This window comes from Cydia splendana, chromosome 25 (assembly GCF_910591565.1).
Source record: "Cydia splendana chromosome 25, ilCydSple1.2, whole genome shotgun sequence".
NCBI classification, from domain to species: Eukaryota; Metazoa; Arthropoda; class Insecta; order Lepidoptera; family Tortricidae; genus Cydia; species Cydia splendana.
The window spans coordinates 8,764,724-8,836,812 of NC_085984.1; the positions used below are offsets into that span (position 1 = coordinate 8,764,724).

Consider the following 72,089-nt stretch of genomic DNA (forward strand, 5'->3'; position numbering starts at 1 on the left):
TTTTCAACAGACTATCGAGTAACAAAATCATGCGCCATAAATGTGCTCAAAATTAATAAATCGGCCCGTACTCCCCGTCGCGTCGTAGTCATGAGTGCAGTAAGTAATTGTCGGAGTCCGTCCGTCAAAAAAGTTCGTCTGAATACCAGCGGGCCCAGCGGTAGGCAGGCCCCGCGACCCGCGAACACCGAATATTGCATGGGCATCTTTCTCTTTTACTCATCGTAATTAGAGTGGCATCAGTCCTACCAAGCTATTTTATTAGTGTTATTTAAACGTCAAACTTCTATTAAATTATGAATTAAAAAAAACTCTTGCACAGTCTGTGCTATCAAAATCCCTGTCAATTTAGCTTGGTCTAACTCTCGAAGTCTTACAAACTTCGATTTTCGCGGCTAAAGCCGATCGTTGTTTACAACTTAAGGAAATTAATAAACTAGTGGCGCTGTGAGCAACGTGGTTTCCGGTAGGCCCTCTGTAGACCTCGCGAGCATAGCTTTAAACTGAATAAAAAAATAACGCTACGCCGTTTAGAATAATTTGGAAAAACTAAATTAACAAAAAGTTAAATAAAATATTGTATGCTTTGCACTCGCTTGATCAATCAACAATACAAAATTTACGGTTGAGAATGTCTTTAGGCAATAAGTCCGCCATTTGTACTTTATTTCTGCAATAAAGTTCAAAAAAATTAAATAAAAATAAAATAATATAAAATTTAAGTGTAAAAAATTACAAAAAGTTCACACACTTTACTGGGGATTGAACTAGGTACCTCTATGCATCAAAGCAATTGTTTGCCAACTGCGCCAATATAGCACTTAGCTAAAGATACGAAATTTGGCTACTTATTCTCGAGTTCTACATACCTACTTATCTAAATACCACCTACACCAGCGTTACTAATTTTTACATTTTTGCCAAACACTGTAAATATCTCTCAAAAAGAAAAAAAAAACTCTTATTATATTGATACGACTATTTGTTTCCGCCATTTTGAAAAAAAAAATCAATAATCGAATCGAATAAGAACTATTTTATTCTAGATTTTGGTCACAAAATTTGATAAGAATCAGTTGAGAATTGAACCGAGGAGAACGTCCGAACATACGAAATTTGGCCCGAGTTAAAACGGAGACCTTAGCAAACGCTTCGGTCAATAAAGGAGTAAAATGCGCGTTTGACTTGGACTTGGACACCAAGCGAAATAAAAACTTGCATTATGTTTAAAAACAAAGCATTCGTGTGTTTTGAAAGACATCGCCCTGTGATGTGAGTTTATTAATTTGTATTTTAACGTCAGGCAGGCCTACTTTAAAATAAGTAGGTACTCATTTAAATTAGGTATATATGTTTATTCACCGATCCATTTTATTACATTTTATACTAAGTACTTAAATTCCGAAAGTTATAACTCAAATGTAATTATTCTAATCTAAATCAAACTTCACATCATGTCTTAAAACGAAAATCAAAACGTAGGAAAAGAAACCCACACTCGTTTCGTTTTGGAATGATTAGGTACTAGAATCGTAGGTCTTACTAGAATCGTGGTGGCTCCATCTAGTGACATTATTCAATATTACTTCGACAGCTCGACATAATTGTCCTGCGCTGTTGCTCATAACGTAGCCAGTCGCAATATAATTGTGGTTTCAAATTTTGTAAATTATTGCATTGAATTCGTGTTGTTATTAATGTTTGTATTTCATTTATAATGATTTTAATTTATGACACTTTAAATATCTCTTAATCCATCTTAATATGTAGTATAAAAATTTCATAATGGCTGATTGTGACATTTAGCGCCATCTATGATATCGATTTGAGAATAATTATAACGCCTTCGGGATGGGAGGGCATGTCATGGGGGATGGTGATGTCAACGAGCACGGCCGGACGTTGCGATCGATCTATTATCACGATGTCAGGCTTATTGGCTACAATAGTCCTGTCAGTGATGATAGATCGATCCCAATAGAGCGTGGCACGACCATTCTCGAGAACAGGCGCAGGTAAGTACTTGTAGTACGGTACTTCGCGGTCCACAAGGCCGTATAGAAGAGCAAGTTGCTGGTGAATAATCCTGGCTACGAAATTATGTCTGTGCAAGTACTCGCCGTTAGCAAGATGAGAACAACCGGAAATGATATGCCTGAATGACTCTCCGGGACGGCGGCATGCCCGACAAATGTCGACCGTACCGTCCTTCACTCAAAAGCAATGAAAAAACGAGAAAGAAGAAGATACATCTCAGTGAGCCTGGTTCTTGTACGATAGGAAAACCATTAAACGGAAGACACAATAGCAGTCCGCATGTCTAGGATATCTGATGTTTTATTTTGTTAACGTACTTACCTCATTTTAATACGATAACTCATGGAAAGCATAAAAAAACGGAGAGTTACAGATCGGATCATAGGTCATTGGGACCAGGTGACCGCTTACAGCAAGCCAGTTACTAGGGAAATCAAGTTATTATATCTATCCTATATCAATTTACAAACTCTATTTTACTCACGGCCTATTCATAACTATACGTAGATTACGTAATTCACTTACCAGTAACCTGAATTGATCAAATTTTCAAGAAAAACAACAAATTCATGATTTTTCTTAAGGAACCGAAAAGTCAAGGTCACGCCGATTTCACGCCGAAAACACGCCGCCGCCGCCGATTTTTTGGCAAACGCCGCCGCCGATCATTTTATAATCGGCGCACACGTCTACTGCCGCCACCGTATTCCCCCGTATATTATGCTAATGTGTGCGTGGCAGCGCGTGCGTACACGGCGCCCGGCGCGCACGCACACATTCAAGCCGGTAGCGGCACATTTCTATGAAGATTCACTACTGTTCTTATACTGTGACAAAACAAACTACATTAAAAAAAAATCAAAATGCCCGACTTTTTTATTTTTTCAAGTTGGCCTGAGCGCGCTGAGATTTGGCATGCGGCGAGCCTGGGGGCCTAAGATTACCATGTCAAAAAAAAATTTGGAAAAATCCAAAATGGCGGCGGACACGGGCACCGACAATTTAGTATGTAATCTGGGTCAAGCAGATCTTGTCAGTAGAAAAAAGCGGCAAATTTGAAAAATGTAGGCGCGAAAGGATATCGTACCATAGAAAATTTGAATTTCGCGCCTTTTTCTACTGACAAGATTTGCTTGACCATCTAAGTATATTATGGTGGGCAACCATGAATCTAGTATTAAAACTGGATCTGGCATGAGGGTGGGGAGAAGTGACCGAACAGGATAGTCTTATGTATCTTTCAGTAGGAGTAGCAGCGAAAGAGCTATTATTGTTTGTCCTTGTCACAGTCTCACATTTTATTTGTTCCCCACCATTATTTTGGTATGGATTATGGTGGGCAACAAATGAATTCGACCTATCAAAGTGTCGCATTTGCGTATGTTTTGTCCCTCACGGTGGCACGCGTATATAGGGTTGCCATATGGAAGAATTAAATGTCCTGATAAAAATCCTGACATCACCCAAAAAATCCGGACATTTCTTGATTTTCTTGTATCAGAGATTGGGCGTAGCTTGAACGACGCCCCGGCGGCGCGCTGCTCTCTGCGGTGTACTGTATCGTGGATCTACCTTACTCTTTCCCTCCGCCCGACCCCGTAGCCCCCTCCCCGGGCGCGTACGACCCGCGCCCGCGCCGGATCGCATTCGTTACGCATATATCACGTAAACATTTTTTTATAGGGCCATTTCTAAAAATCCGGACACTTGCCAAGTCCGGCCGCAATCAAACTTTGGTTTTGTAGGAAGTTTCCTTTCTGTACGGCAGTACTATTATTTATTCTGTGCCCACGGATGTAGAATGAATAAGCCTTCATGGTGCTACCCTTATTTTTTTTTATACCCGTGTCATGCAGGCTTGTCATGACGCAACTAGGAAAAAACAAAGCTTTTGTATGGAATTTGGTGTCCTAGCCATAGCCAAGAAAACAAAATAAAGCGTCAGTGCTATTTATCTGTCAACTGTCAGCTACTTAACCAACTTAATTTTCGGTGGCATTTAAACAAAATTTATCGACTCACTGTACGTTCTTATCACGTTTGACTGTTTTGGAAAATAACGAAATAATTTAAAAAAGAAATTGCAAGAAATACGTAAGTAAAACATGCGAAACGCCATGACAAGCAAAGCAAAGTGGCTGACAGTTGACTTGACAGGTAAATAGCACTGACGTTTTATTTTGTTTTTTTGGCTATGGCTAGGTCACCAAATTCCATATAAAAGATTTTTTTGTTCCTAGTTGCGTCAGCCTGTATTATAATGCCGCGACCTAGGAGATCTAATCAAAGAGTATAATAATATATGTATAGTAAAAGAGAGCCAACTCGCGAGTAAATGTCAAAAAACGTCGACACTAACGCTCCTAGCGGATTTTTGTTACAAACCTTTACGTATGTGTGCGTGGCACACATGCATAGTAATAAAGACTATGGCGCCTTTTTCCTTGACCGTTTTTTACAGTGAACTACAATGAGGGTTCCATTCTTTCACCTTCTTGCAAAGCAATCACGTGAAAAATGAAAACACCTCATTGTAGTGCACTGTACACAGGGGCGTATTTTAAAAATTTGGCGTCGGACCAATACGTTTCGCCACCCCAGAAGTCAAGGAAGAAAAGCAAAATGCGATCCGATGCCGCCCCTATATGCCGCCCCTGGGGGTTGGCGCCCCGGGCCATGGCCCGGATGGCCCTAGGGTAAATACGCCCCTGACTGTACACGGTCAAGGAAAAAGGCGCCAATATATTATGTACTATAATACCTATTCATTCAGTGACGATTTACTACCTAGACCAGTATTTTATAAATGTTCATACCAAAGAATATTTTAGTCGCAAAAGTAAAAACACGATGTTTAAAAATATCATTTATTTTTCATTACTTACATGCGTAACAAACCAAAAAAATATTTTCTAAGGGTTCCACTTATTATAGTAAATTAGTTCGAAATAATACATCCACTATTAAAACTTGGACTTAAATTTGACTAGCTAGCACGAGCCACGAAGCATTGATGCGTTTTGGAGTCATGTTGTTTTAATTCGCACAGCCGAAAAGGCAATAACGTTTCTTTCTCCCAGGCGCACTCATTTTCATCAGTTTATAGTGATTTAAATTATTAATTAAAATTACAAAAAATTAGAATCTCCTGTTTGACTTTTATAGTTTGACGGTTACTATGTTTTTTGTTTTAACGTTTCCTTTCACGTAAGGCACTTGGCGAAACTATTTAGTTAGTTGTTCTTAATAAAAACGATTATATTATTTTAATATAAATACAATTATATTAAAACGATTAAAAAATGTACCTGTGAGGTACCTAAATTACTGAAAATTTTAAACGTTACAAGTTTACTTGAAACGGAATTTGTGATAAAAATGCAAAGACAAAGTTTTTTTTTGTTTTTAACAATTATGGCCTGTAGGGCTACCGCCAATACCGAAAATCGTCAATTGCGGGCATTTTTCTCTGTCACTCTAATTACGCCATCATTGGAGTAAAAGAGTAAGATCCCCGCAATTTGCGAATTTCGGTATTCGCGGTAGCCCCACTGGATTTTTTAAAACACCACAGACAAAGGAGCAAACATGTTTTTCTGCGGTGACACCATCTAGTTGATTTATATGGAAGCATCAGGTGAGGAAATGTTTGCTGTAAACATAACGCTGACTGCGCTAGTTTCCATGTATAAGGTACCCCTCTTTTAAGTTTCGCCCCCCTGGATCTAATCTTTTTCTTTCCCGACGAACCCAGGTGTACCGACGTTGATACAAAATGCTAAGATAAATTGATTGCCTGAATTCAAGTTACTTAAAGATTCTAAGACCTTATTAAATTAAATATGAGTTTACCATCAACTTGACATGTATACTTTTATCTTAACGAACTCATTTCTGCTTCGCTTATATTATTGGGAGAGAGGTCAGTTATTCTGTGGATAATGTGGTTCATACCTTATTATAGTGATGAGTATGGAGTAATTCTCCCCGTTCATGAGCTCCAAGCGTAGCTGCCAGCTCTATCAGATCATATGCCACCACCTGTGTAGAAAATAGATTTATGACCATGGGTCACTAAATTATCCCTAGCCTGTTTCATATTATAACACCTCTATAATATCTCAAGGCAAATGTATGAACATTGTAACATATAGTTATGTGTAGGGATAGATAGCCAGAAATTCATATTCATAGTAAGATACCACATTGTCCCGCAGGACTCAAATATACATATATATATAGGTATGCATTATGCAAGTCTGCATAAGATAGTCACAATTCTCTATGTCTCATAAGTTAAACCTTCGCACCAGATAAGGGGTGCAGTGACCTGGTCGCAACCAGTCACATCTATATACTCATCTGATGGCACACAGTTCTATCTGTGTTCGCAAACCTAGCCGCGCTAGCCGCAACCAGTCGGATCCACAGCCCTAAGGTATATATATGTATCCCAGTCGCAACCGGACACATCTATATCGATCCCTTGGCACACTTAAGGAGTGTTCGCAGGCCTAGCCGCGCTAGCCGCTAACCAATCAGATCCACAAGGTATATGTATCCTGGCCTCAACCAGATACATCTATATATTGGCATTAAGTTAGGGGTGTACTTGACCCTCGTGAAGGGAATGTGGTGCCTTAGTCGCAACTAAGCACCTCAAGCCTATTGGTAAACTTTTAGACCATTCTCTATATAAGGCAAGGCACAAGCCGGCAGACGCATCTCCGACCTGTCCTGACAACCAAGTACACCCTCAGCCCGTAACACAGCTAGACAAATAAATATATGAAAATATGTGCATGGGACTAACCAGTCCTCTTTTAAATACATATACTTAGCTTTGAAAGACGATGGTCTCGCTGTACGAAGCTGGCGTCCAGCACACGTACCACTTTATACAAACCACTTTATATTAAGGACTTTTATTTAATGAATCAATCATAAGTTTACAAACTAACTCGCAACTTTCATACGAGCAGGGGTGCGAAACTCCTGACTTCGGCCAAACTCGGCTCCGCTCGGCTCAGCATTGCTCCGAGCAATTATTAGGGTTGGCACCACTTGACTTCCTTTTGCGTGCACGACCACAGATAAGATAATCACTTGAATTTTGACAACCCTAAATAGCCGAAAGGGATAGTGCCATATATTAGAAAGGGATAGCATGATTCGACCCTGAACCGCTGTCAAACTTCGGTTTTGTAGGAAGTTTCCTTTCTGTACGGCAGTACTATTATTTATTCTGTGATACGAGCGAAAAAAGGAAGTGTGGTTTTCTTACCATAGACAATATAGAAGCTGTTGCCAGGTGTAATATATAATACATCGCGGAAGTCCGCGACACAGCCACCGAGGCGAGCTATTGCGACGTAGTAAGTGTCGACATTAAATGGCGAGTCCATTCCTGAATTCTCTTCATTGCCTGGATCGCCGCCGTCCTTTTTTGCCTTTCATTATTCTCGTTAACAAGATCATCTGCCGTTCGTAATATATGCATCGCGGAAGTCCGCGACAGTAATGAAGAAATTATACTGGAACATTTTGCTGAAAATCAACCACTGGCTCGGTAGATTTGGGCCTCGACGTTGGCCGGCCCGTTCACCGGACCTCACGATCTTAGATTTTTTTTTATGGGGGGCATAAAAAACGAAGTGTATTCGAAACCACAAATATCTGTTGAAGATCTTCGGAACAGAATAACTGACGCGTTTCAAAAACTTCAGCAGAACACTAATTTTGAAAGCGTACATCAGTCTCTCATACGCCGATGCAACACTTGCATCGAAATGCAAGGACGTCACATCGAACATCGTTATCTTCGACGAGTGAATCGCAGAGATTGATTTTATTTTATTAATAAAAAAAAAACTTTTCTATCCTTTTCATTTTTAATCGAACTTTTACCAAGAAACACTTGCGAAGTTTCTCCTCAAGCAACTTTTGTGAGTGAGAAAGAGAGGAGAAACTTCGCAAAGTGTTTCGCGATAGCAGGAACAAGGTCACTTGTCATGATTTTTGACGGTCTTGTCAATCAAAAATGTCACCGACATGTACGATGTAGGTAATTGTAATAGGTGTCAGGATGTCACTAAGAGCGAAATTTCAATGAAATCACATGTCAATTGTTAAGTTTAATTTATTACTGCTACATTGCGTGCCCAATTAATTTGTATGAACATTTTTATTTTTTAACTTAATATGCAAATTTCAGTTCATTAGGACTTATACTTTCAGCCCTTAAAATTAGTGTCGTTATGAAAGACATATAGAGACGGTGTCTCAGCGAGCTGTCACTGTTGCCACTTTTGTTTAGTATACGATTAAAGTAGCTAACACACTATCGCACCGCACCAAGGTCATTGTGGGACGCACCCACAATGAGAAAGAGATATCGCTGTCTCCCTCTTACTTATGGGTGCGTCCCACAATGACCTTGGTGCGGTGCGATAGTGTGTTAGCTACTTAACAATGAGGCCCACCTTGCTGTAGCCATGTCGATAAAGTCATATCGATAAACTATCGACATTTTTTTCAATTTTAATTTTACTTCATAGGTTTAACGGTACCTAAAATGAACAAAAACGCTTTTATTCTTTATTGTGGTTATCAGAGGCCTATTGTATAACAAACTACAACTAATATTACAAGCGGAACTCCTTATTTAATAAGTGAAATTAGAAAAGGAGTTCCGCTTGTAATATTACTTGTAGTTTGTTATGCAATAGGCCCCAGATCACAATTTTATAGTCACGCCCCAGCAGGGAACCAAGGGAAAGTTCAGAGATTTAATTAAAATACATAAATACCTCCTAAAATAGGTGTTCCGCAATAATTGAATTATATTATTATAGTATAATATATTCATTATCCATTAGCATTTCAAGTATGTTTATGTTTAACGAAGATATTGAAGCTTCAATTAATCGCTATTTCGTTCCGCTGTGTACCGTTTATCGATATATAACATGATTAAAATCGACTTTTCACATCCCTAAAAGAGCACACATATACGCTTTTACGCACACATACACAGCCTGGGCGCATCACAAAAGGCAACACTTGATTTGAAGTCCATCTTGTCAACAGTATGGTTGTCCTTTTTTGACAAACGGCATTTTTAAAAGAGCGAGGAGAGAGAAATGATACTAGTTGCTGCGCCGTGAAAGAGAACAGAAAACGTTGGGCCCTTGTTTTTGTCGAAGGCGGTGTGAATCCGTCCTTTATTATTTTAGTCGTTTCGGAACGTATCCGTACTTATGTCACTTCAATGTCAGTTCCAAACAAATGTCACCGTCAAATTCAGCTGATGAATACCGCTGTTTTTATTTTATATTTAATGAACAAATCCTGTTATTTTAAAAGTGTTTCAGTGTGTGAGTGTGGTTTTTAAAAGTGCCGTTATAATCCTAAGTTGTGTTTTGGTCCAAATACACAAATACAGCTCACCATAACGCCTAGGACTTTTCACTATGATGCTTGCATCTTCTCGTAAGTTTTGCACACTAACTAGAGCTATTTTTAGGAGTTTAAACATTATTTTACAATTAAACATAATACACTGGTAATAAACATGACTGTCAAGTCTCACGCACACACACGCACCCTCACGCACCCTCACGCACACACACGCACCCACGCACGCATTTGGATTGGTCAAATGGACGTTGTTTGCAAATATTGTGGCGCATCGAAGTTTCCTGGAGTAACGCCTGGATTGTGCTGCCTTGAGTACCTTGGTAAAGTGAAATTGCCAATATTGGTTCCGCCAGAGCCTTTCAGATTCCTTGCTTCGTGGCGAAACAAAATCACGACTTTTAGGGTTCCGTACCTCAAAAGGAAAAAACGGAACCCTTATAGGATCACTCGTGCGTCTGTCTGTCTGTCTGTCTGTCCGTCTGTCACAGCCCATTTTCTCCAAAAGTACTGGACCAATTAAGTTGAAATTTGGTACACACATCTAAATTCGTGACTCAAAGACGGACATCTTACGTAAACAAATGAATTTTAAACACGGAGGCCACTTTTGGGGGGTAAATGAGAAAATTAAAAAATAATGTTTTTTAAACTACATCGTGTTATATATCAAATGAAAGAGCTCATTTTGAGAAGCTCAAATATATATTTTTTGTAATTTTAAAATAAATAGTTTAGAAATTATTTAAGAAAATAGCCAAAAAATGACCATTCCCCCCCCTTTATCTCCGAATCTACTGGGTCTAAAATTTTGAAAAAAATATACAAAATACTTCTTTACCTATAGATGACAGGAAAACCTATTAGAAATATGCAGTCAAGCGTGAGTCAGACTAATTACTTAGTTTTTGATCCGACCCCTACGGGTTTATTAAAGGCAATTCAATCGCGTTTCACATACAAGGTGGTCCAAACCTTGACGTACAAAATTTTTTTTAGATTCGTCACGTCATGGGCTATCAGAATATACCCCATGTATGTTAGCCGATATTTAGCAGTTTTCGAGTTATGAATTTTTTAACTATTGTTAAGAAATTCCGGGGTGAAGCTTTGCTTTGCTTTTATGCCTACTAGGTAATTATTGTTGGTGGTATTTGCACTGATAACACGAAATAGCGATGGGGAAGTGACCCCATAAAATAACAGTAGGTATTGGAGCAGGTAAAAATTAACCCTTTGTAGATAACAACCCGTCGCGACGCGGTCCAGTTAAGATAATGAATAAGTTAAGCAAAATGATGCTTGGTCAATCACATGGCACAATATTAATTTCTCGTGGTAATTTCTGTTTAATTAACGTTAGGAATAACAAGAGGATTTTATTTAATGAATTACTAATTTGGAAACTTTCCACCTCAGTTCCTTTGACCGGCGACTCTGTCAAATTAGACTATTAAGTATCACTATTTTACCTTTTTAAAAACTTAGGGTCTAGCAGTTTCTACAATAACCATAAGTCCTTGAAATTGCTTGTATTTTTTATTTATTTAGGTAAGTGCAAAGTCTAAGCTTGACATGCTTGAACGTAAAATTTTGTTGTTTCCTTTTTTTTCCAACTCACAACAGCCAAGTGAAGTTGCTGATTTTTTTAGCAACTGCGCCGTTTGTCAAGGATTATGTTACAAAAAGAAACATTCAAAAAACTTCAAGTTTTTTTTAAAATAAATTAATTGCTTTATCCCGGAATTTCTTAACAAAAGTTAAAACTTTAAAAAATCATAACTCGAAAACTATGAAAAATCGGCTGACGTACATGGGGTATATTCTGATAGCCCACGACGTGAGGAATCTAAAAAAATTTGGACGTCAATAAAAAACAATGTTAAAAGTTGGGTAATGTACGGAACCCTTGGAACGCGAGTCCGACTCGCACTTGGCCGGTTTTTTTCTTTATTTTACACTTTTTCGGGACACTTTCCTGTGAATGCCCAGGGGACCTACCGCGAACTCGTTCGACGTGTTGCCTCTTTGTCGCACTTATAAATTCGTACGTAAATGTGACAAGGAGGCAGCCTTCAGGTCGTACAACAGGTAGTACAACAATAAAAACCCCTTTGTGTACGTTTCAGCCACATGTGCGTTTATTTTTTAGTCACCGTGTATATCTCAAAAGAATATGTACCTGGGCTTTCATATAGGTCCCCATTCCACAAAGAGGGTTCACAGACTTCGAGCCCTGTATTCAGAACCATCTTCACCATAACGGCACAGGGGGCCCGTGCCCAGGGCCCCCATCGTCAGGGGGCCCCAAAGGACAGACAGTAACAGTATATTTGATTACCCATAGAACTAAAAGATCATAGTAGAAAAATGTTAGTTTAATTCGCTTTCTTTACTTTCCAGAAAGGCCTCAAATTATGTGCCCCAGGGCCCCAGCATAGTTTAAGACTGTGTTCTCTGTCCAGTGGACATGCAAATTTGGATTGGAACGCATCCTGGTTTCATGTTCACTTGTGATACCTGACCCCTTCACATGATACTGCGTGTCATTTTCCATATATTAATTTCTTGTTTCACCGGGGTTGTTGTTGATATTTCTTAACACGCTTATACTACTGGCTCTGTGAGCTGTAATGTTTAATACTCATCTAACTTAAATGCTTTTTAACTTGGCAGTGCACATTAAGGAGCAGACCGAAGATATGCAGCATTCTAACTGTCAGATGAAGATCAAGTGTGAGGATCAAATTAAAGAGGAGTCCTCATGCTCGGATGAGGAGTGCAGCATGAGTAAGGCAGTGATGCTGGCCGGCCTGTACACCAACCACATGCCCTTATGTTCGGACAGTGCAGACTATGGTGTGAGCGAGGCAGAAAAGCTTGCTGATAAGCTAAAGGATGAGGCCCTGTCAGATGGCATGGAGTGTGGCATGACTGGCATGAGCGAGTCAGCCATGCTGGCCAGTGTGGATACTGACCGTGATGTAACGGATGAGCTTGTGCTCGGATCAGAGCATGTGAAAGAAGAGCCTTTGTCGGATAGCGAAGAGTATAGAATGAGTGAGGCTGCCATGCTGTCAGACCTGTATGCTAACCATGTCGTAAAGGATGAGTTAGTGCTGGGGCCGGAGTATCCACATCGGCCAGATGTATCTCTGGTAGTCCTCGGTAAGTTATCCTGATTTATATTTGTGAGATTGTCAATGCTAAAATTTTTCAATAGCACTAGCAGGTACCTAAGTAATTTTTTACTAACAAATGTCAATACCAATTATGTAATCGAATTTAATCTGTTGTGAGTCATACTAACTTAAGCTAAAAATGTCGTTTACCTTACGTAATTTTTGGCTTAATTCAATTATGTGTTTAAAAAAAAAACATGAATATGTGTTCCTGGAAATCCTCTGTTATGTAACTATTTATATATCTGTTTATCTATTTTTGTCTAGTACAGGCCTGTGTACTAGACAAAAATAGATAGATAGAAACAGAGACTAGGTTGATTTGTGTAAGATAATCTTATCATCATGATTTTATTCTGAGCAGACTGGGCGCTAGCTGACGAGGACGGTTGCCTGCAGGAGTCTCAGGAGCATACCTCACAGCCGGCACTGAAGGACTGCTGCGTGAGGCTCGAGCGCCTCCACTACGGAGCCCCTGCCAAGCACACTGACAGTGAACCTTATTCTGAAGATGAAATGTACACTCAAGTTGACTGTGAGAGAGTGACTGAACCGGTGTGTGATCTTTGTGGCAAGAAGTTTTCTCGAAAGTCTGATTTATTAAAGCATGTCATGACCCACATTCACACGTCTAGTGTGGAGCAAGAAGGCAGCCGGCCTGTTGTCGCTGACTATGGTGAGTTCTTAATAAAATTAAAAAAACCGGCTAAGTGCGAGTCGGACCCGCGTTCCAAGGGTTCCGTACATTAAGTCCGACTCCCGCTTGACTGCACATTTCTAATAGGTTTTCCTGTCATCTAATAGGTAATAAACTATTTTGTGTATTTTTTTTCAAAATTTTTGACCCAGTTGTTTCGGAGTTAAAAGGGTGGGGGGGGTAATTATTTTTTTGGCTGTTTTCTTAAATAATTTCTAACTTATTTATTTTAAAATTATAAAAAAAATTATTTGAAATTCTCACAATGAGCTCTTTCATTTGACATTACTGATATTACAACAAGATATAGTTTGAAAAACTTTATTTTTTTATTTTCTCATTTACCCCCCAAAAGAGGCAGGCCTCCATGTTTAAAATTCATTTGTTTACGTAACATGTCCGTCTTTGGGTCACTAATTTACATATGTGTACCAAATTTCAACTTAAGGGATCATCCATTAATTACGTCACACGAATTTCTAGGTTTTTTGACCCCTCCCCCCCTCCTTGTCACACTTGGTCACATTTTGCAAATCCCTCCCCACCTGGTGTGACGTCACATTTTAGGCAATTTTGTTTTCAACGAAATTGGTAATAGTAACTTTTTTTAATGAAAAAATATTTATGGTAAAAGAAATATTAGTAATTTTATAACACAAAACCAATTAGGAACGAAAATTACTTCCAAAAACTCATTATTTAACTGTACAGCGAATAAAAAAATATAAATTAATTTTCGGTTACTGATGAAGTTAATTTATTTATTTATTTTATTTATTTATTATTAATATCACAAGAACGGTTACAGTACTTATACCAATTACACTTGCTACTACTTATACAATTATATCAATAGAATTTAAAAAAATTAACTACATCATAACATCTTTAAAAATTATACAATTATAACAATAAAATCTCACATTACAAGTTTTCCATTCATCCCCTATTATATCACATATCACACGTTCATTCACTCTCACTATAAGCGAGGCACCTGGACATTAGTTTAGGCCACTTATCCATGAAAATATCCACTTGTGGATTCGTGCGCAGGAGCCCGTTGAGTGAGTTGATCATGTCGCACAGCGGCGAGTTGCGACGCGCAGCGGTCGCGCGCGGTCCTGTACCGTCCCACAGCTGTAGGTATGGTCGCCGGCGAGAGTTATTCGGAGGCACAACTATGCAGTTGAGAACATTGTGTAGGTCCATGCTGTTAGTTTTGTTAAAGTGACGTCACAATGTTTGTGACTCCCCCTCCCCCATGTCACATTTTCTTGACCCCTCCCTCCCCCTAAACGTGTGACGTAATTAATGGATGACCCCTAATTGGTCCAGTAGTTTCCGAGAAAATAGGCTGTGACAGACGGACAGACAGACAGACGCACGAGTGAGCCTATAAGGGTTCCGTTTTTTCCTTTTGAGGTACGGAACCCTAAAAATAGCTGCAAGTATTCCTCAAGGGCTCTTTTACAAGTCAATACAACATAGAATGAGACATGAAAAATACATAGCAACGTTGTTCTTCAATATTTTATCTCCATTCTTGTCGGATTTTGAAAGAAATTAATATTTTTTTTTTTATGTTTTTTTTTAAACATTATGTAAAAAAACAGTTTTTCGTAACTCGATTGCTGTGAAGGATCTTACATATACTATACGAAATCTACATATTTGGGTTCGTCTTTGACGCGTCTAAAAATTTGTCAGAGACTTTAATTTTAAACTTATTAACACAAAAGTTATGGCCAGAAAACCAGTTTTTTGGCCTAAAATTATTCAAATTTGATGCTAAATATCTCGAAGACAATGAACTCTGAAGTCCGTTGCTGTTAAAATTATAAGCTACAAAAAATATTAGAAAACCAAGGGATTCAGATCGAAGGTCATTGGCGTCAGGGAGCCCCTTAACATAACGGTTTACTATACTCTGTATCTTTAGGTATTTAAATAAAAGTAAACAAAATCTACCCTCAAATGGCGTCTTAAGCGAAATGAGGGTAAATGAAAACATTACATGATCAAATAATGTAGGTTAAAGTCAGGTCGTTCAGTGACTGGTCCAGGCGGTTTTGTATTTGGTTGGTTAATAAATAAATATAACTACCCGAACATGTAGAAATAATTTGTTTACTTTTATTTGAGTACCTAAAGATACAGAAAAGTGTAACAATATGTTTTCAGCATTTGAAGAAAAACCATCAAAGGACTCACGGGCGCCTGTCATCAATCGAGAGCTCGCGCTCCGAGACTGCTGCGTGCGGCTGGAACGCCTTCAACACCACGAGGCTCTCGCCGGCAACGACACTGCCCAAGACACAACACATAGTAAGTGACACGGGACCTGATACTGAAAATATATACGCTAGAGACTGTAGAAGAGAATTAGCAAAGATATATGTAACTCCGTATAAGATAAGTATAAGGAAAAAAACGTACCTCGGAAAATCAAGAAAAAAATATGCTCGAATAGATGGCGCCATACCTTTGGTTTATATTCGTGTAGATGGCGTTGGCATCGTTTGATATTTAACAATTTTAACACATATCAGTGAAAGAACATGGGTCAAAGTCATATGATGTTCTAAAAAAAAAACATTTATCCATAAATATATACATTGAGAATTGGTAACTGCATAATAATGTGACTTCATAACATCAGTAACTGTCAGTATGTATCATACTGTCAAGTCAATCCCATCAAAAACATTACATGTAAAAAGGTGCAAGTCTCGCAACGCTTTTACTACAAAAAAGTTTTGAGATGTAATGTGAAACCAAGTCGGTTATTTTAATCAGTGCCAGGGGGTGTTAAAACCGTATCAATAAGATATCTTTAATTTGTAATACATATAATGACTTGGCCATCGCACGGCTGCATAATGACAAAAGGATCATCGTCATTCTAATTGAACATAACGCTAGCGCTAATTGCAGTTTGAGCATTACACATATTTACGAGTACGGTACGAGTAAAGCATTATGTGCGATTGCCAAGTCATTATATGTATTACAAATTAAAGATATCTTATTGATACGGTTTTAACACCCCCTGGCACTGATTAAAATAACCGACTTGGTTTCACATTACATCTCAAAACTTTTTTGTAGTAAAAGCGTTGCGAGACTTGCACCTTTTTACATGTAATGTAAAAAGGTGCAAGAAAAAGAAGAAGAAGAGGAAAGAAAAGAAAAAGAAGAAGAAGATGAAGAGGAAGAGGAGGAAGAGGTGTAAGAAGGTGCAAAGGTGTAAAAAGGTGCCCCCAGATTTATTGATTTTAGGAAATACCTCATACAAATATAAACTTGACTATTTTTGAAAGTATACTTCTGAGAGATTTGTGCCCTTCTAAAAAATAATCAGAAACCTTAAATTTACATCATACTAAAATTTCGTGAGATTTGACTGAAACCACTTTTTCCCTATGTTTGTTGCGGTGTCCTTTACTGTGACTACAAAATTGATTATGACAATAACCCTCTATACACTCTATTCTCTTTGGAATTAGTGTGTGATCTTTGTAGAGAAAGGTCCGCTATGAAGGCGGAGTTGAACATATTATGATCCATAATTAACGGTTTACAAGAGTGTAACAATTTGCTTTCAGTATTTGAAGAAAAACCGTCCCAAGAGCGCGGCCTTAGTCGAGACTCTCCGCTCGCGCTCCGAGACTGCTGCGTGCGGCTCAAACGCATCCAACACCACGAGGCTCTCGCCAGCAACGACACTGCTCAAGACACAACACTTAATCAAACGGAATCTGATACTAGAGAAACACAATACAATAACGCTAGAGACTGTAAAAGAGAATTAATGTGTGATCTTTGTGGTGAAGAGTTTGCTCTGAAGACGGATTTAATGAGGCATGTAATGATCCATATACATGTACCTACTAACGCTGGATCGATTGAGCCAAATAATTCACAATACAAAATAAGTACAAATGTCTTGAAGGGTAACTCAGATATAGATGCGCATGTGTGTGAAATTTGCAGAAAAACATTTCACCGCAAATATGACTTGATTCGTCATATACAAAACACACACACGCAAACAAATTCTAAAATAATAAAAACAAAGTCGACGGTCTACGAGTGTGATAAAGAAGATAAAAAAACATATCCCTGCGACACATGTGGAATACATTTTACACAAAAAGTGTATTTGATTACACATAAACGAAATCACACGGAAAAAAGGCCTTATTCGTGTAACATATGTGAAAAACGTTTTAAAACTTCTGGTTGCTTGAAAATTCATGGACGCGTTCATACTGGTGTAAAGCCATATTCGTGCGAAATATGTCAAAGAAAATTTGCGAATAAAGGCAATTTAGTGACCCATATACGGACGCACACTGGGGAGAAGCCGTATAAATGCGAGATGTGCAACAAGCGGTTTACGCAATCTAGCGCTTTAGTTTTACATAGAAGAGGGACCCATACTGGAGTAAAACCATATTCCTGCGAAAAATGTGAGAAACAGTTTATGGAAGTGCGCCTTTTAAACAAACATAAAAAAGTTCATACAGGTGAAAAACCATATATGTGCAAAATATGTGAAAAGCAGTTTACGAACTTCCGCAGCTTAAATATTCACAAGGTTAGCCACACGGGTATTACGTGTGAAATTTGTAAGGAACATTTTACGCAATGGGAAAGATTTGAATGTCATAAGCGAACTCACACAGGCGGAACGGTATATACTTGTGCGCTGTGTAGTATGAAGTTTGTATGTTTCTCGAAATTTAATAGTCACAAACGAACACATACAAACGAGAGGCCATACGCATGTGGAATATGTGGTAAGCGGTATAAACGAGCTGGACATTTAATGGTACATAACTTGTATCACACTGGTGTAAAACCGTTCTCCTGCAAGATGTGTGATAAGAAATTTGTGGAGCAACGTTATTTGATTAGCCACGAACGAATACACACGGGGGAAAAACCATTTTTGTGCGAAATCTGCAAAAAACGGTTTACGCAAAAGACCCATTTGAACATACACATGCGAAGCCATACTGGAGAAAAGCCTTATTCTTGCGAAATGTGTAATATGAAGTTCAGATATTTGCAGGATTTTAAAAAGCATAAAGTGCAATGTACATGAAATGAACTATTAGCACTCTACACTTCGAGCAACACCGGCTGGCTTCCGACATGTCGGAAGGGAGGAGCCCAAGCGATATCTTACCGTACGATTCATTCTGCCATTTTTTGCGGGGGGGAAACGTGCACATATCGTACGTTTCACTCACTACATACAAAATCCAATCTGTAATGACGACAGAAATGGGTGTGTAATGTTTAATATAATTATAAAAAAACTATCATACATTTGTTATAACGCCATTTGATATATTATTGTATGTTATAATGTAATTTTTATTATACGTTTCCTTTATTATATTGTGATTTCATCTAAACTGTCATTGATATAATGCCTAATGTAATATAATTTTCAAATAGTATATAGACATGTTTTATAATGACATTTGTTATATTATATTTTTGTATAACGTAATACTTCATACAATTTTATCAAGTATAAATACATATATCGTATAACATTTATTGTCATATTTCATTTACTGATAACGTTAAGTTTTACATACTTTTAGTAACTAGTACGCAGGCCTACTGCTTTTGCTAGCTATTTTATTCTAGGGAGGTCGCAGTTCTAACCTAACCTAACCTATTTTTTCACGGTTTTCGTTCTGCGGGGGCCGCAGTTCAAACCTAACCTAAACCACTTTTTTGATAGTATATTTAATTCTACAGAGGGTCAAAGTTCTAACCTAACCTAACCTTTTGTTAGGTAGTTATTCGTTTGTGCGGAGTTGCAGTTTCAACCTAATCTAGCCCATTTATGTCATGCAACTATTATGCTACATAAATAATTATGTGATGTCACTTGTTATATCAAATAATATGCTTTAGAGTATGTAATAATTATGGCAATGTATTTTAGACGAAGTGTAAATATACCTTATGACCATTGTACCAATAATAACATTATGTACTTATACCGTTAATTAGGTATTACGGAAGTATGCCATTTATTACGTTATTCAAAATAACGATATATCAAACCATAATATATGAAAAGTAATTATAACAAATGTAATGCACCCCGACATAAATACATAGAAAATGACACAAGTCAAAGACTAATCTTGCACACCTCGATCTCTTTTTGCGTACGGACGAGTCACGACACGCACCGCCATAGGTACAGTTGTGCCTATGCTTCGGCAGAGGGGAAATAGTACGAATGCCGTCTCCCTACCCGGTGTTGCTCGAAGACTACACGTTTAAGATGACATTTACGTGGTCATAAATATAAAATGACATAAATTGTATAACTTCTTTTATTTATTATAAGAATATTTTAATAACTTAACATCCCAATTTATTACCCTTAAAAGCATGATTTTTTTATGTTGCCCTAGAGAAAATATATTATGTGAATCTTTTTAGGTCTTTATTACAGACAGCGAACATAAAAAACACATTGTAATACTTAAAATGGATTATTAAGAGTCGAAATTAACAGTTTTTAATTTTAATAACCTCGTAAGACCCACCATAGAAAGTATTCCAATTTTTAATTTGAACCTTGTTTGATAAGTAAATTGGAACGAATTTCGTTTGTTATAAAACGTAATGAAACAAAAGAAATATTACTTTATTCGTATCGTGAAAGGTTCAAATTAGATTGCAACGAATATGTACATTTTAATGTACATTTAGACTCACGAGGAGCTGTTATGTTTCAGTAGAATCAATACTAATATTATAATCCATACTAATATTATAAATGCGAAAGTGTGTCTTTCTGTCTGTCTGTTACCTCTTCACGCTTAAACCGCTGAACGGATTTGGTTTAAATTTGGCATAAAATAGTTTTTATGTCAGAAGTCATCCCTAAAGAGGGTGATAAGGGGGGTGGAAATGAGAAAATTAAGGAAGTGCCTGTTAATTGGTGTACCCAATTAAGCATATCATGCTCGAATTGCTATGCTTTGCTGCTGCTGGCACTAATTCCACACAGACGAAGTCGCGGGCAAAAGCTAGTATCAAAATAGTTATTAGTTCTCTAATACTAATACTGACGGTACGTTCCATGGGAAAAGGTATATGGCGGCTGGCGCTTAAGTCGCATAACACCGCAACAGCGGAGCGGCGTTAATAATGGCGTAAGCGCCAACCGCCATAAAGGTATCTTTACCCGTGGGACGTCACATATTGTCATACTCCGAGACTACATTTAGTATCACTACACTTATAAAACAAAGTCCCCCGCCGCGTCTCTCTGTTTTTGTGTTTTTATGTTTGTTCGCGATAAACTCAAGTGATTCTTGAGGAAGGTTTAGGTGTATAATTTGTTAATCCGAGGCGGGTTGCTATAGTCTGTTTCTTAGGGATTTTGAAAAAGAGTAAACAAAATCTACCCTCAAATGGCTGCTTAAGCCAGTTGAGGCGAGATGAAAACATTACATAATCAAATAATTTAGGTTAACTTAGTCAGGTCGTTCTGTGACTGATCCAGGTGGTTTTGTATTTGGTTGGTTAATCAATAAATGTTATAACTACCGGAAAATTTACAAATTATTTGTATACTTTTATTTAAGTACCGATGCGCGGTCTCCGCTCGAGAGGAGACCGCGCATCGGCAAACAGCGTAGGACGCCCTCAGACTAGATGGAGCGATGGCCTTCGCAAGGCGGCTGGCAAGAGCTGGATCAGAGTTGCCGCAAATCGTGCTCAATGGCGTGCAATAGGAGAGGCCTATGTCCAGCAGAGGACGAGAGTAGGCTGATGATGATGATGATGATTTAAGTAAGTTCCTAAAGATACAGAGAATAGTAGAATATAAAATGATTCGTAAACAGTTAAACATAGGAAGGATAAAGTGCCACGAAATCATAACTATTATTACATAGTGCGTATAGAACCGGCACAGAGAACGTATAGGCTCGATGACAGATTTTCATTAATGGTATCAATCGATCAACTTTATTTTTAGGATCAAATGTCTATATAGAATAGAATAGATTTATTCGTAAGCACAAACAATCGGAACAGTACATAGTGTAAAAGAAAACACAAAATAAGATTAAAGTGCCACGAAATGGCCCCATCTCAGCATGTTGCTGGTGGCTTCCAGCGCTGATCTTCCGATGAGACCATCAAGTGAGAAGAATCACGGAAGGTAACAGACAAGAAGAAAAAAGACAGAAATAACATACAGTAAACAGTTAGTTAAATAAGAAAAAAGTTACACAGCAAGAAGATACAACATAACGACTATTTACAATTAAGATTAATTAATACAAAAACAAGCATCGTGCTCTAAATCGCTGTATCGATCCGGTCCGACCATATCTTGGCTGAGCATTACAGCTGTATATACTACTAGCGCCAACGGTGGCTACACTAACTAAAAAGCAATGTCAGTCTATACGTTGTCACGTGTCAGTTCACAATAAACATATATGGGACCCATTGCATTAACACTTTCGCAACCGGGCAAAAAACGGCGCACTACCCCAGAAACCGGTCGTCTATATCTGCGTACAAAACAACCCGATGGGCGGGTTGTCCGGCATCTGAGCAAACATTACGAGTGCCTACCAGGCGGGTTCTCGGTAGTCAAAGTGTTAAGGAATACAAAAGTCAGCAATTATAGTCAAAGTCCGACAGTCGTACTTCACTCGCGAAACGCTCCTAACAAAACGATAAGTGAACGTGACGTCAAAGTCACTGAAAGCCATATATTTAGGAACCACTTACAATGAAACAGGATTTCCAAATAACCATATATTTTATTATTATTCATAATAAATTACAACGTGTTTATAACTATACTAGAAAACTGTAATTCCGTGATAAACCAACCAATAAGTGAATGCCTAAATAAAAATAAAATAAATTATATTATAATATTTATATCATTTATATGCATACTTGACACTATCAGTAAAAATGTCGAGTAATATTGTCATTACATCGTTCTAATCAAATTTTCATTTTAAAATCATTCCAATAACTACACTGTCAATAGTAATGTCAATATTACTGACAGTGTCTGGTCCGTAGTGCAATTGATGAAAGGACGCTTATCAAGAGGAATTTCGTACATTGAACTGCCTGTTCCTATCTCTGTCTCTATCGCACGCGCGTAATTATATTGCTGTCTCGTTCACGATGTTGGCGGTCAATGCCACTGTGCGAGCGACTGCAATATGATTATGCGCGTGGGATAGAGACAGGAAATAGCGGGTCATTGTACGAAATTCTTCTTTACAATGAAATTCTTTGCTTTCGACTTTTCAATGAAATCACACCTTATAAAACAAAGTCCCCCGCCGCGGCTGTCTGTTTGTATGTATGTTCACGATAAACTCGAAAACTACTGAACGGATTTTCATGCGGTTTTCACCTATCAGTAGAGTGATTCTTGAATAAGGTTTAGGTGTATAATTTGTTAAGGTTTTGTGTAACCCGTGCGAAGCCGGGGCGGGTCGTTAGTTATTTATTAAACACATTAGGTATGTATGCCGATGACGAATTTTATTGTATCAAAATTGGGATATTCAGACATTTTTTCAGAGTCCTCTTTTACAAAGTTTGATATTATCAGGCGTGGCTCACTCCGCGATCTCGTCGCGTCGCTACAAGTACACGCGGCCCACACCAATGTTGGTGTCTAGCAGTAGTAGTTGCCGCGCACCGCTACGGAACGGACGCTCGCGCTTGCGCCACCTGGCGGTCATATCTGTCGTAATAGACGCGTTAGAGAGTGAACCTTCTGTACCTATACTCTGTATCTTAAGGTATTTAACTAAAAGTAAACAAATAATTTGTACATTTTCGGGTAGTTATAACATTTATTGGTTAACCAACCAAATACAAAACCGCCTGGATCTGTCACTGAACGACCTGACTTTAACCTACATTATTTGATCATGTAATGTTTTCATCTACCCTCAACTGGGTTAAGGAGCCATTTGAGGGTAGATTTTGTTTACTTTTATTTAAATACCAAAAGATACAGACTATAGTACTATTATTTATTCTGTGGTATTATTTCGATACTCTGTGATATTGGTAGCCAAATATTGTATTTTCTTCATATTGTTGACGATAACCTCGTGCCGCCCATCATACAAAATTATAGCCAAGTAATCTTGTTGTATTTTCAATTAGGTTGAATTTCATTTGTTCGAAAAATTTACGAGACAAATTAAATGCTACCTACTTCGTTTATAATAAGGTTGACATTCCATCGAAACTGAGTGTACATCTAAATGTACATTGGGCGGCACGAGGATAAATAGATGTGTCTACATCTGTTGTGTCGAATTCCCGTTCCAAGTATTGTTGTCATCATCCGGTCTGAAAAAAAGATGTTATATGATTCATAAGTGGCGGTTTGATGATATTTAATGCTTATTTACCTATTAAAATTAATAATATTAGTTATTACGTTAGTTAGGCTAAGCATTTTTTTTAAAGGGGGCCAAGTGGGAGTCCGTGTCGCCCACCGAGGGTTCCGTACTTTTTAGTATTGTTGTTATAGCACCAATAGAAATACATCATCTGTGAAAATTTCAACTGTCTAACTATCACGGTTCATCAGTTCATGAGATACAGCCTGGTGACAGACAGACGGGCAGTGGAGTCTTAGTAATAGGGTCCCGTTTTTACCTTTTGGGTACGGGACCCAAAAAAAATAATGAAAGTACACATATTAAACAAAGTAGTAAAATGATATTTCTGAAAATGTCGGGTTATTCCCATTAAGTTGTTACCAGTGGTAACTACTGGGAATTTTTTCCCACCTTTTACCACTGGGATTCAAAAACAATAATTTGTGTAAAAAAATCCCTGTTGTTACCACTGGTGACAACTTGGTGGTAACTAGTGGGAATAACAAAAATGTGAACCTACCTCTCCCCCCTCAGCCGGTGCACGCCGCGGCGCGGGGCGGGGGAGGGGGAGGGGGCGGGGCCGCCCGGGCCCGGCGCGGCGTCCCCGCCCCGCGCGGGCGCCACCAGCGACATGAGCCACACGTACAGCCGCGTAGACGGCTCGAAGATCATGGCCGATAGGAGTTGCGTCACGAGCCCTGTAACAATAGTACATTACGATGCAAGTGCGAAAAGTAGGAAATTCGCAACGAGTGGCGATAAATAGGACATATTACGCAAAACTTTGCGTAGAGGGCGTCACTAGGCCAATCACATGTCCTAGCTTGAAACACGACAATCGAAAGTTCGATTTCTGCCTCTCTATCACTCTTGCCTATTCAATCGATAAAGAGGCAGATAAAGAAATTTCGATTTTCGCGTTTCGCGGTAGGCCACCTGTAAATGCTTCAATTGTGGAAGGTAGAGTGTAAGGAAAACAATCTTCATGTATTAAAAAGTGTCCCTCAAAAACATTAAATAGGCGGCGCCACTGTGCATCGCGAACCAATTTTTGACGGTCTCTTAGCCTTGTCGGTAGTGACCCCGCTTATGAAGCAGGAGGTCCCGGGTTCGAATCCCGATAAGAGTATTTATTAGCTTTTTATTTTTTGTATTTATAAGTATTTATATACCAATATATAAATTAATATTGATATACATATGTAAGTTGCAAAAGATAGAGAAAGGGGCGGCTAGTTTTACTGCACCTGAGCTAGCACTTGGGGCCTAGGGCGGGCAAGACTTCAACCCCCGTGAATAAAGGAAATCCTAAATTTAATAAATCAATTTCTGAAAATTTTAAATAAAATTGCAAATAACTGACAGCGCACTTCACTCAGTCAATAAGGTCTAAATTCATGTTAGTTCCCGGTGCTACCCTAGCGCCACCGGAGAGATTTTGAACTATTATTTCAAGTGACAGCTGGACACTTTTACTTTTACTTTTTTTTTTCTTATCATAAAAGATAGCTCTCCTTTTACTTCTACACTCCATAGCTTCAATGTCATAGTGAAAACTTGTCAAAAACCGGGCAAGTGCGAGTCGGACTCGCGCACGAAGGGTTCCGTACCATAATGCAAAAAAAAAACGGAAAAAATGCAAAAATAAAACGGTCACCCATCCAAGTACTGACCACGCCCGACGTTGCTTAACTTTGGTCAAAAATCACGTTTGCTGTATGGGAGCCCCACTTAAATCTTTATTTTATTCTGTTTTTAGTATTTGTTGTTATAGCGGCAACAGAAATACATCATCTGTGAAAATTTCAACTGTCTAGCTATCACGGTTCGTGAGATACAGCCTGGTGACAGACAGACGGACGGACGGACAGCGAAGTCTTAGTAATAGGGTCCCGTTTTACCCTTTGGGTACGGAACCGTAAAAACTGTTTGAGGCCTAATATGTATAAGTTTATGGTTTACTAAACAAATTAGTGCTGCACTCTGGCGGCAGAACATTGCAGTAATACTCTTCCTATTAAGGATGACCGGGCCGTGTCCGGGCCGGAGCTTCCGGCGCTTACTTTTCTATGACATGACAGGTGATCACGTGATGCTTTCCATAGAAAACGATGCGCCGGAAGCTCCGGCCCGGACACGGCCCGGTCGTGAGTAATCCTTTAGCCCAGTCGACCCGGGCCTAGGGCGGCCAGATATTAGGGGCGGCGGTATATATGGTGGGTCCTGACAGGGGCGGCTAGTACTTACTACAGGGTGGCAAAGACTGCCACTGCAATCATGACATTTTGTTGTGTGCGTGACCTCAACTCTGGGATATAAAAACAGCCCTTAAGTGTACTGAAGTCTCACCTATGATGCTGCCGTTCGCTCCGGTCGCTAGCAAACGGGTTAATGTTGCAGGTGTGTGCACGTGTGTTGTTAGGTGTTGTGTGTGTGGATGGAAGTTGTCAGCTAAAACCTTACCTGTTGCTGACGGCAGAGGGACGCGCTGGCAGAGCGGCGCGCGGCAGCACGAGCAGAGCCGCGGACGGCGCCAGTTCGAGTCGCCGAAGTGTCGCCTCTGTGTCGGTCAGCTCTCGGCGAGGGAACGACACTTCGATTCACATATCTACTACCGGGTAGTAGTAACTACCCGATCATGCTTTAGTGCTAAGGGGCTCAAAAGCCAATCTGAGTCACTCTATGAAGTCTATGAAATATTTTCGGGTCCCTACCTAAACCTACCCTGGATTCGAGCCCATCTCAAACCAAAATCCGCCATTGTGTTTCAGTGTCTCACCTATGATACTGCCGTTCACTCCAGTCGCTAGCAAACAGGTTATGTTGCTGGTGTTAGGTGTGTGCATGTGTGTTGTTGTGTGTGTGTGAACTTGTCAGCTAAAACCTGTCTCACCTATCATGTTGCTGACGGCAGAGGGACGCGCTGGCAGGGCGGCGCGCGGCAGCACGAGCAGAGCCGCGGACGGCGCTAGTTCGAGTCGCCGAAGAGTCGCTTCTGTGTCGGTCAGCTCTCGTCGAGGGAACGCCAGCCATAAGGAGAATTGAGCTGTGGGTAGCTGAAAAAAAAAACCAAATTTAATGCTAGATAATTAAGTGGCCAAAACATAGAAATATATTGCAACATTTGTTGCCATAGGTTGCAATTGGCCCTTTGACCAGTGGCGGATTTGCCCTTAGGCCCGGTACATTTTTTTATTTTAGTTATAATATTTTACTACCGCGTTGTATTTTCGTGTTTTGAGGTACATGGTTTTTTTTTAATGTAGAATAGCCAGAAAGACCACCTAGCGACTATATTTATGACTTACATATTACAGCTTGAACTGTACGCGAGCTTGTAGGGCCCCGTCCCGAGCTGTTATACAATACAACTTACATCCAAGTTATCGGCGACATATCGGTGCACTTCGGCCAGCCTCGACTCGGCCGGGAAGTGGTTTGTATGGGTGGTCCCGTCCGGCAGTTTTAACTGTACGCGAGCTTGTAGGGCCCCGTCCCGAGCTGTTATACAATACAACTTACATCCAAGTTATCGGCGACATATCGGTGCACTTCGGCCAGCCTCGCCTCGGCGGGGAAGTGGTTTGTATGGGTGGTCCCGTCCGGCAGTTTGAACTGCACGCGAGCTTGTAGGGCCCCGTCCCGAGCTGTTATACAACTTACATCCAAGTTATCGGCGACATATCGGTGCACTTCGGCCAGCCTCGCCTCGGCGAAGTGGTTTGTATGGGTGGTCCCGTCTGGCAGCTTGAACTGTACGCGAGCTTGTAGAGCCCCGTCCCGAGTTGTTATACAATACAATTTACATCCAAGTTATCGGCGACATATCGGTGCACTTCGGCCAGCCTCGCCTCGGCGAAGTGGTTTGTATGGGTGGTCCCGTCTGGCAGCTTGAACTGTACGCGAGCTTGTAGAGCCCCGTCCCGAGCTGTTATACAATACAACTTACATCCAAGTTATCGGCGACATATCGGTGCACTTCGGCCAGCCTCGCCTCGGCAGGGAAGTGGTTTGTATGGGTGGTCCCGTCCGGCAGCTTGAACTGCACGCGAGCTTGTAGGGCCCCGTCCCGAGCTGTTATACAACTTACATCCAAGTTATCGGCGACATATCGGTGCACTTCGGCCAGCCTCGCCTCGGCGAAGTGGTTTGTATGAGTGGTCCCGTCTGGCAGCTTGAACTGTACGCGAGCTTGTAGAGCCCCGTCCCGAGCTGTTATACAATACAACTTACATCCAAGTTATCGGCGACATATCGGTGCACTTCGGCCAGCCTCGCCTCGGCAGGGAAGTGGTTTGTATGGGTGGTCCCGTCCGGCAGCTTGAACTGCACGCGAGCTTGTAGGGCCCCGTCCCCGGATGCTGTTAAACAAAAATGTCATGACATTCAAATACATGTTTAATTCTAAAGGCGTCTCAATTGCTGGAAATATGTAAATTGGGCATAACTTTTTTGCATGTAGTTGTAGATACATATGTAGTGTATAATTGTTTATCATAGTATTTTCTCGGAAACGTTCGTATTTGTCATGCTACTTCAGTCAACGTCAGTACTGTTCGTACCGAGACTGACTGAAATAGCAAGCCACGTTCGTACGTTTCCGTGAAAATACGATGGAAAATAATTATGCACTACATCTGTACTTACTAGCTGTAATGGTGGTTTCTCTCAGATGGCACTTTTGCGGCTGTGAGAGAGTTACTGTCATGGTAAATTATGTAGCTACAGTCAAAAAGAATTGATAGTATAGAGGGGTCCTGTCATTGTAAATTTTGTAGTCACTGTAAATTTACTGCCATCTATCGACACACGACTAAAACTCAAAATGAAAACGTATAAAGTTATCAAAAAATGTATATATATGGATAAATGATTTTATTATTTTTATATCATTTTGATCCATGTTCATTCACTGATATCTATGTGTTAAAATTGTTAAATATGAAACGGTGTCGTCACGCCATCTAGCCGAGGATAGGCTAAAGACTTTTACTTGAATTCCGAGGCACGTTTTTTCCTTAGACTTTATTCGTCTTATACGAAGTTACATATGTCTTTGCTACAGTACATTTACTGCCATCTTTCGACAGACGATTAAAACTGTTAGAACGCCATTTGACTTTGATTATCATCACTGATATGTGTTATTTTGTTAAATATTAATATTAACGCCATCTACTCGAGAGTAGGCCAAAGGTATGGTGCAATCTTTTCGACCGATGGCGCCATAACCTTTGGCCTATAGTCGAATAGATGGCGTTAATATTAATATTTAAAAAAATAACACATATCAGTGAAATATGGATCAAAGTCAAATGGTGTCCTGACAGTTTTAATCTTCTGTCGAAAGATGGCAGTAAATTTACAGTGGCTACATAATTTACTTTGACAATCCGCCTCTATACACTCTATTCTCTTTGCCTATAGTATGCCAGAGTCACTTATTAGCTGGAGTGGTAGTTTCTCTCAGATGGCACTCTTGCGGCTGTGGCGCGTCCCTGGACTCCCTTGCGCGTCGCTCGGCGCGGTCTTGCGCGATCTGCTCCAAAATGCGTTGCCTAAGAATGCCAGTGTCACTTACTAGCTGGAGTGGTAGTTTCTCTCAGATGGCACTCTTGCGGCTGTGGCGCGTCCCTGGACTCCCTTGCGCGTCGCTCGGCGCGGTCTTGCGCGATCTGCTCCAAAATGCGTTGCCTATAGTTTGCCAGTGTCACTTACTGGCTGGAGTGGTGGTTTCTCTCAGATGGCACTCTTGCGGCTGTGGCACGTCCCTGGACTCCCTGGCGCGTCGCTCGGCGCGGTCTTGCGCGATCTGCTCCAAAATGCGTTGCCTATAGTTTACCAGTGTCACTTACTGGCTGGAGTGGTGGTTTCTCTCAGATGGCACTCTTGCGGCTGTGGCACGTCCCTAGACTCCCTGGCGCGTCGCTCGGCGCGATCTTGCGCTATCTGCTCCAAAATGCGCTGTCTAGCGAGGTCATTCTCCATCTTTTCGCGTTTGCGCTCCTCCTGTATACAGGTTGGAATTTTTTATATTTTTCATATAAGTTTTTGGAAAAAAAAATCATTTTTGGTACAAGCTTTTATCCCTGACTATACCTTTCTTTACACAGGCATAGAGAAATATAGTAAGAATAGAGTGCTCACTCCATACATCAGTTTTGGTACCAAAACGTCTATTATTTTCGTAGTCGACATCTAGCATCGAGTAGCGGAATTATCAGTACCGCTATTCGATACTAGACGCCTCTCGTGTGGCGACTCACGAAAATTGTATTGAACAACAATTTACAACTAATATTAGAAGTAGAAGGAGTTGAAAATAGAGTTCTAGTTAATCCGGTTATAATATTAGCTGGAAATCGTTGAGCTTTAGACTGATAATTCCGCTACTCGATGCTAGATGTCGACTACGAAAATATTAGTCGTTTTGGTACCAAAACTTATGTATGGAGTGAGCACTCTATGCAGGGCCGGATTAAGCATGTCGGGGCCCCTAGGCAGTGCGAGGCTCGGGGCCTCCTACAGTCAATAGGCCTGTTGCAAGTAGCAAAGAATCACGGAAATAATGGTTTCAAAGAAACATATATGTTAATATGATTCTAAAAAATGGCCCAATCTCAGTATAAACTGAAGGATTATTAATATATTCAATAAAATAAAACTGCAAAATTCTCCAATCGGCCATTATTACTGAAACGCCAATCAGAAGCGTTCCAAACAGTGACGTCATCAATCTATAACATATTTCTTAGAGCAACATAGACAACCTCATTGACCGAAATCCATACGTTCTCACCAAAGAGTTCGAAGGTGCAAAAAAAATGTTATTTCGCCACTAAACATTTATTACGTCCAAAAAATATTATTACACGATATAAAGGAGATTATCTATTTGTTATTATCTAAATAAAATGCTAAATAATACGATATTTCACAAACAAACTTTTTTAATTATTTGGCTGAATGGAACTATCATTGCCATGTTGGCTGTCGTAACTAGAAAAAATGAAAAATTAAAAAGTAAAACCGGCGCTCGGTGATTTTCACTCAAAATTTACTTGTATCTAAATAATTCATCTTAAATTGCAACCGTGTGAGAGTTTTTGTCTAAAATGAGTTATTGTGATAAATTTTTGTAATGTATTTATCATCCCTAATCGTAATATATGGTGCTGAAATAACAATATCATTCGGATTTAAGGGAAATTCGTAACTGTAAGTATGTAAACAATGTCTACCACCCTACCACCTACTAAATAGTGACGTCACAAATGTCGTGCGAGGCGTTTTCGCGCGAGTTTTAAACTAGCTATAATAAAATGCAATTATTTATGTTAAATCTTATGAGTATAGCTGAAATATTGTGTTTTACGGAACCAATACAAGTGTACCGACAATAATAAAAGGGATTTCAAAATTTGTCATCAGGCCTATTCTGCACGCAGCATATTCAGTACAGGGAAATAAGTTTGCGTTTTTAATTTCAATCTTCAGGCGTCAGCCGAGCCGATCCAAATCGAACGATGTCTTTTTCGCTCTTATTGCGTGAACATAAAGCTTTATACTATCGGTTTTTGCCGATTCCGCGTCGCGTCAAGTATGGGGCTTAAGGCTAATTCCCAGTGGAATACCAAAGATGTGAGCAAAGATGTACCTCGAATGGCAAATTTTAAGCGAGGCTAAGTTAAACTAGTGCCGCAAAGTTGATTTTCTCAATAGTTAATATTTTGCGAGGCTGAACAGCGATTGTCCGACCATAAGGCCTAACGCCGAGCCACATGATTAGAATAATAATAAATAATTTCCATATGTTAAAATTACTTAAATTACTAGAGTTAGACCAAGTTAAGCCTGCAACAATTTTGATAGCACTCGCAGTATAAGTGTTATTTTAAACGTCAAAACTTCTATGAAATTATGACGTAAGTATAAATAACACTTGCACTGCGTATGTTATCAAAATCATTGCAGACTTTTCTTGGTCTAACTCTATTCGTTCACCAGTCAAGCTAACATGTAGATAATACAGGGTCAAGTAAAGTAGCAAAAATATACGCGAGCGCAGCGAGCGCGAAATTTTTGGTAACAATATCGCAAATTGTTAAAGCGTGTTAAAGGCCGGGTATCGAATGTATCGATCTTCATCTGGGACTAAAAGTCCGAAGTGCCCCAGTGAGGCGAGCTTTCATGCGAAGTCAAAGCCGTGCTTCATCATCATCAGGCTTCAGGATAAATAGTTGAGCACAAACACGAACCAATGTCCATTGTATTAAAAAGCGAGACCGCAGTCCGAGTTTCGCGCAGCGAGGCCAAAGGCTAAGCTGAAGTAGGAGATGTGGAACACAAACCATTGGTAAATTGAGTTAAAAAGAGAGGCTGAAGGTCGAGCATTCCTATGAAAAACTGGGGACACGTTCGTCTTCTTTCTTTGTTTTAATCAATATTCCTCGTGATTCTGAGTCGAAATACCCCAAAAGTTGTTGGTTGTTCGAAAAAAGTGAACCATTTTTCTTGAAAGCCCCTATTATTACAACTTTACAATAGGTACTAAACTGTAACGTATTGCTTCAATTTTATTACAGTATTTCATTAATTTAAAGAATGGTTAAAAAAAGCAATAACAAAGCATACTCGTTATTATAAGAATAAAAAATATACCCATGAATTTTGACCGTATGCTGGAACAAAATTTTATTTGGTGTGCGCTGAGCCGCCGGGGCCCCCTAGCCGAGGCGGGGCCCCTAGGCAGTTGCCTACTTTGACTTAGGGTTAATCCGGCCCTGACTCTATGTACTTTTTTCTCTATGACACAGGCGACTAATACTCATCGAGAATTCTAAAAACCCCAAACACATGTTTCGTTGTTTTATCACAAAGTTCCTATGGCCACCTCGAGACGATTTAATGTAAAGTTGCAAGACATATGCAATAGGGAATATTACGCAAAACTCTGCGTAGGGGGCGCCACTACCATTATCCATCACAATCTACTGCGAAACAAGAAAATCTGAATTTCGTTATCTAACCTATCTATCACTCTTGCATATTCGAGCGATAAAGAGGCAGATAACTAAATTTCGATTTTCGCGTTTACCGGTAGGCCCTTGTTAACAAACCGCCTTGATGCATCAATGTCATATTTTATTTTCTGTGAAAACTTGTCAAAAAACAGTTTAAGGCACAGTATGTAAGTTACTCTATGGTTTACTAGCTAGCTTAGTGCTGCACTCTGGCGGCAGAACATTGCAGTAATACCACAGAATAAATAATAGTACTGCCGTACAGAAAGGAAACTTCCCACAAAACCGAAGTTTGACAGCGGTTCAGGGTCGAATCATGCTATCCCTTTCTAATATATGGCACTATCCCTGTCGGCTATTTAGGGTTGTCAAAATTCAAGTGATTATCTTATCTGTGGTCGTGCACTCAAAAGGAAGTCAAGTGGTGCCAACCCTAATAATTGCTCGGAGCAATGCTGAGCCGAGCGGAGCCGAGTTTGGCCGAAGTCAGGAGTTTCGCACCCCTGGTAATACCCCGTATTTGGAAAGCGCTAAGATGAGACGGAGGATATAAGAGCGGGATAGAACATCACCATAGAGTGTATAAGGGAGAAGTGGAAGTGGGAGTTGGAAGGGGTAGACCTCGGCGGACTTTCTCTGATCAGATCGGGGAAATCCTGAAGAAAGGCCAGGTCAAGAGCACCCTAAACCGACGAGCGTGTATGAGGAATGTTAAGAAAGTGAAGGAAGCGAAAGAGGTATGTCAGGATCGTACCAAGTGGAAATCCGTGGTCTCTGCCTATCCCTCAGGCATAGACTAGGAATCCTCTAGACCGAGTTTAGAGCAATTATTTCATGAGACCGATGCTGCCAAAAATACGGGGGTGCGGGGGACGAGGTGAGCGAGTCCCGTGCCGTGATTGGTCCGTTCAAAGACACGGACGTCACACAAAGACACTTTCGACTCGAAAATAGAGTAAAACTACCGTATGCGTGGCAGAGGGGGTAGAGCTACTATGCTCAGTCTGGAGGATGTCTTGTCGGTGCCCTCCGGGAAATAGGCGTGATTATATGTATGTATGTATGTATGTATGTATGTATGTATGTTTGTATGTATGTATAGAACATCACCTGCAGCTGTTTGAGCTCCTGCTCGGCCTGCCACTTCTTGAGCTCTGCGACCCCTTGCCCGAGGTTGCGTCTCTCCTTTTCTTTTTCTTTCTCTTGCTGCAAAGAAATACCAATGAAAAAATAATGTTGTCACATCACCTATTCGAAAAAGGGCTTTTTTTCCCCGCTAGGAGGGATCAAAGTGGCACTTTTCTTCCCTGCTAGGAGGGATCAAAGGTGTACTTTCCTGTTCTAGGACACGATTTTTTCTTTCATGTATACTATTTTTTTTTTTGGTCAAATAATACATATTTTGGAACATAACAATTTCCTCATAGTTGATGTGAAAAGCAGTACGAGTATGTGTCACACGGTATCAAAATTATTTCGTCTTGGGCGTTAACACTTTAATCCCTCATTACGCTCAGGATTCTACTTTAGAATCCATCGCTTCATTCAGGATTCAATGTACGCCCTTGACGGAAATATATCATTTTGATCCCGTGTAACACAAACTACTATTTTCCGGGACATTACTTCACAGAATCATAGAATAAATAATACTACGAGATACAGAAGCAGTGGGGAGACACTTCTCACTTCGGGCAAACTCGGCTCCGTTCGGCTCAGCATTGCTCCGAGCAATTATTAGGGTTGACACAACTTGACGTCCCTTTGCGTGCACGACCACAGATAAGATAATGACTTCAATTTTGACAACCCTAACTAGCCGAAATGGATAGTGCCATAAGTTAGAAAGGGATATCATGATTCGTCCCTGAACCGCTGCCAAACTTCGGTTTTGTAGGAAGTGTCCTTTTTGTACGGTAGTACTATTACTTATTCTGTGACAGAAGTTTCACTCTCTAACGAAACGCGTCTATTAGGACAGATATGACCGCTAGGTGGCGCAAGCGCGAGCAGGCGTCCGTTCCGTAGCGGTGCGCGGCAACTACTATTGCTAGACACCAAAACTGGTGTGGCCCGCATGTACTTGTAGCGACGCGACGAAATCGCGGAGTGAGCCACGACTGGCACAATCCTTTACGCGTGCGACGAATTTTACGTATAGTACGTTTTTTTAGCATTAGAGAAAGACCACGCGATCTTGACGTGTCTTTTAATAGAAAAACGCTTTAAAAAAATTAGTAACTATTACATATTTATGAAAGCAAAAGAATGTAAATACTCGTATATGATGCATAATTGTTACGTATTTGCCGTGACTTATTTTTCAAAAGTGCTTTTCTGTAAAAAAAACACGTCAAGATTGTTTACCTTTTTGCTAATGCTAAAAATAACGAACTATACACAGGCACCCGCGTGCGTGCACCTTTAACAGTGCCGGGAACCCGCTCGGCGGGTTCTCTGTTCATAGTCGCTTTCCTCTACACAGCGGGAAAACGCTGGGATTAGCTACCTACGTCGAAAACGTTGGCAGTGAAAACCTGTTTTTCAGTAGATTTTCATCAAAAACAATCGACGCCAAATGCCGTCTTTGGCGTCGTTGTCAAGATTTTGCGTTGACGTCAATTGCCGTCTGTGGCGTCCAAAAGGTTAAGGCTCAAAACTGTTTACCTGTCTCTCTTTCTCAGCTTTCTCCTTCCTCTTGGCTTCAATCAAAGCCTTAGCTCTCTCCATCTTCTCTTCTGCGCTCAGACTACTCTCTGTCGCTGCCAACTTCGCTTCTTGTTCCTGAAATAAAGAAGTAAACTTGAGCTCCGCTGAACCGATTAGGACAAAATTTTGTATGAAGATAGTTACTTTCGCATAAAGGGTATACAGATACACCCACTTGCCAGAATTTCATTTGCCATAATAGTCAACAGCCATTATATTGTTTCCCATAATTACATATGCAATACTTATTGTTTACTATATTAGTCACGTGCCAGAAACTTTGTTTCCCATAAAATCAATTTCAATAATATCATTTGTCATCATCATTGTAAGCCATAATTATCACTAGCCATAATATAATTTTTTTACAGAAACCAAATGCTACTAGAATAATGGGTTAGGTTAGGTTTGAATTGCGACCCTTACAGAAAAGTAATACTACTGGAAAAGTGGGTTAGGTGAGGTTAAATATTCTATTAAATAATATTATTACAATTAATAATATGGACAACAACACGTATGGCACTCGTACGTTCTGGAATCTAATAATCGGGTAAACAAAGAGTATGTCACATCATTTTTATGGTAAACAAACAATTCGGGCAAATGAAATTCGGGCAAATAAAATTCGGGCATATGAGTATTATTTTATATAATTTTCGGACAAACAATAGACAACCGCTAGTATAAATTGGTGGCGTCTTCGCACGGGTAAAAATTAAATACCTAAACCTTCCCCAAGAATTACTCTATTGAGAGGGAAACCCCATGAAAATCCGTTCAATAGTTTTTGAGTTTATCGCGAACATACAAATACACAAACAGACAGACGCGGCGGGGGAGTTTGTTTTATAAAATGTAGTGATTTCTACACATAATTCGCTACTTGATGCTAGATGTCGACTACGTAAATAACTCGCGTTTTGGTAAGAAAACTGATGTATGGAGTTATCACTCTTTCCTAACATTTCTCTATGATTCTATATCAGAATTCGAACCCGGGATCTAATGCTTCGTAGGCAGGGTACCTACTTATTATTCCTATTATTAATTTACATATTGTACACTAACATAGATATAGGTAGTTAAATTATATATTTTGTACTAACACTATGGGTTCTATGCCTGAAATAAATAATTTCAATTTCAATAAGCTAGAAGGCCTCAGAGGAGGAGGTCTAGTTTATGTTCGTACTTTTTGTGTTACAGCAGCGTCAGGGGTTTTGCTAGGTCCGGCACCGTCGGCGCGCGGGCGGCGGATGCAAACACCGTCGTTGCACACCACTTCTTGGTCGTCTAGTTTGGCCACTTTCGCGGCCGGTTCTGATGGTTCTACAAAAATAAAAATAAATTGAAAAGTGGAAACATAACTAAATTACTGTCTGGATCCAGAGGTCGTGAGTTTAAGTCCCACCCAAGACAGTAATTTTTCCACTTTTAAATTTATTCTAAGCTTAATAGAAACCTTCGCTGACGTTTCTGCTTGTTAAAAATTAAAACAATAAAAATATTCATAAAAGAAACATATTTATAAATATTTTAAAAATATTTTATAGGGTAATTCGCCGTAACTGGCCGCCCTAAACTAAATATGAATTCTATTGACCTATAAACAGAATTCATTTTAGTATAAGCAAAAATAATAGATAGTATAGAGGGGTCCTGTCATTGTAAATTTTGTAGTCACTGTAAATTTACTGCCATCTATCGACACACGACTAAAACTCAAAATGAAAACGTATAAAGTTATCAAAAAATGAATATATATGGATAAATGATTTTATTATTTTTTATATCATTTTGATCCATGTTCATTCACTGATATCTATGTGTTAAAATTGTTAAATATGAAACGGTGTCGTCACGCCATCTAGCCGAGGATAGGCTAAAGGTGTGTGCGGCATCTATTCGAGAATGACTTTTACTTGAATTCCGAGGCACGTTTTTTCCTTAGACTTTATTCGTCTTATACGAAGTTACATATGTCTTTGGTATAAGGTTTCAATAACTGGCCAGCTTTCCAGTTACTAAAAGTGGCGGTTACTGGCGAATTGCCTTATTGGCATTTAAATATTCGTTTTACCAAATAGTTAAGTATTGAATGTGTAAAATCTGATATTAAAGAAATTCGTGCTATAAATTTGTTAAATAATAGATGTCATAGTACATCTACTGTACAAGTGTACACCTATTAACTGAAAAAGTACACTCAACAGCAATAGTTGCTAAGCGGACGAAGTGTTCAAAAAGATCTTGACGCGACTTTATTGTTAAGAGAATAAGAGCGTGTCAAGGTAATTTTGTCAAAGGACTGTCTCATTTCAGTTATAGACAGAGAGAATCATACTATCTTTGTCTTACACTAGTACTAGCACCCAAAAGAAAAAGGATGAGTTTTCCTGGTTCTCACTGACTGACAAATTGGCTTGACCAACTATAGTTGACAATCGACATTTTTATTCTTTAATCTTTTTATATTTCTGTCCCATCGCTTGAAAAGATGACACCATACCTTTGGCCTATCCTCGAGTAGATGGCGATACTTTTTGACATTTAACAAATTTAACACATATCAGTGAAAACATAAGGATCAAAGTCAAATGGAGTTCTAAGAGTTTTAATCATTTGTGTCGAAAGATGGCAGTAAATGTACTGACTACATAATTTATGTACTTTTGACAATATTCCTCTAGTATAAATTCTCTTTGGTAACATGTGGATAACGTTGTTAACTTTACATAAAACAATAGTTGTAATATGCACCAACATTACCAACTGTAACATGTATTATATGATTGTTTATTATCCCTTAAAATAAATAAAATACCTGGTTCTTTGACAGGCGCGGTGGCAGACACTTTGCTTCCACCCGGTGTGGGGGAGGGGGTGGATTCAGATGCAAGTAAATTGGCCGTTTGCTCCTTAATGTTGGACGGCGGTGCTGACTTTTCTTTGTCTACAAAAAAAAGATAGTAGGGTTAGTAAGGAGCACAAATGTATGGAGCAGCATGCACTTTTGTTTTGTCTCAGGCGATGCCGCTTGGCACGATTGTTCCTTAGGTCAAACAAAGCTGATTCGGCCCGGTAGCGTCGAGATCGTACCGTGCATACCCCCCAAAAAGGGGGGGTGAAAGGGTCAGCAACTAGGGCAAGTTATAATATAACTTTATATATTATATATCTATATTATATCATTTTCGTATAATTTAGGGACGAGGAATTCATTTTTGAAAATATTATTATACCTACCTTTCCATAAAAAAAAAACATTATTTTTTAAGCACGGTACGGTCTCGTGGCTACTGGGCCAAATCAACTTTGTTTGACCTAAGGAACAATCGTGCCAAGCGGCATCGCCTGAGACTAAAGTGCATGTTCAATGCCCTTACTCACCCTACTAAAGAATAGTTATTTGTTTTACAAGGGGGCAAAGTTGTTGTTTAACCGCTCGTGCTAATATTGATACCCGAGCAAGCGAAATATTCCAAAATTGAACCACGAGCGTAGCGAGTGGTTCGAAAATGGTATCTTGAGCGTTGCGAGGGTTTCAAAGCACGAGGGTTAAACAAAATTTGCCCCCGAGTGAAACACAAAATTTTTCACCACACCAACCCAAAGCAAATATTAAACGTAAAATATCAAACAAAATCAAACCAAATCAAATCCAAATGAATGTTATTAAATATTTATCATCCAAAATCATCATTTAAAAGTCAATTCTACCAGCAAACATAAGAAAACAACTCAAAATTTGCATTTGATTACTTTGCCTCACATGTGGATAAAATGCAACTTTGCTATCAGTTTTTGAAGTGCAAAGTAAGCCTTTCCGAGCTGGTGTGGTGAAAAAAAAATAAAACACGGTGTTCTCAGTTAATGGGGTGGTTAACTGATTTTTGACAAGTTTTCACAGACAATAAAATATGACATTGATACATCAAGGCGGTTTGTTTACTGCTATCTGCCTCTTTATCGCACGAATATGCAAGAGTGATAGAGAGGTTAGATAACAAAATTTCGACTATCTCGTTTGCGATAGACCCTTAGAATGTGACTGATTGTGGTAGTGGCGCCCCCTAAGCAGAGTTTCGCGTAATATTCCCTATCAATCTTAATTCTTAGATCATTAGTTTTCGCGTAATATTCCCTATCAATCATGGTATAATAATATACTCCGCCTGGTACTCCATTCCCGTCTTTTCTAGGTCACCTAACTGACACGGGCTTACGTCATCATGCGACAGCGCTATATGATAATATGCGATAGCGCTATATATAGCGGCCATGTTGTTGTGACGTAGCCCCGTGTCACTCTGGGAATGGAAGACCATGTTTTATTAGACTATGCTATCAATCTTAATTCTTAGATCATTAGTCCAACTTATCAAGGGTCTTCAGTTACCAGTCAAGAGTCTGCCGCAGAAGTATTGATTCTTTGAAAAATGTGTTCTATCCACTGTCAAAAACCCAAAGTCATCATCATCATACTTACAGTGCTCCTCCAATATCCTGTCGATCCTGGTGGCCAGATAATCTGGCTGCACTCCCGCGCAGACCTCCTCTAGCGGAGTACCGTTACGGCCAAAGAAGAATAGCGATAGCATGGCAACCTTAAAGGCTGTAACACACTATCGCACCGCACCAAGGTCGCGCTGCGGTGCGATAGTGTGTTACCACTTTAACACTCACTCCAAGGTTAATGAACTACTATCGATCGAAAGTCTCTGTGCCAACCAGCACCCCACCATCAGTATATTAGCAGACAAATGTGACGTTTTCAATCAAAAGATACTACATTGTCCGTTGTCGATAAGGCTGATTTCAAATTGAAGCTATATGGAAATAGCGCTTTATTGACAACCGACGAAGTACCCTTTTGGCCGACAACCCACCACGCAAAATAGGGGCTGTCCATAAATTACGTCATCGATTTTTGACCCCCCCCCCCCCCTATAATCATCCAAAAATCATGCTTCAAATGACCCCATTTCCTCCTACTTCATGCTACCGTCATCCGATGTCCAGACCCCCCCCCCTAATTTGAAATGACGTAATTTATGAATAGCCCCATAGGCGCAATTTTATGACGTCGAGTTGCGGAAACCAAGCCCGCGAATACCTATAAGTCCTATAACCTACATAGCCCTTTGGTTGAGAATGGCACAAATGTCCACTGTTAGACAATCCTTCCCTAGGATCTGCACAACGATCGGTCGTGCGGTGCCCATACTCAATCTTAATTCTTAGATCATGAGTCCAACTTGTTAAGGGTCTTCATGTTACCACTCAAGAGTCTGCCCCAGAAGTTATTGATTCTATGAAACTGTTCTGGCCACTGTCAAAAACCCAAAGTCATCATCATCATACTCACGGTGTTCCTCTAGTATCCTGTCGATCCTGGTGGCCAGATTATCTGGCTGCACTCCCGCGCAGACCACCTCTAACGGAGTACCGTTACGGCCGATGAAGAATAGCGACGGAACAGGGACGAATTGGTCTGATTGCCGAGTTAAGGTTGCATTGCAGTAGTTACATAGAATACAAAAATCCTTGTAAAAATAATACCGAGACAAAACATGCTCTCATGGTTTCCTAATATCTCTTACAACAGGTTTTTTTTTTCACAAATTTTGTTTTTAATTGTGACGTCACTCTCGTCATTTTATATTGTTTGTTGTAATGCAATATACATTTCTTTATTATGTTTGAGGTTCATATGTTTAATGTAGAAAGAAATAATAATAATAACCTGGTTTTTGATGGATCCCTCTTATTTCTTGTCCTTTTTTTAAGTATTTGTTGTTACTTCTAGTTACATAATAACAAAGAGAATTTAAACTAGAGGAATATTGTCAAAGTAAATTATGTAGTCAGTACATTTACTGCCATCTTTTGACACAAATCATTAACACTTATAGAACACCATTTGACTTGATGGCGCCACACCTTTTGGCCTACTTACATAATTTACAGTATTCCACTATTTCAAATTCTCTTTGATAATATAAATAAGAAAAACCGGCCAAGTGCGAGTCGCACTCGCGCACGAAGGGTTCTGTACCATTACGCAAAAAACGGCAAAAAAATCACGTTTGTTGTATGGGAGCCCCACTTAAATATTTATGTTATTCTGTTTTTAGTATTTGTTGTTATAGCGGCAACAGAAGTACATCATCTGTGAAAATTTCAACTATGTAGCTATCACGGTTCATGAGATACAGCCTGGTCAGACAGTCGGACAGTGGAGTCTTAGTAATAGTAGGGTCCCGTTTTTACTCTTTGGGTATGAAACATTAAGGATTTCACCACTTTTTCTTATGTTATCATAATCTTGAGAAAGGATACAGATCTGCGCAAAGTGTGTGTAGTCCGTGGAGCCACTCTTCAGCCGTATGGCCAGGAAGTTGGTGCTGTTGCCGAGCCTCTGCAGCACCGCTGCGTCGTCCAGCACTGACGTCATCTCTGATGATAGCTGGTTGTCACCTGCAAACGACAAAGACATTTTTTTGTTTATACAGGCCTTTTTCACTTAACTGTGTAGTTGTGTACCATTAATGGCCGGTCAGCAAGTGTCACAAAACTGAGGGTCAATGTCCCCTACATTTTGTCAGGAATGTGACGGTTAGACGTTACTGAAACACGCAACCAACTTCGAAAAACCAAAAAACATGATCTACCGAGCCGATATAGAGATAAAGACCGAATATGCAAGAGTAATAGAGGTAGGTAACAATTTTCGATTTTTCGATGTTGGCAGTAGACCCTCTGTTTTTAAATGCCACTCGGGTTTTCATTATTTATTTTAAACTTTAAATACAAATGAAAAAAAAAAACTGGACAAGTGCGAGTCGGACTCGCCCACCGAGGGTTCTGTACTTTTTAGTATTTGTTGTTATAGCGGCAACAGAAATACATCATCTGTGAAAATTTCAACTGTCTAGCTATCACGGTTCGTGAGATACAGCCTGGTGACAGACGGACGGACGAATGGACGGACAGTGGAGTCTTAGTAATAGGGTCCCGTTTTATCCTTTGGGTACGGAACCCTAAAAACAGTTGCAAAAGAACTTTTATTTATCAAATAATAGCAAGTAGTGTAAATTTTTATCTGCAAGTCTTCCACAAGAAAAGTAACCCTCAACACATGAAAACTAAAATTTTCCAGGTTTATATTTTAGTATTATCATATATTTCTATGCATTTGTGAAATATTTTATACCACAAAATTTACAAATAGAAAATCAATATGTATCAATTCACAATAAATCTTTTACAGCTACAACAGCAACACCATATAATTTGTTGCAGAAAAAGAAATAATGAGTGCTCATTGGCATATAACATAAAAATGTATGGCAAGATTAGTCATATAAGCAAGAAACATTTTCATCCCTCAAAATGTTCTAAATATGTGTGTTTTCTTAATCATCAACACCATGTATAGCTTTTAAATAAAGCGGTGATATATGAAACATTATCAATAACCAAAATATACTAAAAAATTACGAAATTACTACGAAAATCTAGAAATATTATAACCTATTTGAAGATTACGTGTCCCAATTAAAAAACGTTATTTACATCTGTTTTATACGCAAATAAACTTGTGTATGGCCAAAGGTGTCTAGTTTACGGTTTAGTATATGTAGATAATTACTATATTGTTATATACCTTCAACAAAAACTACGAAAATAGCATTTTTCTGTTTAGATAGTGTAACCGCCTCAGCTATGCTGCCACCGTACCAATGCATCTTGAAAACACTTTTAACAACAGTTTTCTAGCACAGTTACAAACGTTCACAGTGTTATTTTGCTATTTTTTTGTAATTATCAACGATTATGTTTGCACGAAAAACGAAAATATTACGATGACATGACACTCCAAAATTTTGACAGTTGACGTTATATTTTTTTAATAAGTCATTCCATCTCTGTCTATTGTAAAATTTCTTAAATAACATGTTATAATTAGAAAATTAAAAGAGGCTATTATTAATATTCTTATGATATTTTCAATTTATTTTTATTATAGTTCATTTCTATTTTGACATACGGATTATATGACGAGAACGTTGTCTATGGAATACTCCATGTGATATAACTGGAATGCTACTCGCTACTAGATGGCGTTATACTCAAATTTCTCATAAACTGAATGAACTTCTACTTATCACAAGATGGCAGGTAAACCGCCAATTTTCTTTTCGTGTATTTAAAATCAATAAAATAGTACATAATTACAACCAATTATTTTTTTTACTTTATCTTTATGTTTCGACGCCAGAGATTTAATTTGATGCACACAAGCAATCAAATCAAACTTAACTTCGTGACGTTTATTGTCAAAACATGCAGTTTATTAAATGGCAGTGTTGTCAGCAGTTGTCAGCCTGTAGGTCGAGACCCCTAGGGATCATGGGGGCTCTCAAAGCCTTAAACTCTTCTTTGAGGGCCTGCTATTTTATTTCTTGTGAAGGGGGATCGAGCAATGCAAAATACTATTAGTAGTGTGTAGTGTGCATTATCGGCAATGAAAACTTTTATAACGTTTTATTCTAAAAATTATCTTACTTTAGAAATCATGTCATCGTAACCTCTAATTAACGTCAAATTAAGCCAAAATATACCCAATTAGTCAAGCAAGCATCTATAAATATACTCATTAGGTAGCCGATGAAAAAGCGAGTAAAGTAGGTAGCCGTAGGTAGGGGAAAGGTTTATCGAAAATATATTATTCTATCCAATTATTGATTACTTAAATAATCCGCTTTCGTGAATTGAAATAGTAACACTGGTAACACCACACCACCGCAATTTATTATAGTTATTTGTACAACAAGAGAGCAAAGTTTGATCTTTCTTCGAGTGCTTTGAGTCCTTCGCAAGCGAAAGATTCTATAACACTCGCAACGCTCGTGAATCTAATTAGAATCTTGAGCGTAAAAAGAGACTCAAAAGCGAGATGTAAATAACTTTGATCTCGTGTAGTACCTACACACAACTTTTCACCTCAGCAGTGAGAACATATTAATTAGACAACCTGAGAAATGTAATCCTTCTTCATCACTTATTCACTCATGTTTTCTTAAGATATTCTAATTAAGTTTAATTACCGCAATCAAACACAAAAACAAAACGATATAAATTTCAGTAAAATAATATGGAACTAACGAATCAATTAACACTTCACTTGAATGTCATTTTGCCTCACTCAGTGAGCAAAATGCGATTTTGCTCATTGTTTTTAAGCAGCAAAGTGCCGCTGCTGAGGTGAAAAATATGTTCCTTCAGAAGTGCTTACAAAATAGTCACACCTTAACCAAGACATCCGAGTTAGTTTTGGATCATAACGGTACTTAAATTAATCGTAAAAAGGATATATGTCTAGTTTACTTCCTTAGTCCAAAAACTAATCGCCAACTGTCACCCCGGCGGAAGGGGCGTGGCCGCGTTCCGTTTTACGCACGACACAATCCATTACCGGTTCGAGTAGACCCTCTTTATTTAATGTTGTGGTTACTTGAACACGCTTGTCTTTCGCTAGTTAAATTTGGACTTTGTGTGAAAGAGATATGGACGGTTTTAGGTTGTTTTTAATGTTGTAAGGGAAGACGCAGATTCTTAGGGAAGTCAGTGGTCGGTGAAGATTTAGATGTTGTTGTTAATGTTACAGATTACGGTCATTAGAGTGTGTTTAGTGTAACATATATAGTTATAGATATAAGCGGTGGCGGGATCTGAGGGCCTAACGTGAACACCGAAGTTCCCAAATCGCGGGCATCTTTCTCTTTAACTCCAATTAAGGCGTAATTACTGTAATTAGACTGAAAAAAAGAAAGATGCCCGTAACTTGCAAACTTCGGTGTTCGCGGTATGCCCGCTGATCTGAGTTTTAATTAAGTTATTGGTTGCAAAGTTACTTCTCCCTGAATGTATTAATGAAACGTGTAGGTACCTACGTTTGCGCAAACACTTAACAATTTTTTTATTTAAACCTTCGTAGTCAGACAGACACTACAACATTTTCCCATACATTTAAAAACAAACACAGCAGGCTAGAATTAACGGGGCGTTCACAAATTGCCTGCCAATTACGGTGTATTATCGAATGAATATTGGAACTGTACTTAATGACAGGTTGGCAACATTTGGTGCACGTCATTGGGCTTTCAAACGTTATATTTTTATTACGAGCTAGCCGGACCACGCTAAGTTTTCATGCCAAGTGCTGCGTCAAGTATGGAGCTTATATGGATGTGGACGCATGCTTACTGCCAAGTTTATGCAAAGTTAGGGTATAAAATACAGCTAGATAGAACCGTCATTCAGTTAGTGATCTCACTAACTGAATGACGGTTCTATGCGAGGCACGCGATGATCTATGGACACTATACAGCCGGATATGGGGTCATTGTGCTAGTTTTCGTCCGGCTCTAGTTTACGTCCACTTGACATAATTTGAATATAAACCTTCATTGCTGCACAAATTTGGACTTATTGCATCCTTAATATCTAAACAATTTATCTATATACATACAAATTATATTTCGCGAGTAGCAAATTATAAATGAAACGTATTATTTGCTAATCCGTCAAGTGGACGGAAACTGACACCGGACAGTAAACTGACGCAATTACCCTATCACATCAGACGGAAACGAAATGTATGAAAAAGCCATTTTTGTTTCGGGATTTCGGCATTTATTTATTTATTTATTTAAACCTTTTTTTTAAACATTTATGGGACAGTATGACAAGTCACTACGTAGAGTATGAACCGTGGTTAAAATTTCAACCTGTATATGTGAAATCAATATACCTATATCTTCAATATATCTGTATCTTTAGGTATTTAGATAAAAGTAAACAAACAATTTGTAAATTTTCGGGTAGTTATAACATTTATTGGTTAACCGACTAAATACAAAACGAACCTGACTTAACCTACATTATTTGATCATGTAATGGTTTCATCTACCCTCAACTGGCTTAAGGAGCCATTTGAGGGTAGATTTTGTGTAGTTTTATTTAAATACCTAAATATACAGAGTTTAGCGTGAGATATCCTTAAGTCTTCTATGATATTTACTACACTCTGGTATTCTAAGGTAGGTCTAGGTTTTTAGTAAAAACTACATAAAACGTAGGCCGCGAAAACCGAAATTCGCAAATAGCGGGGACCTTTCTCTTTCACTCCAATAAAGGCGTAATTACATAGACAGAGAAAAATGCCCGCAATTTGCGAACTTCGATTTTCGAGCCCTGAAGCTCTACCATGAGTTCCGTGAATGACAGTCGATGGTGAGAAAGTTAAGGAAAATGTATGGAGTTATTGTACAGTGCCTGTTCAGCGGTGGAGGTGGAGTGGGCTGGTTCCGTATGGGTGAAGAAGTAAAACCGTCTTGTAGTCACAATAATTATATTTTATCCAAAACACAATTTACATATTTTATAGTTCGTTTTTTTTAGCATTAGAAAAAGAAGAACTCCACAGAAGCAAGCGTGCAGTTTTTATCAGGCTCTTTAATTGTTAATAATTATTGAATTATCTAATGTAGCATGGTCAATACATATAATTTACTTCAAATTATTACCGCTAAAAGTGCCGGATTTGGAACCACAAGCTTACTTCTGCGAAGTTCTTTCTAATGCTAAAAAAAACGAACTATAGGTGGAAATGTGAAGAGTAATTACTTAATAGATATTCGTTCTGTTGGACTTGCCAACAGTGCCTCTACCGGTCACCTACAGAACTAAAAATTTCCACTGATACCATGGCTCTGCGTAATTTCCTCTACCATAAAGGAAAAGTTTTCGTTATCATTTTCCTTTATATTTGGACAAATGTTGGTGCAAGTTTGTCAACAATTAGGGGCCGGTGGGCGGAGCGATATGAGTTATTTGATATGGCTATACTAATTGAATGCCCTTCACGAAGCTGACTATACAATGAATAGACATGTGCAGTTATTTATAGGGGAAAAACTTTTCACCACACCAGCTCGGAAAGGCTTACTTTGCACTTCAAAAACGGATAGCAAAGTTGCACTTTGCTAATTCACATGTGAGGCAAAGTAATCAAATGCAAATTTTGAGTTGTTTTCTTATGTTTGCTGGTAGAATTGACTTTTAAATGATGATTTTGGATGATAAATATTTAATAACATTTGGATTTGATTTTGTTTGATATTTTACATTTAATATTTGCTTCACGTTGGTGTGGTGAAAAAATTTGTGTTTCACTCGAGGGCAAATTTTGTTTAACCCTCGTGCTTTGAAACCCTCGCAACGCTTTAGATCCCATTTTTCAAGCCACTCGCTACGCTCGTGGTTCAATTTTGGAATCTTTCGCTTGCTCGGGTATCAATATTAGCACGAGCGGTTAAACAACAACTTTGCCTCCTTGTAAAACAAATAACTATTATACATATTACTAGAGGAATGGCCTCTACATTTCATCCCGTGGTACTTTATTACTGTTTTAATTCTACGAGTATGTCTGCATGCTTACACATGTTTTCTTGTTCACATTTCTCTACTCTATGTAAATTTAAGTAACTTTAAGTTAATTTAAGTAACTTTAAGTAAATTTTAGTTGTTTATATGTATACTCTCTTTGATATGTACAGTCGCCATCAGATATATCGGAGCGGCCAAGGTGTTCACAATATCTGAACACGCGCTCTAACGCCCTGACAATAGAGGCGTGTTCCGATATTTGTGAGCACCTTGGCCGCTCCGATATATCTGATGGCGACTGTACACGTGTGAGCTGTGGTCACCTATAAGCGGCTAAGCATCTGTTATTGTTAAATGTCCTTGTTCCTATGTAATTGTGTAGATGTATTATCCGTTGGTGATCCTTAAATAAATAAAATAAAATAAATTATACGAATATAAATCTTCTTCTTCCTAGCGTTGTCCCTGCATTTTGACACGGCTCATGGGAGCCTGGGGTCCGCTTGCTAATCCCAAGATTAGCGTAGGCACTAGTTTTTACGAAAGCGATCGGGATTTGTCCGGTTTCACGGTTTCAAATGTTTAAGCATTTTACGTCAAAAATGTCACAGTTACGTAGGAAGCGGCGCCCTCAATAATTTTCTACAGTTTCTTGTCAGACTAGCCTATTTTATACATTCCTAAGTCTACGTCCACACAAACACTCAAAACGTATAATTTGTTGACGAGTACAACTAGAAGCTTACGCTTGTGGGGAGCCACCCTTATACAGTACTGAAACGAAACGACTTATCTACTAAAATATACGAGCTAATAACCACCTTATATCAATGGAATAAGGCACAAAGTTGATTACATTTGTGTAAGCACTTGTCTCTTTTTGCATTTTGAGTAGTTATTTTGGTTGTTTAAATTGAACCGTATTTTCAATGATATAAAGTTTAGTTTGGTTTAATGTTTTGGAGTAGCATTGAATAAAGGTTGATCGATTATCTGTAATTTTGATTGTTTATTTAATTATTTCCTTATTGATTGAGATTGATAGTTAGTGTTTTGTACAATTTTGTAAAACAAATTTATGAACTTTATTTTGTCTAGGAAAATCTTATTTTGGTTTGTTTGGATTATAAATTAAATTATTTATATTTAAAGATATATATTATACTGCGTTATATAATAATTTGTACAAAAAAGTTCATAATTAAGTTTGGCAATTTGCATGTAACACCACTTCAATTGCAGGCGTCCATAGCCTACGGTGGCCGCTAACCACCAAGGCGGTAAGCCGTTTAGCGCCACTTGCACCATCCCACTAACCCGGAGTTAAGACGAAACAGGAGCTGAGTTTTAAATATTTTAGGTAAATATAACCGTCTCGCTAACGGAAGCGGCACCTAAAAGTAGTGCGATAAGGACAAGGCGAAAAATCCTGCGTAAAAATCTCAAAAATCGAGGTTTCGTACTCCTCTGTTTCCTCCTCCAAAACTTAACCAATCGTAACCAAATTTGGAAATCTAAATGATTATGAAATTATCTGTGTCGGACCGTTTTGCTTTTTTGGCTAATTGATATCAGTTTTGAATGCCACGCCTCTCATTGCGGCATAGTCAATTAGGCCATTTTGGCCATTTTTGAAGGGGCAGGGAAGGGAAAAAAAAGCAAAACGGTCCGACACAGATATTGACAATATTAATCTGTGTTAAAAAAATCATTGCTCTAGCTTCAAAAACCACGGAGGAAAACGAGGATCGAGTCCGTTTGTATGGAGAAATGACCACTCCCGTTGGCTCTTAAGCGGTTAAACTGTTAACCCAGTGTCAAATTGTACTTTTAAACATTGTAAATTCAGATTTAACCGGTTAACCCCGGGTTAGTGGAATGGTGCAAGTGGGCGTTAGTCACCGAAAAAAAAGTGTAACACTCCGTCAAGTGTGAACCCTACGTCGGTAAACATTAACACACATGTCAGCATCCCTAATTATAAACGAGTTCTATTTTTAAAAAGCAATTAACCAATTTGTCACCGCCGCTGGCAACACGCTCGACTAACATTATTTTATAGCCCTGGCAACATTTTAGCGTCTTTGAAAATGGAACCGAAAATCGCGCTGAAATCGCAATGGGGCGCGAAATGCGACGGTTTCGCGCCTTTGAGCTCTAAAAATAAGATGGCGGACGGCTGACGGATGGGATTGTTTTATTGCGGGTGTAGTCATAACATGTGGGCTATTCAACTATCATTACAAGTCTTTATTTATAATATGGGAGGCAAAAGTGCAGACGAATCGCCTGATTTAAGGATGACTCACGTTAGACCGGGCCGGAGCTTCCAGAGCTTCGATTTCTATGGTAAGCACCACGTGATCACCGTCAGCCGTCATAGAAAATGACATGTCGGACGCCACGGCCCGGTCTAGCGTGAGTCATCCATTAACCGCCCATGACAAGTGCAACACCATAGGGTTTGCCTCATTGACGTATATCTGATATCTTAGGACTGACCTTACGGGCAATAAGAATGGGGCATGAATGGGGCCAGTCATGGTATAATAATATACTGCGTCTGGTACTCTCTTCCCGTCTTTTCGTGGTCACGTGACTGACACAAGCCTACGTCATCATGCGACAGCGCTATATGATAATATGCGATAGCGCTATATAAAGTGGCAATGTTAGGTAATTATTGTGACGTAGGCTTGTGTCACTCTGGGAAGAGAAGACCATGTTTTATTAGACTATGGGGCCAGTACAGCGGTGTGACACCGCTACAACGCGATTGGTTGATGAGTTCGCATCAACTAGTTGCGTTAAGCCCCCTCCAGACTATGCGCGTGAATCGCGTCGCGAAGCCGCAATTCGCGCATGAGTGTGGAGGAGGCTTTAGACTGCACAATTGGCTCGAATTCGTGAGTGATACCGCTGAACTAGTACCATTTTTAGTGCCCGTAAGGCCCGTCCTGAGATACGTCAATGGCTTGCCTGCCTTTAAGATGGGAGTAGATGCGCTCTTTTCAACAGGTTTTTTCCGATAAACAAATATTAGTTCTCCCCAAAAGTAGAATAACCCAACAATGAGATATTTTAGTTCAGAGTGATTTGATTTCGGAAGTTCTTAAGCTAACTACTTCAAATATTTCCTACAATAATGAGTTGGCCAAATACCAGAGGCCCATTCGAACGGTATTAGTCTAATTAAGTATTATTAGTGCGTTGCCATGGTAATCATACGATTTGCCAGTTTGTGGACTAATAATCTCGTATACAAAATATTAGTCTAATACCGTTCGAGAAATGGGGCCCCAGTTCTTCAAATACTAAGTTATATACTAAGTTATGTAAATAACGTTTTTATTTACCTGATTTTACTAGATAACTAGGTATAAATAACACCATCTTCACAAATAGCCGGTAAAACCGACAAATTAAATTATCTGTTCGACTTCCCTTGTCCTTGATTTACGGCGAAAGTTCGCGGCGGCCATCATAAATTGCTGAGCCATCTAAATCTTTTCACTTAAAGGGCTGTCTCAGTTTTGCTATTTTATTTATACAGACATTTTGATGCTTTATTTATAAGATTGATTTCAAGTTACTATAGTCTGTATTATCTTGAAAGAAGGTAAGCGATCTTGACATGTCTATTAATTGAAAAACCCTTTTCAAAATCAGTAACTATTACTTACTAGCTGTGCCCGCGGCTCCGCCCGCGTGTAATTCGGTCTGTGTCAGTAAGCGGCTAATTTCTAATCCTAATTTCTCTCCCTCTCCCCTGGAGGCGGAACTTGAAGTAAAGTTGACATATAGATATGCTAGAGGACTGAAGTCCAGATAAAATATTTTACAATTAGGTACCACTAAATAGAACTACACTCCAAAACCAATAGTTTTATTCGCCCTTATTCAAATTTTACACGTGATTTAAACTTAGAGAATATAACCAAACGGAGTGGTCATTAACAGGCGTTCCCCTCTGTCGAAAATAGGCGGCCAATGGTCAACCGACGTTTATCTGACATGGCTGTTTACGTTACGTAGGTACACATTTGATGTGCCCCTCCCCCGCAAAAAACGCCAGACTATTTTGTACCGAAAATTATAGACATGGCTTCTCCGTTGGTTATATTCTCTAAGGATTTAAACGACAGAGTAGTAGGTGAATATCGGACGATACAGCAAGGTATACGCGCGCAAGCGAAAGCGAAGCGGCCTGCCTGGCTAGAGCGCCACTTACCGTGGTCTTCTTCAGACTCCTGAGGAAGACCACGTGCCCCTTGTAACCTCAATGCGTTGCGAAACTTTCGCGAATGATTCGATTTTTTTCGGGAAGGCATGGTAATGCGTATAAAATGCGAGTCCCAAATCGTTTGACTCCGCAAACGACCAGTCAGCCGGATTAAGATATTTTGATGCCCTAAGTATTTCTAGACCATGGTGCCCCCTCTCCCTAGGGTCATCAAGATTACATTGAATTTTTTTGGCAAATTGAGTGACGTTCATTGCTGCATTCCAGCTGAGAATGGAAATCAGTCACATCATTTTATCACGAAAATTGACAGTGCCCAGCAATAACGTTGCACCTTGCAACAGAGTACCTAATGCTGCTGCAGGCGCCACCCAAATGTCACCCTTATCATAAACATCTTAGAATGTTATTGAAAACGCGAGCGAAGCGAGCGCGAAAATTTTTCGATATAAAAACGCAATTTGATAGACAGTTGTACATTTTTACTTTTAGTATGGAAATCAGTCACATCATTTTATCACGAAAATTGACAGTGCTGCAGCAGTAACGTTGCAACAGAGTACCTAATGCTGCTGCAGTCGCCACCCGAATGTAACTTTTATCATATCTTAGAAAGTCATTGAAACCGCGAGCGAAGCGAGCGCGAAAATTTTTCGATATAAAAAAACGCAATTTGATAGACATTTGTACATTTTTACTTTTAGTATGGAAATCAGTCACATCATTTTATCACGAAAATTGACAGTGCTGCAGCAGTAACGTTGCAACAGAGTACCTAATGCTGCTGCAGTCGCCACCCGAATGTACCTTTATCATATCTTAGAAAGTTATTGAAAACGCGAGCGAAGCGAGCACGAAAATTTTTCGATATAAAAAAACGCAATTTGATAGACATTTGTACATTTTTACTTTTAGTACGGAAATCAGTCACATCATTTTATCATGAAAATTTACAGTGCCGCAGCAGTAACGTTGCAACAGAGTACCTAATGCTGCTGCAGTCGCCACCCGAATGTCACCTTTATCATATCTTAGAAAGTTATTGAAAACGCGAGCGAAGCGAGCACGAAAATTTTTCGATATAAAAAAACGCAATTTGATAGACAGTTGTACATTTTTACTTTTAGTACGGAAAGCAGTCACATCATTTTATCACGAAAATTGACAGTGCCGCAGCAGTAACGTTGCAACAGAGTACCTAATGCTGCTGCAATCGCCACCCGAATGTCACCTTTATCATATCTTAGAAAGTTATTGAAAACGCGAGCGAAGCGAGCGCGACAATTTTTCGATATAAAAAAACGCAATTTGATCGACAGTTGTACATTTTTACTTTTAGTGTGGAAATCAGTCACATCATTTTATCACGAAAATTGACAGTGCTGCAGCAGTAACGTTGCAACAGAGTACCTAATGCTGCTGCAGTCGCCACCCGAATGTAACTTTTATCATATCTTAGAAAGTTATTGAAACCGCGAGCGAAGCGAGCGCGAAAATTTTTCGATATAAAAAAACTCAATTTGATAGACATTTGTACATTTTTACTTTTAGTATGGAAATCAGTCACATCATTTTATCACGAAAATTGACAGTGCCGCAGCAGTAACGTTGCAACAGAGTACCTAATGCTGCTGCAGTCGCCACCCGAATGTAACTTTTATCATATCTTAGAAAGTTATTGAAACCGCGAGCGAAGCGAGCGCGAAAATTTTTCGATATAAAAAAACTCAATTTGATAGACATTTGTACATTTTTACTTTTAGTATGGAAATCAGTCACATCATTTTATCACGAAAATTGACAGTGCCGCAGCAGTAACGTTGCAACAGAGTACCTAATGCTGCTGCAGTCGCCACCCGAATGTACCTTTATCATATCTTAGAAAGTTATTGAAAACGCGAGCGAAGCGAGCACGAAAATTTTTCGATATAAAAAAACGCAATTTGATAGACATTTGTACATTTACTTTTAGTGTGGAAATCAGTCACATCATTTTATCACGAAAATTGACAGTGCTGCAGCAGTAACGTTGCAACAGAGTACCTAATGCTGCTGCAGGCGCCACCCGAATGTCACCTTTATCATAAACATCTTAGAATGTTATTGAAAACGCGAGCGAAGCGAGCGCGAAAATTTTTCGATAATTTTTGGTGCACCCTAGACATGGTGCCCTAAGCAAGTGCTTATTTTGCTTAAAAGGGTTAATCCGGCACAGCAAATGACAGAGGTCAATGTTTTTTTTTTTCAAAGTACCCACCTTCGTGGCCATTATTAAGTGCTTAAGGAGGCGATACGTATGAATATGGATTTGATATGGATGCGATATAATTACGATTAGGTATAATTCATGACGGAGAAAATAAATAATTTTATGCAATTATACGCGTGTTGATATGTGTGTTTATTTTACCACTACGTAACTATGTAAACCCATTTTTAGTTTTCTTGGTTACTTAATGTTTACTCAGCTCCCCAAAAGATGGCACTGTGCAATGAGGGGCAATTAATTTACTGTCGTTTAATTTTGTTGTATTATTAAATCAACACAATTATTCAATTAAATTTGTTGATATCCGTACGATTGATTGAAATTTTAGAATAGGGGTCTTCTAAACTTAGAGTTAATTTGGCAAAATCCTTCCTCGGTGGCTTATTTATGTCACATCGTATTAAATTCAGCACCATCTGTTAGTTTACCAGGGTACTCTATAGTGTTAGCACATATTTGGAAAAAGTTTGCCCCTCCTTCCTAAGTAGCGCCATACGATTTAGGGGCAAACTTAAGTCAATCGAGTGTTGTGGCTACCCCCCCTTTTAGGGGTTGAATTTTTATAGCCTATAACCTGGCCGGGGATTTTCTCGACAGCTTAGTAAAGTTTTCATCAAAATCCGTTCAGCCGTTTTCACGTGATGCGCGTTCAAATAAACAGACAAACAGATAAACAGATAAACAGACAAACAGAAAAAAATTCTAAAAACTGTTGGAACGTGTTCTGTTATCAATTCTAAGTATCTCCAGCCAACTTTTTTTCAAATATCTTCCATGTACAGACTTTCGACCCTCTTCAGCTTTATTATATGTATAGATAGATGAAAGCAGAAGAATATAAATGATCGTAGTAGATTCATAATTGTTACATGTTTGCCGTAACTTTATTTTTAAAATGTGTTTTTCAATTAAAAGACATATCAAGATTGTTTACCTTATTTCTAATGCTAAAAAAAAACGAACTATAGAGTAGGTAAACGAAATCTACCCTCAAATAGCTTCTTAAGCCAGTTGAGGGTAGATGAAAACATTACATGACCAAAGTCAGGGTTCTATTTCACCAAGCCGACATTTGTCAGTGACGTATGTCGAGTGACAATTGTCAAGTGACAGGTGACAAGTGACAATTTCGTAAACTGTTTTTGTATAGAAGTGCTTATAAACTTGACAGGCATTTAGTTACAATTGTCAATCTTTCATTTAATGACAATGATTTGGTGAAACAAGAGTAGTTTTTATAAGTCGACATGTTTGTCAATTTGTCGGTAATTCTTGACATGAAATCGGAGCTGTGTCAGGCTTAGGTGACAATTGTAGTGTTTTCGTTGTTAGCAAACCCCGTTATTGGCAAACGTTGGCAAAACTTTGTACCCTAAATTCGCCTTTAAGGTACAAATAAAAATCGCTTTAAATTGCTTTTAAATTCTTCTTAACAAGCATGAAATCATAATAACACTATAAATAGTAATTGTTGCCTACGAAGGCGTTTAGTACTTCAACATTTAGGATTTGGATTTGGAATAAGACTCAGTATAGTTTTGATTACGTTGGGGACCGGTAGCGAAATTAGGCATGTTTAGGTAGGTATTGTTTTTTTTTAATAATTTACTTGGGCGAAGTTGGCCACTAACGGTAAAGTTAGGGTTTTTGTGAGAAAATGAATCTCCGCGAAAGCAACAGAGGTGATATATGAAGTAGGTACGAATAGATTTCTATTTTGACGTCACTGCACTTTGCATTTGCAGAAAAAATAACTTAAAAGTAACAAAAAAATAATGCTTTCACGCCTTGTCAACAAATAATATAGGTATACGCTGCATTCGATGGGGTTGGGATCTCAATCAATATCATGTTAGTGATGACAACACGGCACATTGAAAGCAACTAACGATCTCTTGTTAAGAATTGACAAATATATCGACTAGTAAAAATTACCCTTGTTTCACAAAATAATTGTCATTAAATTTAAGATGGACAATTGTACCAAAATACCTGTCATGTTTATATGAAATTCTATACAAAACAATTTACGAAATTGTCACCTGTCACCTGTCACTCGACATGTGTCACTGACAAAATGTCGGTGTGGTGAAACAGAGGTCTGTCATTTTTTGACAATTGTCGTACCTGTCGTACTTGGTGAAATAGGGGCCGGTTGTTCAGTGACAGATCCAGGTGGTTTTGTATTTGGTTGGTTAATCAATAAATGTTATAACACATATAACTAGGTACCCGAAAATTTACAAATTATTTGTTTACTATTATTTAAGTACCTAGAGAGATATAGTATAGTACAATCAAAGTCAAAGAATATGTTTACATTTTTCGTCTTAGGGGCTGTCCATAAATTACGTCATCGATTTTTGACGATTTTGGACCCCCCCCCCCCCCTATAACCATCCAAAAATCATGCTTCAAATGACCCCATTTCCTCCTACTTCATGCTACCGTCATCCGATGTCCAGACCCCCCCCCCCCCCCCCCTAATTTGAAATGACGTAATTTATGAATAGCCCCTTATCACAAAGGAGTGAGGTGCAAAAGTGTAAACATATCTTTGACGTCGACTGTACCTATAGGTACGTACTAGTATATTAAACTAATGTTTAATTTGGTTTTTAGGGGCCCGTACCTCAAGGAAAAAACGGATCCCTTATTTATAGGATCACTCGTGCGTCTGTCTGTCTGTCTGTCCGTCTGTCACAGCCTATTATCTCGGAAAATACTGGAACAATTAAGTTGAAATTTGGTACACATATGTAAATTAGTGACATATGATATTTTTTCATAATTTTAAAATACATAGGTCAGAAATTATATAAGAAAATAGCCAAAAAATTACCCCCCTTTATCTCTGAAACTACTAGGTCTAAAATATTAAAAAAAATACTTGAAATAGTTCTTTACCTATATATGACAGGAAAACCTATTAGAAACGTGCAGTCAAGCGTGAGTCAAACTTAATGTACGGAACCCTTGAAACGCGAGTCCGACTCGCACTTGGCCGGTTTTTTTTTGTAATTACAGTATTATACATACAGTGTACGTACGTCTGAAGCTGAATCTATGCCGACTTTGACGTGACAAAGTGTGGTAGTGCTTTAATATAAAGCTGACGCGACACATCCAGACTTTTTCATTGCAAACCTATGCACTATGTAGAATTAGCTTGATCAGACTCTAATACTCTTAGTCTTAGGCCCACTTGCACCATTCCACTAACCCGGGGTTAAGCGGTTAAACCTGGAGTTACCATGGTTACCAGTACAATTTGACACTAGGTTAACGGTTTAACCGCTTAATCCCGGGTTAGTGGGATGGTGCAAGTGGGCCTTATTGTACTGACACTCTGGTATTTTACACCGCTATTCCTTTTAAATTGTATTTTTCTTAATTACTCGTAATGCATGTTAATTATAAGATGTAATAATGTTTTGAAAAGATGTGTCCCGCCGAGTTTGTTGCCGGTCCCATATTGGGATACCCTCCTCCAATTGAGGGGGGATTTAAATCTTCTCGGGGCAGAGGTGTACGGTTGGAGCCGGTAAAGGTTTATTTGACGTTCATAAGCGCATTGTAATATGCCTACTTGAATAAACTATTTTTTATCTTTTTTTTTTAATGCTATTGACAGTCAAGCCCAAATTGTATGAAACATAGTCTAATAAAACATGGTATTCTATTCTCAGAGTGACACAGGCCTACGTCACAATAACATGGCCGCTATATATAGCGCTATCGCATATTATCATATAGCGCTGTCGCATGATGACGTAGGCTTGTGTCAGTTAGATGACCTAGAAAAGACGGGAATGGAGTACCAGGCGGAGTATATTATTATACCATGGCATGAAAGAGACTTTTGGCGTATTACAAAATATGAATTTTGGAACTGACAAGTCTCAAATGAAACTTACATTGTAGACTAGCGCAGCACAAAAATACGTTACAGCTATTTACTTTTAATCAGTTCTTTAATTGACTCATTTGGCCGCCATAATAAAACTTAAACGCTCTGTCACCGACATCCTGGCATGTGTGCCAACAACGTTGCCGCCTGGAGGCAGAAGGCCGTAACTGATACTTGCTTGGTTGGCGCGATGGCTCAAAATGGGTCTTGTCCTTCGACACAAGAGCAAGCAATAGGGTATTTGACTACTAGTCAAATCAGTTTCTTTTTTAGGGTTCCGTCTTCCGTACCTAAAGGGTAAAAACGGGACCCTATTACTAAGACTCCGCTGTCCGTCCGTCTGTCCGTCTATCTGTCACCGGGCTGTAACTCGAGAACCATGATAGCTAGACAGTTAACATTTTCACAGATGATGTATGTCATGTATTTCTGTTGCCGCTATAACAACAAATACTATTTAAAAACAAAATAAAATAAATATTTAAGTGGGGCTCCCATACAACAAACGTGATTTTTTTATCGTTTTTAGGGTTCCGTACGCAAAGTGTAAATACGGGACCTTATTACTAAGACTCCACTGTCCGTCTGTCTGTCCGCCTATCTGTCTATCACCAGGCTGTACCTCATGAACCGTGATAGCCTAGGCCCGTGATAGCCTAGGCAGTTGAAATTTTCACAGATGATGTACCTATTTCTGTTGCTGTAATAACAACAAATACTAAAAATAAAATAAAATAAATATTTAAAAGGGGCTCCCATACAACAAACGTGATTATTTTGCCGTATTTGCGTAATGATACGGAACCCTTCGTGCGCGAGTCCGACTCGCACTTACGGTTTTTGAATGATTGTCAGTTACACCTTTCTTCCTACAGTCTTTAGGAGAATTCGAATTAAAATACCAGCGATAGAACGCAATCAATACACACGTCAAACTCGCAGCAGTCGCAGTCTAATTTGGTGCCAAATAACAATTAACAAAGTCGGCAGTGCCTAACGAGCGGTTTGTCAGAGCGTTCAAACTGTTCTAACGGCCTGTGATGGATGGGTGGGCTGTTCTGTTCTGATGCGGTCTCAAGTAAGTGTTATGTTTTTTTTTTACAAAATGACGTAATTGGAATCCCAATATTCCGATATTGATCCTTTTCAATTACGGTATTAAAATATCGGTCTGATAATCCGGTATTTCGGAATACCGGTATTCATGCCCTAGATTCTATACTGGTATAAGGTTTACTCGGGTAATTCCGAATGTCGAAAACTGTCGGATAATTCCGAAAAGAGACTTTTATTATGATGGAATTAAGGGTAATTTTCATGTGAATTTCGGAATTATCCCATATTCGGTAATACCCGAATACACCTTACAGTCTGGAAAAAATTAATGGGTCCTGGACCTGGAAGGAAAGTACCTAAAAACCTTAAGTCAGCTCATTTTACTTTAAGGAAACATTCTTTTATTTTTTATATAAGTAAATCGGAATTCCAGTTACGTCATTTTGTAAAAAAAACAGACGACGAAAAGTTCTGTAAGTAATGTGAAAAACACTTAAGACAGCTGACGAATGTAACGAAACTAGATTTTCAATAAGCAAATGTATAATATAAATAATTAAATATACATTAATACACTGAGTGAGAATCGTAGGATATCGATGCCCTAATTGCATGAATTGTGTGAAATCTATGAGATCTATGCCCTGTTTATCAAAAACTTGTAACTTATAATAAAAGTGGAAGTCCCTTTTTGACAGCTTTTGTTAGAAAGGGACTTCCACTTGTATTACAAGTTACAAGCTTTTGATAAACAGGGCACTAGTCGTGCCCCTGACCCTGAGTGTGAGTGTGTCTTGTGAGAGTTGTGAGTGAGTCTTGCGTCCTATTTTTTTATCACATTTTTGTAACGTTTTAGTCACGTTATTTCGAAACGTTTTTAAACTTTTTAATAACGTTGTTGACAGATCGTCCCTAATTAAACGTCAATGTCAATGACAGGACATCAAAACAACTTCCTTAACATTGAATTTAATAAAATTACAATATCTACAATACAGTGAAGACAAAAATCGATGCGTAAAAAATATTAACATAATAGCAAACAATCAAAATTATACTTTACTCAGTGACTCGGATATCATTGTTTGACGCCCTTCTGGCTGTCAAAAACGTCAAAAGACAGCCATTTTCCAAAACCGGGCGCGAATCGACTCCAAAACACCAATTCTATCAATACCGCTTTAAAACTAATTGCTAATGAAAATTAAACCTTGTTAAAATAACATTAAGGAATCACCGTATTACATCCTGACTGAAAAGTTACCGTTGTGTTCGAAATCTAAATACAAAATTAAATGTAACATCGAAAAAAAAAACTGGTGCTAAAATGTACTTTAATATAATCCAATAAGACTCATTTGTCAATTTGATAACGGAAAAATAAACGTGGTAGTGTTATTAGGATTAGTAACGCGCTTTAAGTGCACTCAACTAGCCGTGAAATCAAAAGCAAAACGGTTAATTTTATAAATAAAGCACATTCGAGTCTGGACTATAACGCAAAAGCAATAAGGTTGAAATTGGAAGTAAGGTTTAATGGTGATTTATACTGTTTTCATAGTTACCAGAGTAGTGATGTGACATGACATTAATTCGATACGTTAGGGTCCGATTCGGATGTCGAATTCGGAGTCTTATTTCGTTTTAATGCGTTTATTGTTGCTTTAAAAGGTTTATGGCGTTAAGTTTTAGTAATTTGAATTGCTGAGTTGTGGAATATTCATGCTTGAAAGGGTTCTATTATTTTTATAAGCAAAATTATGCAGGAAAAAATGTCATGCCTTCTTTTTTTAATGTAATATCATCATTATTCACTTCTAGATTCGCTAAGAGTCTGTCTAAACTAACTTTGCACCGATTTGAATAGATTGAATAGAACAACGTGAGGGAGTGTCATTAGGTACTCATTATACAATAAATGTCATATTTTCATAGAAATTTGACGTTAATGATGACATGGCCACACTTCGTGGTTGCAAATGCCATAACAGCTTGATTCTGTAAGTGTTAACCTATGTCCTGTAATCTGTGAGTCTTTAACGAAGTTTATTCCATTAGTCAAGTAAAAACAGATGGGTATACCTACCTAATACAAATACCTACAGTCGTTTAGGTTACATTTTTAACGAATACTTAAAATTACATCTGAACATTTTATTATCGAAAATTTTAGTTCTTAATAACATCCTTTTTAATTTTTATGCTAATTAATTACTCGAATGCCGCAAAAGATTAATAAGTAAGCTTAACTATTTTCATTAGGCGTTTCCAACCAAATGTCAACAGTGTATCAAATTAGAAACAATTCAATAAGCATAACAAGATAAATGAAACCGCTCGGGATCAAACGTCGGCTGAACGCGTGCCGTGCCATCGTTTTGTCGCTAATGAAAGGAAATTAAAAAAAAACCGTTCTCATTTCAAAACTCGAAAGCGACCAATCGCAGCGGCGGAGCGTGATTGCGGGGCGTGACTACACTCATTACTTACGAGCGAGTAATCAAAGCGGATGTTACTAAAATATACCCGTCTTTTTCTTATGCTTGAGTTCGAGTATGCGAGATAAGGATGGAATCTTGATTGTGGAAAGCAATTTGGACGGATCGTTGATTCACAGCGTGTTTTAATATTTAATTTTATGGTCATATTAATGTTGTTATGAATAAGTTGATTCTATTACAGGGATTTATAGGGGGTTGGAATGGCGCTGGGTTGATGGATGGTACGTTTGGGGCTGTGTGTGAATTTAGTGTTAGAGACGGATAATTTGATGCTGGAGGGAAATGAGACGAGCGTGATGAGCGTTTTTATTTGTTTTATTACTTGTCATTTTTATAATATGGGATGGGAATGAACTTTGCATACATATTACTTTTGACAATTTGAATATTTTTATTATATTTTTTGATTTATTAAACCGAAATGTTTAACCGAAGTATTTTATTTATTTATATCTGTATAATAGGGTTTATTTCATCTGAATAAATGATTTCTTTATTTATTTATTTATTTTTTCATTCAAGGATTTGATATTTAGATAACATAACAAATTGTAAATGATAATTTGGTTTAGCCTTGCCAAAGTACTTATAAGTACATATGTATATACTTATAGGTTAATGTTGTCCCTATACATGCCTCTTTATTATGTTTGTACGTAAGTATCATTTGTTATGGCTCGTTAGTATCACAGACGGGTATATTTTATATATTTAATGATCTATTGTGTTGGTTATTGGTTTTAAATAAAGTATTCTACCTGCATTGCCAATTTGAGAAGCTAATACTACTTAGGGCTCTTCCATACTGCAATCTACACCTACTGGTATTTTCTGGGAATAAAATAGGTACAATACAAATTTCACCCCGTATATATATCTGCGTGTCTGTCTGTCTGTCTGTGAAACCGTAGCACTAAAACGGGTGTGCCAATTTGGAAGCGGTTTTATTTGAAAGCAGTTTTTCTAGCGATGGTCGATTGTCAGGTTTTCTAGCGATGGTTGATGTCGATTCTTAAACATAATATATTTTGTGTTTTTAGTGTAGTGTGTTTTTAAACACGTGAGTCTAAACCGTAAAAATGATTTAATTTAATGTCAAATGTCTTGTTTGTGGAAACAACTTGAAGGTTTCAACAAAAAATCATCCAGGGTGACCAGGGTTGACTTAAAAAGACCTTCAATAGGACAAAAACTTAGGGATATACCTACCATCGATGTGAAACTGAACAGTGACCGAGCCAGATATATGACAATCGTTGATAGGAAACGCCAATTCAAATTCAAAAAAATCATGGTAATAGTCGCGCGTTTTTCGTAGCATAAGTAGGTACTTACGTCATACTCATACCGATACGTTTTTTACTTTTCGTTTGACGTTTGTCATCTTGGGGCCCCTAAATCCTCCACCTGTCAATGCCTAATTGCCGCCATAAAATAAACATCTTCATTTGTTGATTTTTTTTACAAGCGACCATTGTGCAAAGTTCCTAATCATCACTTTGTAAAAGGCATTTGAAACATGTTGGTATCTGTGTGAAACGACTGCGAGACGAGACTAGAAACTGTAATTTTATGGTTACTGTCAAGCGGCCATCTTTGAAATAATTTTTTATCCTTTCGGTTCTGTTTTACTAAACTAGAGCTAATAAACCGAGGTAAGTCTGCAACGATTTTAATAGCACACGCAATGCAAGTGTAATTTATACGTCATGATTTCTTGAAGTTTTACGTTTAAAATAACACTTGCACTGCGTGTGCTAACAAAATCGTTGCATAGACTTATCTCGGTCTGACTCTAAGTACTTACCGAAATAAGCCCAATGGATTAGGCTCTTAGTACAATTACTATTAAGAGTAATTGTGATTGTGTAATCGACTACATTTTTTAATTTAGTTTAAAGTATATTTCCCCCAATTATATATATTAAGAACTCGAATTTAGTTTAAATGATAACAATTACAATTATTACACTAAGTGTTATCCTTATCATATCTAATTAGTAAAGATATATGTAATTACTGACTACCTAGCCATCCAAAAATTTCGTCAGTATATGTAATAGATATATTATGGGTGTAGATAGGAATATATTACTCTCTAAATTTGCGAAGATATGTAAGCGTATCTCGACATTTATAATAAAAATTTCCTTCAACCAAAAGATGAGGAAAGCAGCAAAAGTTATCTCCGCGAGTAATAGCCGCAATCAATTGAGCGGAGGGGGAGTGGGGGGAAATTGTCCTCTAATGACGGCGCGGAGGGTTCAGATGAGCTAGTCCACTTGCCTGAGACATTATAGATATATTTTTTAGATAATAACATTCATTAATTTATTCCTTAGAGCATTTAATAACTGGAGTCGCCTTTAAGAGCTTACCCCTCTGCCGAAAAACTTGCACAATTGTGCAAACTTTTGTATGGACTGACATGGCTATTTGTACGTTACGTACAAATCATGTAGAATTAGCAATACATTTGACGTCCCCTCCCCCGCAAAAATCGGCAGACTGTTTCGTACAGAACATGACAGCCATGACGTCTCCAGTTACTAAATGCTCTAAGCTTTACTGATTTATTTCTATAACAATATTATAGGTAGGTACCTACATGTTAGAATAATCTTACTAATCAGTATAATGTAATATATTATATTATGTAGCCAACCTAAGTTGGTTGATAGCTCAGACTGTGATGCATGTGCAAGTGTTATTTAAATTTAAACGTCATAATTTCATAGAAGTTTGACGTTTAAAATACACTTGCACAGTCTGGGCTATCAAAATCGCTAACTTAGCAATTTATTTAAGCATCCAGCTTCACTTGTATCATAATACTTTAAAATCTTGTGCCAATTACATTAAGTAAGTACTTGAATTTACAAAAACAAACTTTACTACTCGTAATTTCCATTTAAAAATGTTATTATTGTTTTTTTACATTTAATTTGTTCTACGCAGAATCACACTATATTTCGATCCTGATAGGAGGAAAAATGTCTTCCATGATTTTTATTTCCATTCCCTTACCAGGAAGTGTAGGGAATGAAAAATGCAGGGAAACTTTTTTCTCTTATTAGGATCAAAAGGGCTAGTGATTCGAAATATAATAACATAAAAAAATTTAGTGTCCAACTTAAAATAAAATGGCCCAAGTAATGAAGCCACATAAGCGAAGCACAGAACGATGAATTCACTGAGTGCTGACACTGGCGAAACACTTTGATCACCACCAATTACCAGCGCGTACTATATCCAGAAACACATCTCTGCATCTCTTACTAACTCACCCTAATCGATTACATCTAGCTCTTTCTAACGTCAGACAATAGACTTCTTAATCATTTCCTTCCTAGAGCCAAACGGTTTATTCTCCTTTCTCTAATGAGCAAAAATCTACTTCAGAGTGAAGAAAAGACGGCTCAGACTCAAATATTAAAGGAGTTCTATCCTACTTAAATAACTTGTACAGAAAAATCGCTCTTAAATCATAACATCAAGGTTGATTTTTCAAAAAAACGGTTTACAATATAAGATCTAAAGCAAATAAGAGGCGTGATAATGATAGCAGTATTAAGCCGCTAGTAATAGAGCTTATATTCGCCCGGCGAGTATTAATAAAATAAGTTTGAGTACACCCCGTATGTAGGCGTGGCGGTCTGGCTGAATGAGTAGCGCCTCGGTCGCGCAACGGACGGACGTGTCGAAAAATCGAATTCCGAGTTCGATTTTCGAAATTTAGGCACATCACTATTCGAGTGAAAGAAGTGTATTTTTCTTACAAAAATGACTGTGTGCTTAATAAAATAGGACCATTTATGCAAAAAATAAATCTTTTGTGCGTGTTTTAAACCAAACAACATTTATACATATATTCATGGATATTTTATGTGTAATATAATTTTGAATTTAACCAAGAACTATAGTGATTTTCAGCTTAAAAAGGTGATTAAAAAAATGGAACCACAGACAGTAGAAACGCAACCGAAAAAACCGAAACCATTCTCCATAGACTCGATAATCGGTAACAATCGGAAATCGCCGGAAATCGACATCGAAAACCAATCAGATTCTAGAAATTCAGAGGAAGACGAGGAAGAAATGAATAGAATGAGATATTATTTCAATTCGCCGTTTATACAGAACGGTGTGTCGATACCTTTTTTGTTAGGGTATGGGGAGCCTTGGCTGTCTAGGGTCTTAGCGCCTGTGCCTGAGAGGGAGAGAGAGGAGAAAACGGAGAGTCCCGTTAGTGTGGGGAGTGAAGAGAGCGACGGGGGAGAGGATAATACGCAAGGTTTGTTTATTTCAACTTTGATTTAAACTAAAACTCGCTTTTGTAGTAAAAGTGCGTGTTCAGATATTTTTGACCACCTCGGCCGATATCCCTAAAACCCAGCCCAGACGGGACAATAAAATTGCCAGTTTAATCTATCTAATACCTTTAAACGAGCAATTCTTGTTAATTTATTTATTTATTTACCTTTATGTTTATTATTATTTGCATACACACAAGACGCTGTATATTTATCTATTATAATCCTTTTTCAAATTAACCCGTCCATATATATACTTATAGTATCTACAGATCTACACACTTATAAATATGTTTGTGGATATATGTACATATATGTATATATTTTGGGGATCTCGGAAACGGCTCTAACGATTTCGATGAAATTTCCTCCATATAGCAAATTTCATCGAAATCGTTAGAGCCGTTTTCGGGGGCGATAAATTGATAGCTAGGTCTTATCTCTGGGAAATCGTGCATTTTTGATTTTTTTTTATGTTTTCCGAGCAAAGCTCGGTCTCCCAGATATTCATAAATTAAATAGGCAATTTAATTTTTAATTTCACCTAAGTGACTGCTACAGTGGCCACTGGCCTATTGGCCACTACATAGTTACCTATTGGCCATTGGCCACTCCTAGCAAATCAGAAAGAAAAAAGCCGATTAAAGCCTTATTGTTAAGAGTGGCCAATTATCAAGAATGTAGTGGCCAATAACTATAGTAGTCACCCTAACTTCCACTCGTAGCGTAAACCACGTAGTACGTAGTGGGATCGGCGAGATCGGTGGGATCCTTTAATTGAATATTCGTATCCGCATTAGCTTGTAAATCCTAAAAAGTGGAATATGCAACATAAGAACAAAATTTTTGACATTTACGGGATTGTTATGCTATTTAGGGTTCTTGCTAAATTGGAAATTCTATATCGTAAGTATTGTACAACCAATTTAGCTAGGATCCTAAATGGCGCAACAATCGCGGAGCGTGATGGTACAGTCAGCAGCAGAAGTTGCTAAGCGGGCGAGGTGTTCAAAATTACCTTGACACGCTCTTATTCTCTTAACAATAAAGTCGCGTCAAGATCATTTTGAACACCTCGCTCGCTTAGCAACTTCTGCTGCTGACTGTACATGTTAGATACATATAGGTATGGATGGAGATTCGTTCTAATCATTCCGTCGGGTTCCAAATTTCTTATCTTCATCATCATCATCATCTCAGCCATAAGACGTCCACTGCTGAACATAGGCCTCCCCCTTGGACCTCCATACGTGCCGGTTGGAAGCGACCCGCATCCAGCGTCTTCCGGCGACCTTAACAAGATCGTCTGTCCATCTTGTGGGTGGACGTCCTACGCTGCGCTTGCTAGTCCGTGGTCTCCACTCGAGCACTTTTCGACCCCATCGGCCATCTTCTCTGCGTGCAATGTGGCCTGCCCATTGCCACTTCAGCTTGCTAATCCGGTGGGCTATGTCGGTGACTTTAGTTCGTCTACGGATCTCCTCATTTCTGATTCGATCACGTAGAGAAACTCCGAGCATAGCCCTCTCCATAGCTCGTTGAGCGACTTTGAGTTTTGAGATGAGGCCGATAGTGAAAGACCACGTTTCGGAGCCGTAAGTCATCACTGGTAACACACATTGATTAAAGACTTTCGTCTTGAGGCACTGAGGTATGTCGGACGAAAAGACATTACGTAGTTTCCCGAACGCTGCCCAACCGAGTTGGATTCGGCGGTTGACCTCTTTCTCGAAGTTGGACCTACCTAATTGGACTTCTTCAAATTTCTTATCTTATAGGTATGATATTCGAACATAGTACTTAAATACACCATACGGACAGGACGGACGGACAAATTTTAACTATTAAATAAAAAAAATATAAAACCCCCTACCACTAGGAAAGGGGACGGTCGTTCCTCCATACAAACTTATGCCCCATTTTCCTAGGTGGATATTGATATTATGGATCTTTTTTTTTCATAATAGGATGTAGGTATATTAACCATTAGCTATTTAAGTCCCTACGTTTGACTTTTTTAGGTTTTTTGATTATGGTAAAAATTAGGAGCGAAAAACAGATTTCATACAACATTTTAAATGCTCCTAAGGTAAAAGCACCAATGATCGACGCTGCACCATGTTCGACATGGCACTTATGTCAAAGTAATGATATAGTTTAAGTTTGAACAACGATGTTTTTTCTTTATTCAAAATTAATTCCTGTCAGTATGACCTAAAGTACTTATGTCGAACACTGGCTAAAAGTGTCGATCATTGGTGGTTTTCCCTTAACTCTTATAATTGTAATTAAAGTTTCGAATAAAGTCATACGTAGGGGCATAGCTGCAATGTGGTTGAATGATATATATGTCACCGTAAAATTGTAAACACTCGTCAGATTATAATATCGCTAGTTAAATTATAAACTGACGGTAAGGAGATTATAGGTAAACTAACCTAACCTAACCTACGTTAGATTATAAACTAACGGGTTCACAATCTTACGGTGTCATATACAACAAATCGTGTCAAAGTATTTTCAATAATGTTAATATCCAGAGAGGAAATAGTTAATAGTATCACACGAGTGTTTTAATGCCTAATTATGTACAGTTACATATACTGCTTTATCTACACACATATTATAAACTTTCTATGATATATTCACTAACCTCATATTACAGCCGACATTGGGGCACTTTCCTCTCTGGCGGAACTCGCGGTGGCGTCTCCGAAATATGTATCTTTATCGCACATTTTACACGAAACTTTGGTTATAGTTAAGTACTTTAAAAACAATAAAACAAATTATTTTTTACTTACAAACTAATTAAAAGATAAACTGTACGTCAAATGGCGGCAAATGATAACTTTTTCACGCACGTCACGCATCCGTAGTTTTTTTTTAATTCAGAGACAAACTAAAGTCGGGGTCGATTACCATATCGTCCGATACCAACTTACATGCGAGATTTATCAATATTGTATGCAATTGTCATTTGATTTCGAATAAAACGTCATCTCGACTGACATTAGAATAGGAGTCAAATCAAATTGCTTTTTTTTTCAGAGATGTTCGAAATTTGAATGCATTACCAAATCGATTTTGATATAGTAATGAAGCTATTGCCACATTTCGACAGATAAGAAATTTGCTGTAACAAAACAGTTTATCGTAATGTGGGCCATTATTTACGGATTTTGAAGGCATCATAGAGGGTTTATGATATGTGTGTAGATAAATACGTTTAAAGAATAGGATATCATGATTCGACCCTGAATCGCTGTCAAACTTCGGTTTTGTAGGAAGGGTCCTTTCTGTACGATAGTACTACGTGGGTCATACTGAAAGTTTCTGGATTCTGGTATATGAGACGACTTGTTTTTTCTAAGTGGCCAGTCCAGGAATTTTCAGTATGACTTAAGTTCTGTGGTAAAAGTCGAGCATATAAAAAACAAAACATTATTCAACCGTTATCTACAACTGCTTACCTTTTCATAACTTCTTTATATCCTACTCAAATCAACAAGGGTAACCCATTAGCCACGCATGATTTGTACTCCAGTCAACAAGGCCCCTAGGCCGATTAGTGACGCTCCTCGACTCCTCGGTCGTCAGATTTCACGCCACTCGATACATCTGCGCCGTGAAATTGACAGTTTGTCACAAACTGTTCAAATGTGACAGTGACAGCTGCCGGTTGAGATTTCTTGACATTTTTGATTGTTTGGAGACTTTGGAGGTAGGGAATTAGAAAGTATGTGAGATACGAGTTAAAATATTACATAAAATACATAACCAATGTAAATATCTAATTTTTAAAATATTTAAAAGGTTATTAATTAATCATTTGTGATTGAATTTCCAAAAACGGATACAAATTACAACTAACACTTACAAATAAAAAATAAAACTATAAATTGAGGTTAATTTAATTTTTAATGTGATTATTTTTTTCTAATATTTTCCTCGTAAAAGCGCTAGTGGCCTAGCGGTAAGAGCGTGCGACTTTCAATCCGGAGGTCGCGGGTTCAAACCCCAGCTCGTACCAATGAGTTTTTCGGAACTTATGTACGAAATATCATTTGATATTTACCAGTTGCTTTTCGGTGAAGGAAAACATCGTTAGGAAACCGGACTAATCCCAATAAGGCCTAGTTTCCCCTCTGGGTTGGTAGGTCACATGGCAGTCGCTTTCGTAAAAACCAGTGCCTATATACGTCAAATCATGGGATTAGTTGTCAAGCGGACCCCAGGCTCCCATGAGCCGTGGCAAAAATGCCGGGATAACGCGAGGAAGAAGAAGAATTTTCCTCGTACGCGGATCCGCGCTCGCCCATACGAGGGCTTAATTTTATTGTGAAATTTCCTGAGCTGTAATTTCTGTTACCTGCTGTTACCAATACAGTTAAGTTTGCAAAAAAATAGGTTTATGATATATTTTTAGGAATATTTTTCCTACCACACTTTTTTTACAAAATGTCTCGAAAAAATAAAGCTACATAAAATCATTTAAGTAACTAAAAAAAACGTACCTACTTTATTATCTTAATTTTTTTCTCATTTAGCTTTGAAAAGCAAGCGTTTATCAAAATTATCAACAAAATAATTAAAAATCAACGTGTCTTTGGGCCAATCTGTTAAATTAATTATGATTATAATAATTCCCCCGTAGATGTCAATTTTGAGAGTGAACCGCAGGCGTATTATGGATCGCTTTATCCACATTTATCCACGTGATAAAATAACTGTCACTTTTTAACTCCGTGGGATAGAAAGTGTCGGACACCGTTTTATCACGCTGTCACGTAGACAAAAACGACCATCATATCCGTACATGACACCATATCCCGTCGGCAGAGCATTTATTTACAACCTTTTTGAACCAGAATTTTTTTGACGTGATAGCGTCTTATAAATCGATGAACACCGGTAGCATGCACGAAAAAGTGTCACGTTGTGGACATATCTCCATGGTAACGTTGTGGACAAATTTCTACGGTAACGTTACGGCCACGTGTTTTCTTATGACGTTATCACGCAATATTATCGTCCGTAAACCGACTTTATAGACAACCATATTTTTTTTATCTTATTATGATCTCGCTTTGATTTAACATCACTTGTAAAGTTCAAATACTTCAAATAGGTATAAATTAAGGTGTCAAGTGCGGTTACAAGGGATTCTCCCCACGAAGGCACGAACACTTTGGTTTTAAGTCCCTTACTCCCTTAGGGACTATAGGTACAGACTACACAGTCACATAATAAATAATAGTACTAGGCACAGAAGGTTCACTCTCTAAATAGGGTATTTGACTACTAGTCAAATCGGTTTCTTTTTTTTGAACTGTCAAAACGATTTTGCTACTATGAAATTTATATGAAACACTAGCATGTGACGTCACAATCAAATTACCTACGCTTTATAGTTTTATACGGGTTTTAAAATAGAAATTGTGTCTAAAAATAACTGCTGTCTACGATTCTCTATTAATCTTCTGGTGCTTTATTTCATGCATGGTGTAAAATAATTTATTTAAAATACAGTCAAATACCCTATTATCAGCGGCATTTGAATATTTTTCCTATACCCCGCGGCCCCGTTTTTTTTCAGTACACCTAGTATAAATGTCATTCGATAGCGTGACGTGTACTTGTGGGATTATGAGTTTCCAAAACGTCCCGCTTGGCGCGCTGTTCAAAATACTACACAAAAATAGACATAACGCTAACGCGAACGCTTCGTCACGCTATCGAATGAAAATACTAGGGGTTCAGATTAGATATTTTATGACCTCAAAAGTAGTGGTAACTATTTTGCTACAAAATTAAATCAGTACGGATATG

General features: G+C 38.4%; 3 protein-coding genes across 3 annotated transcripts in view; 2 read left to right on the forward strand and 1 right to left on the reverse strand.

Annotated features, from left to right (window-relative positions):
* Nucleotides 1-13,216: 13,216 nt before the first annotated feature.
* On the forward strand, nucleotides 13,217-19,657 carry LOC134802703 (zinc finger protein ZFP2-like). Its single transcript, XM_063775348.1, has 4 exons — nucleotides 13,217-13,311; nucleotides 15,517-15,660; nucleotides 16,941-18,635; nucleotides 19,486-19,657. Exons 1-3 carry the CDS (start codon nucleotides 13,248-13,250, stop codon nucleotides 18,443-18,445), a joined length of 1,713 nt encoding a protein of 570 aa, XP_063631418.1. The 5' UTR covers nucleotides 13,217-13,247; the 3' UTR covers nucleotides 18,446-18,635; nucleotides 19,486-19,657.
* A 2,486-nt stretch (nucleotides 19,658-22,143) lies between these two features.
* LOC134802872 (UBX domain-containing protein 4) lies at nucleotides 22,144-43,411 on the reverse strand. Its single transcript, XM_063775607.1, has 12 exons — nucleotides 43,176-43,411; nucleotides 41,849-41,986; nucleotides 40,875-41,000; nucleotides 38,331-38,459; nucleotides 36,699-36,835; nucleotides 35,462-35,578; nucleotides 33,905-34,000; nucleotides 29,627-29,780; nucleotides 28,005-28,132; nucleotides 26,665-26,827; nucleotides 24,292-24,469; nucleotides 22,144-23,736 (listed from the first exon to the last, which is right to left on the reverse strand). The coding sequence occupies exons 1-12, from the start codon at nucleotides 43,255-43,257 to the stop codon at nucleotides 23,685-23,687; spliced, it is 1,500 nt and encodes a 499-aa protein (XP_063631677.1). The 5' UTR covers nucleotides 43,258-43,411; the 3' UTR covers nucleotides 22,144-23,684.
* Nucleotides 43,412-65,898: 22,487 nt separating this feature from the next.
* The window catches only part of LOC134803014 (homeobox protein ceh-30-like), a 15,068-nt gene continuing 8,877 nt past the window's right edge, over nucleotides 65,899-72,089 (forward strand). The window contains exon 1 of the mRNA XM_063775741.1: nucleotides 65,899-66,238. Coding sequence (XP_063631811.1) covers nucleotides 65,899-66,238 — 340 coding nt within the window. The remainder of the gene's footprint in view (nucleotides 66,239-72,089) is intronic.

Bases quoted from the DNA above. Each gene is read 5' to 3' on its own strand.
- LOC134802872 (XM_063775607.1), bottom strand. From the start codon at position 43,257: ATGCATTGGTACGGTGGCAGCATAGCTGAGGCGGTTACACTATCTAAA. The intron at 41,987-43,175 runs GTATATAACAAT...TGTCGTTTGCAG, and splicing joins TTTCGTAGTTTTTGTTGAAG to GTGACAACCAGCTATCATCA. The intron at 34,001-35,461 runs GTAAACAGTTTT...ATTTCTTTGCAG, and splicing joins AAGCTGAGAAAGAGAGACAG to CAAGAGAAAGAAAAAGAAAA.
- LOC134802703 (XM_063775348.1), top strand. From the start codon at position 13,248: ATGACCCACATTCACACGTCTAGTGTGGAGCAAGAAGGCAGCCGGCCT. The intron at 13,312-15,516 runs GTGAGTTCTTAA...ATATGTTTTCAG, and splicing joins GCCTGTTGTCGCTGACTATG to CATTTGAAGAAAAACCATCA. The intron at 15,661-16,940 runs GTAAGTGACACG...ATTTGCTTTCAG, and splicing joins TGCCCAAGACACAACACATA to TATTTGAAGAAAAACCGTCC.